Here is a 72,089-nt window from a genome sequence, read left to right as displayed (position 1 = left end):
AAAATGGCTGCCATCAGTGTACAGTCCGCTCACCGCCCTCTCTGCTCTCTCACACACACACACATACACACGTGCACACACACACACACACACACACACACACACATGCAACAATCATCCCCAAAGTATAGACCTATTCAGTTCAACCCAAGCAGATCATAGAATATGAAGCCACATTGTGAATGCTAAAACTATGAGCTGCAGCATGCCTGAATCATAAATCAAAAAGGAAAATAAATAAATATATAAATAAAAATAAAGGCTTTATTTCTAGTCACACCAGAATTAATTAAAAGGTTTCAGCCCACTGCTCAAGGCTATATTTTATAATTCTGACAGCAATGGGTTTTTTTCCATTTTGAGACAGAAAAAGATGTGGTTTGCAAATGAATAGTCTTTAAAAAACAAAAAAAAATCAAAAATGAAGAAAAAGTGAATGAATGTGCATGAAAGGAGAAGCAGGAGCAATAGGTTACTTAAAAAACTTATAAAAAGAATAGTCTAATCAAATTCTTAAAAGTGAAACCTGTCTAAAAACAAAAAGTAGTGTCACGTGTTCAAGACGGGGACACAATCGTGGCTCAGGCAAAGGGAGCTACAAAGAAGCAGTAGTGAGGCAGGATGTGAGCCTTAAAGGGTCATGACAACATGTTGACTGTTTAACAGCTTCAAAGGAAGACCTTGGTTGAGTGTTAACAGACTTAAAAAGATATGTCTGGTCTTGATTTCATGGCCTAAGAAGTGTTGTCAATTCAAATCAACAACTGACAACTAATGAAAACAAATCTAAAAGTGTATTTTCTTAACTTACTGTTGATCCAGGGGGTTGCCACCTACAGTGCAAAAAAAGATCTGAGCTCCGGGTAAGTTATAAGGAAGACAGACTGAAAATCTTCAGCAGAATAAATATTGTTCGTGCACTGTTTATGCAGGATGGCTCTGACTTTTGAATCCACTCTTTCCAACTAACCTGCTTTAAAGTGCCCATCACAGGATAACTGACTGCTTACAATTAATATAGACTGGAATTAGTATTTTAGTATTATCAAAATGGCATTTATATTTTAATATCTGTATTGCAATTGATATTTCAATACTGACAATGGCACATATGGCTACTTGTATTTGAAAGGGGTCACTCAGAGTAATAAAATCCCAGAAAATGATCATCAGACTCCTGGTCCAGTTTCTCCTGGTTCTAAAAATCTTTACAGTGTCTTTCACCTCATTGTTTTGGTTCTCCACTCTGCCACGTACCTGTTTTGCTTCATACTCACAGCTCACATCCCTGTAAGCCTCCATGGGCTGCAGTGAACCCGCTCTGATAAATCCAATGTACTATACGCTACCTGCAGCGCAAAAAAGCAGTAGTAACAAGATGGTGGTGCACACAGTGGAGCATTTTGCAGAAAGTGCTAGATATTTCTTACATATGCCAGGTGAACAAAAACACAACTACAAAACAATAATAATGTTGCTCATGTGTAAATTAGCAACTGCTGTCTGCAAGTTTGCTAATTTGAAAGGCGATAATACACCAGTGATAAAAAAAAATAAAAAAAAAATCAACGACTGCAGGTTTAACTTTTCATGAACTAAATAAAATTCATGTTATAGACCTAATATATTATTTTTACATCATAAACCTGAAGAAGTTAAAAGTACTTAAAAAGTCTGAGGCAATCAGTTGTCACAATTCTTTGAGTTCATTGATCAAAAGTTGGAGGTTATCAGAGTTGTTACATGTACTCTTTGATTAGTCACATCAAAATGATTGATTAAGCTAACTCAAGCCAAATATTTTCAGTAAACGCAACTCATTTTCATTCATCCCTCTCATGACAATAATTTAACAGAACCAAATCATTCTGAGCATAAAACCTCAATGCTAAATTCATGTTAATCCAAAATAACGAGTTTAATAAATGTGAAACATAGCACTAAACATTTTTAATTATTATAGTAGAACTTTTAAACAAATTTTATGTTTTTACTACTCATTGCAGTTAATTAATTTCAGCATTTAAAATACAGTGCATATTGTGTCAATCTGGGGCTAAAGAGGTTGTGATTCCTTCACATTTGGTCTTAATTTTGTAAACCACATTGTTTGTTGAACAGTTAAAAGAAAATTTCACACAGTTACAGGATTGCCCGTAGATTAACACATGCTTATCTGATCTGATAAAAGTATGAACAGTAGCATGTAGAAGCATGTCTCCGTTTGATGTATTTGATCTTTTAGTTGCTGTGTCACCTTGTGAAGGTTAGCAGTAACACTCACTGATGGCTGGCAGCCTCCTGGCTCTGTATTTGATTGACAGAAACAGATACAGAAACCGGCATTATTTAATTGAGTGCTCCAGTTGATTCAGAGACAAACTGCCATTGTTTAGTATCACTGTGATCTACTTATCAAGGACACTTAAGTGCTGATCCTTCACACATATAAATACATCTGTGAGCCAGAGGCAGCAACAGTGAGTAAAAACAGGTCCTGTAATCACATTAGTTTGTAATGCACACTCCTTATACATTAACGCAATATATAATTTCGTTAATAATATAATTATTTGCTCATTAAATTGAGTTTATCTTATTAAATTTGATCATAGATTTTGACAATTACATTTGTTCCTCAAAAAAAGAGATGGCACTTTATTTCAAAGTTGAAAGAGCACTTGTACGTTCTTCATAATGAGTTCTGCTGGTATTTTTACTCTGAAGTATGACACAGCATCACCTTTTCTGCGGAACTTATTGGTAGTTGTTGTGTCATTGTTATTCAGTTACAGTGATTATCTCATGTTGCCTTGTTATCAGTCAAATGTTGCCTCCACGGCTCGTACAGTAAGTTGCTGAACCAGCCCAACGATCAGTGGAACTATGTAGTCTGGTGGCTATTTGTTAGGAATAAAAATGAGGGAGTCGATTATCTCTTGAATAATCTTGAAAATGTTTAGCACTTGTCTTCATTTGCAATGGTGTGGATTTAGGAGAAAACAGGCAAGCCTAATCTTGTTGTGTGTCAACAGTAATGTATTGTGCCTGTCAATAGAATACACATTCTGCAGCATGAAAGGTAATACTGCGGCCTTTTCCGTCACTTTTGCAGGGAACAATAAAGCTGAAAAATGACTCCAATCACAATTCACAACTTTTCTCCCCGTAGCATTCAGAAACATCTTCGGTTCATGAACCGATTTGGTTTCTGGGCGACCCCGGAGAGAGCTATCTGCTTGGATCTAGAGCATTGCCTTTTTCATCTTCACCGCTGCTTCCATTGTCTCACTCCATCACCTATTTATGTTCTATGGACCCCTTATTTCATCACAATGTGGCTCTGAAGTTGTGGCAGAGAGGGGAACTGTTTGTTGCTCGGAGGAAGATGACTGTGCCGTGTTGAGCTGTGAAACTGATGTTTGATTCATAGTGACAATGCTGTGCCTGGGATGTGTTAAACACATTTTTATCGTCCTAATTTTCAGAGAAGTGGAGTAAGACTTGCACTAACAAATGTGAGTTATGTCTGTCAGGAACACACAACACTGCAGGGTGATTATCACAACATATACATCATAACATGTTAATATCAGGTGATGAAAAGCTGTGAAATTCTTATACTTTCGTCTCATTTTGGTCTAATCATCCTTGCAGACAATCTCTTGCCAAACACTACCAAGAAGTGGAAAAAAATCCCCACAGTGTGCCAATAAAAGTGTGTACATGCGTGTGTGAGTGTCTACAGTAAATAATACCACACAGTCTGTTCGTCATTGATACACTGAGAACCGGAAACGTAAACAGATACATTTCATGCAGGTTTTGCTTTTGTAGGATTAAAATGCACTTTTTCAAGAATGAATGCATCTATGAAAAAGCTTAAATTTAAACATCTCAAAACAGAAAAACTAATAAGAAGTAAGTGCAGAGCAGCTCCTACACTGCAGTGGACTGGGAGTGTGGCAGATCGAGGTCAGCTTGGTCCTTGGTGCCAGGCGTCTGTGGGGTAAACAACTTATTAGAGCCGGGGGAAGGGTATGCATGCATGCATGTGTGTTGGTGTATGCGTGTGTGTTTGTGGGCGGAGGAGTATACTTGATGTCCCTGTGGGCGTAAACATCACCTGGCTGATTCCGACACATGAGGCAGTAGAGTATAAATGCACACAGGTATTGGTGACTGGGCATTAGAGGAGGACACACCTAAACACAATCAATCGTGAACAAGAGAGAAACGGAGGCAGAGCGGAGACAAAGTTGATCTGGAGTTTGTCTTTCATTAACCTCTGGATGTGCATCAAACTGCTTTCACTTCAACTCATACAGGTGAGTTTGGACTGAAGAAAGTTCACTGCTGTGTTAACATATTTCATTTTCAGCTGGAGCCCAATTTGGTGAGCATGATGCCTTAGTGTGAGTAGTTCAAATACAATTAATTTCATAGGAAATGTGAATGGCATTGTCTCTTATTTAAAAAAAATGATAAATGATTAAATAAATTGATCAATCTTCAAATGTTTTTTAACTTAATATATTTGCTAGTAAAGCTGCTCCATACCTCCTTGACAAAAGAATGCATTTGTTACAAATGAGGCATTAAGGCTCATTAGAGACTTATTCCAGTAATCTCCCCTTTAAATCAAAAGTATTGCAAAATCCCTGCTGTAGCTGAAATTATGTAACAGCCACAAGCCACTTTAATGATGCAAATAATGAAAGCAGATATTCACCAACTGATATTAGAATGAGTCCAAAATCGTTGCAGTATTATAATGAATTAAAAACTTGCAGGCATAATATGCAAAGTTTTCATCAAAAAAATTAACAATGTATAGACTTGGAAACTTAATCTCTTTCAATCGGTGTCTGTATCTGCAGATATCTGTCCTCTTCCTGTATTTCTCATTACTTAGTTATGCTCGGGACACTTGGCCAACACAAAACATCAGTATCCTGGGAATGAGACACAACAATAAACTATCTTTCTGGTGCATTTACGAACAGTTCAGACAAATCCTAGAAAAAAGTACACTGTAAAATATCATACAGGAAGTGGAATCAATTAATCTTTTCTCATTAACGTCACGTAGGTCTGAACTTTTTATTAATGTTGAGTTAATTCAACATATTTGATCTAGTTTTTATTTTCAGACCACATCAGAACTTGAAAATATGAGTTGTTCTGACTTCAGCTCACACTTTAATGGCAGCAGGGGAACTTATGTTATTAAACTTAAATTTTTAAGTTAAATGTGCTTAATATGATTAACCAACTGATAATGAGCCTAAAATAGTTCCAGCATTATAATGAAATAGACAATAAAATAAAATGAGGTGCATTGTAAAATCAACTATGTTCTCATCTCTTTTAAATCTTTTTTCAGACCAGTTCAGAACTTAGAAACATGAAATATTCTGACTTGAAGCCTTTTGACGTTAAATCATGAGTTGAATAACTGTGCTTCTTAATTACAACAAACACAGCTTTCAACATCCATTTAAACACATGCAGGAGCAGAAGTTCACTGATGTTGTTTTAAGAAAAAGAGTCAACTCAAATATGGCCAAGCTTAAAACAACAAATCTATAATTAATTATAATTAATTATAGTAAGGACAGAGGAGTGTCAAACCTTTAAATGTGAAAGTCAGTTATTGCAATGAATCAGAGCCCAGTGCATTTTTGGTTGTAAAATCTTTCCATCTATCCCAGCAAATTGACTCAATGCAGGCAGTCAATGACTAGTATTAATGTGTACTCAAAAGGTCTGTGTAAAAGCAAAATATGAATCAAAAAATGTACCGTCGATATAAGGACCCTGGCATGTTTTTCTAATGCTCTTTGACTGATTTATTATATCTTAACTGTGACTCCTCATCACATCACTTTCTCAGATGGTTGTTTTCTGACGCAAACCAATAATTTAGAGTAACTCGTCACACATGCAATTAAAACACTAAATACCTGAAATTATTCCAGCACATAATCTCATTACAGTATGAAAACATGCTGACCTAATGATTAGGTGTGGAACGACCGGGTTTACTTTCAAAAGGATGAAAGCCTGCAAACAAGCTACACGGTGTGATTATCAGATTTCTTTTGGCAAAATTATTGGATGTGAGCTTTGAGGGTTGAAAACAGAAACATAAACTCACTGCACCGATCGTTTTGTACCACTTCACACTCACTAACAAGCATGCCATGTTCCAAATGGGTAGTTTGCATGACTTGGCAAGAACAGAGACCATACTTATTTGGAAACCTCTGTGTAGCCAATACTGCCAGTTACCATCCATCAAGCAGACTTATGAGAACTCGGTGCTTGAATGAAGTCAAAGATTGTTATGTCTGTGAGCAGCTGGCCTTCAGGCTGGGTTTGCACAAATTATTTTAATGCCACATTTTTATATTTCTGCAGCATTGAAACCTTGCAAACAAAGCTGATCCTTGTGTTGATACATTTGCACGGGACCAAAGATCCCAAATTATTTGGTTTATTTGGAGCACTTATGTGTTACACTTCAGTGGAAACTTTTGTTTCTCATTAACTTCAGGTCTTTACTGCAGTGCTGCATCCATCCAGGATTATAGCCTTTCACTGAGGATTAAAACTGCGGCAGGACAGAGCAGCTTGGAACATGTGAGACTGTACATAAGCAGTCCACAGTGAGAAGCAGCTATGTGGGAAGAGGAGTAAAGCATTTACATTTACTGTATATACATTATTTGCCTTTGGCACAATATCTGTTGCATATCCTCCTTCTTACATCTCCCTCTCAGCAGCTGAAAGGCAGTGTCATCTTGACATTTTGCTGTTAGATTCTAGTGAATTACAGTATTTAAGGATGACTGACAGTTTGAGAGGGCCTGTGACTGGCTGACTGGTTAAATGACCGGGGCTGTGAAGGAAAAGCCTTGTCAAGTATAGTTTTAACAAACTTGCACATTATATGAAGACATTATCTGCCATTGCTGGGGCTGCAAAATCTTAGTGGTTTTTTCACATCTAGTTTTAGTTTTTAGAATAGTTTTAGTCAACTATAATAACCCTGTTCCCGGGTGCAGTGTCTGATCTGCCAGGACATGTTAGCTAGTAGGGATGCACCAAAATCCAAATAAGTTAATTGGAAAAGCACAAATAATGTGATACAAATAGATATTTCTTCTATCCAAAGTTGCTCAATATTATTGGGAAAAAGTCCATGATTACCTCAGCCTAGGTAATAAGGTTTCATCTGCCTTAATTAATCAGTGCATCAAGATTATTTGCTTCACCTGAAGGACATTTCCATGTCGTTGTCTGATTGTTCAACACCCCCCAGTCCACCACCAACTTCAGTTAGATATACAAAGACAGACAGAGACAGATGAAAAGTACAGTATGAGGACATGGAAATATATTTCACAATTAATTATATGACAATATTAAATAAATTAAATAATTTGGATGCTTTGTAGGCACAACAGTTGCATTGCCAATGAATACTACCAAGACTTAATTTAACAGGACTTTAAGCCAAGCCCACTTCTTTATATGTGTTCTTGATTGAAGAGCAATAGATACAAACACAAACTGTTTATACGCACAATTGCTTGAAGACTGTTTTTCTAATATGTCCTTGCATGCTTTATATATTTTCTTGTTTTATTGTCTTATAGGTTGTGCACATGTAAAAAATGTTTGGCTCTCTGAACAAACGTATCCAGGACTGCTTGGCTGAGCGAAGAAGCCGCAGGACAAGGCTAGTGACCAAAGATGGCCGCTGCAACATTGAATACGGAAACATCAAGTACAGCAACCACTTTGCATTCCTGGCTGACTTCTGGACCACCTTTGTGGAGATCAGGTGGCGTTTTGTCCTCTTCCTCTTCATTGCCTCTTTCACCCTCAGCTGGTTCATTTTTGGCCTGCTGTGGTACTGGATTGCCCGCAGTAATGGAGACCTGACTTGGCAAAAACCCCCGTCAGGCCACACTCCATGTGTTGATAATGTTGTAGGACTCACCACAGCGTTCCTCTACTCCCTAGAAACCCAGACAACAATTGGTTATGGTGGCCGAGCGCTCACCCCGCTATGCCCCGGGGCTGTGGCCCTTCTCATAATCCAGTCACTCCTCGGTGCTATTATCAATTGCTTCATGTGTGGAGTCATCCTGTCCAAAATCTCTTTACCCAAAAAGAGGGCTAAGACCATCACGTTTAGTGACATGGCTGTCATCAGCCCCAAAAATGGTTCTCTGTGTCTGTCAATTAGAGTGGCCAACCTGCGCAAGACTCTGATGATAGGAAGCCAGATCTACGGCAAACTGCTGAGGACAACAAACACACCAGATGGGGAGACAATCATCATGGACCAGGTGAACATTGACTTTAGTGTGGATGTCGGGAAGGACAACCTCTTCTTTGTGTGTCCCCTCACGCTCTACCACATGATTGACAAGAGCAGCCCCTTCTTTGAGATGGCAGTTGACACCCTCCACAAACAAGAATTTGAGCTGGTCGTCTTCCTGGACGGCACAGCAGAGTCCACCAGCTCTACCTGCCAAGTCCGGACCTCTTATATTCCTCAGGAGATCATGTGGGGCTACAACTTCTTGCCCATCATTTCCAGAAGCAAAGAGGGCAAGTACAGAGTAGACTTCTCCAACTTCTCCAAGGTGGTCCCGGTGGCCACTGCGCACTGTGCCTACTGTTTCCACAACATCAAGGGTCATCATCACCACTCTAGAGATGGACGTGACAACCTGGGCTTTGAGGTGATTGATATCCATGATCCCCCCAATGTCACCAAGATGTGAGGGGATGGATATCTTGCAATGAACTTTAGAAAATGAGACTGGTAGAGGCTCATTCCTCTCACTGACAGACTCTAAAGCATAAACAGGTGTTGGAGGCAGGTGGGGTTACCTAATTGCAAACAGCACATTGTGTAGCATTTAAAAATGAAGTAAACAAAACCTAGTTATTTGTTATTCTATTGTGTTGAGTACAGATAAGAAGGCTGGCTGTGGGTCAGGGCAGTTATTGTGAACCATTTGTATGTAAAACCACACCTTTCACTGTCTGTTGACCAAAAACCTGTTTTCAAAAGGGAGGCCTGGTCATGCAAGACGGTGAAGCTCCAATTCAAGGGCAGAAAATGAAGTTTCTCCAAACACTCACACATGGATTATACATATGAGCTCTTGTTTTAAATGAAGATAACTTGTTCTAATTTATCTGTGGCCTTGCACATTGGATTTACTGTGTATGGAGAGGCAGAAAAAAACACATGTATTAGACTGTGTGTAAATCTTACCAGTGTTGGGAGGGGGGGGGCATACTATTGTCATGGGTGAGAAACAGATAAAGTGGTTGTTAAATAATTCATGCTACTCTAGGCTGCTGTTGGGCTTGAACCATTAGAGTACGCTATTCAGACACTGAGGCACTAGCAGAGGGTGGGACCCAGGACACACTCTTTTCAAACAGTAGATGATGTACTCATGGTTTTATACTTGAGTGAAGACATTAGCTACATTTACATGGAGCCTAATAATTGGTTTAAAAGCACAAACAGAATTTAAAAAAAGTCTCCATATAAACACTTCAATCTAGAACAAACAGGACCAAACTAATTGAAATTTAAATTAGATGCAGGAGGAAAATTACACCTTTTCATAAACCAATCAAAGAAAAACTTGTACCATGCCAACAATTTAACCTGAGTACCTTCTGGTTGTGTTTGTACCATATGTCTTGAATGCATGGGGGGCATACAGTATGTTTCCGCACATCCAAAAAATTATTTCTTCCAAGCTGCAGAGAGTGTTTGTTTTTGAGCAGAGCATTATTGGACATCTGGATGATAGTAAAATGATAACCGTAACCCTAATTTCTGGTCTTAGGAGGAGGCAGGGGCAGTAAAGGGGTAGTAATGTTTCAGAAGATGTACCTGCTCACATACTTCCATGCATCCTTTATGTTGCCATGGATGTTTAGCAGTACACCCACCAGAGGGCACCGCTCAGAGTGAAAAGTTACCCCAAAGAAGAAGAGGAAAAGTTCTTCTCTGACAACATCAAACATGGCAATGTTGGGAAAGGCTGGAATAATGTACCTCTTGAGAAAGACAACGAAAATCATTTTCAATACTTTTGGATGTTTAAAAGTTCATCAACATGTCCTCTGGTTGTGTCTTGCTTGAACTATTGATTACACTGCTACGCTGCCCCCACAACTCTGTTTCATTCATACGTGTAACCTTTCAGAAAGTGGGCGCTAACAAAATGAACACAGAGTATGACCATAAGGCTCCGTGTGTGCCTGCATGCATATCTAATGTCTAGCATAATTGAGCCTTTATCTTATGCAACACAAAGTGCCATTACTAAATAGGCCTCCTTGTTCGCCTTGTGTAGAGGTAAATAGGTGTTATTATCAACCTGTTGCTCAACTAAGAGCAACACAATAATGACAACCACTGTGCTAAACAAAGGATACATATCCATCCTCAGGGAACTGATCCAACACGTGCCAAAGAGATATTGCCAAATGGATTAGTGCTCAAAGGTAGCTGTCACACAGCTGCCCACCTTTGAGCAAATCACACAGCTGTTCCGATTCACGCACAATATGGGAGCTCTGCTTCTCAGGGTCTCTCTCATATTAAAATAATACCAAAAGACCTAATTTGATGACAGATTGAAAATCTATGACATGAGTCAGGCAGGAATCAGGTTTCGAGTCCTTCTTCACTCTTTGACATATCTGGAAGTTAAAGCAAATAGCTGCTAGTAGGAAATGGGCAATTGTCTCAAATAAATTTTGAATTCCGCTGAGTTTGACCCTTGTTGGAAACCTTTGGGACAATGTAAATACACAACAAAATCTATAATATAGGTCTACCTTTTTTTTGACATTTTAATGCAACAATGTTACGTATTATAGCTTTAAAGTTGTTGGGACGTGTAAACACTAGACTGTATTAGATCACATGCCATGTAAACAATTGACCTAAAATCTTTAATTGGCCTGATTTCAGTCTGAATGAAAGAAAGTGTGCATGTAACCAAGGCTATTGTGAGAGAACAAAGCTCTCAGGGAACACTTAATACATGGCTACACACAGCACTGAGTAGAGTATGAGAATCAATTCTGTTTGTAAAGTCTTTTTTGTGTTTGATCTCAGGGGAAAAAATACACTGAAATAAAGGCTATTTTTGCATTCAAAAAATGTCTGTGTCATCATATTATTCTCTGAACCGTAATGTCACATATGGGCTGTGATCAAAAAGGTCAAAGCAACACAATGACAGGTGCCAACCCCTATCACGGCTTTTCATCTGTAAACAAAGTGAAGTTGTGACAGCAAACAGGGATCCAAACACAACAGAGTGGATGTGTTTGGGAGATAAGAGCCGTTGCTTACTGCCCATTGTTTTGCCTGCAGGTTCTGAACATGAAACCAGAACTCTCCATTTACAGAAATAACAGCACATGCTTTCTGCTAGCACAAAGCTTCAACAGGTTTTGTTAAGGCGGACCTGGCACTATGACCTCTTCAATGAACTGCATAGAGTCGTCTGTGTGTGTCTGCACAAGAGATGTTGATACAGCAAGTGACAGAGTAATAAGCAGGGCCAGGGAAAAGGGTTATAAATATTGATAAATATGTGAAATTACTAAGAGGCGTAAAGATGATACATGCTTCACAAGAAGCATATTTCAATAAAAAAACTGTCCCTCGATGGCTGTTTGCTGTGTCTGTGATACATATTTTTGTCAACATGGTTCAAGCAAACTAACAGAGCACTTTGCAAGGCTGTAGCTGTCATTTAACACAGATGCCATGTGTACACACTGGTTGTTAAATTGCCAACACCTATCATTTGAAGCTGTGTTCAGAGACAGAATTAAATGACACAAAGTGCTGAATACTGAGGAGACTTTCAAACTGATGCGCACCAGTCTAAAGTGATTTTTCCACCTATTCCCTTATGTGACATTCTGATCCAAAACCTGATAGAACTGGACAGAGTGTAAACACAGTTGATCACTGCTTTTTCAATGACAAATTCTAACTTTTCATAGTAGAAAGCTGGCATTACAGAAAGAAAGCCTGCAAAAACGGCACAGGTTCCTCACCTTCCTCCTATACCTTCCACCCATGTCTTTCCACTGGAAATGATTAATGCTTCAACGATACCCTCAGCTGCATTAGGTACGGCCAGCGAGAAGTAACACAGTCTGATGTTTATTCTACCTTCATTAATATGCATTTGGGACAAAAAAAAAGTGAAATACTTTCAAGCAGCCTTTCTTAAACTGAAGAATGCAACAGCACAATTGGAAATCTGAAAATCTTCAGCAACACAGCCGAACCTTTAATCACATCTCTGAGACTAACGTTACCAATGACAAGATGTAAGACACGTTCCGGTGTTAATTTGACAGGTCACCAAATACAGTGTCACACCTGTTAAACTTGGTCAGATAAATGATGACCAACACATTATTTAAATCACATATCTTTGTTTTAGTCGTTCTGATATATTTTTTTAAAAAATATTCATAAATATTTTGTGGTAATTCTAAACTTATAAAATGAAAACTTTTCATTTATTTATTTTTAATGGCCTCTCAAGGCCTACCTGCAACATTTCTATGTCCTTGCCGTGAACCACGGTCCACACTTTGGGAATCACTACCTTGAAGTATAATGCAATACAAGTCAACAGCACTACAAACAGTGAAGCCTTGTGATTTATGGCGAGGTTGTTGCATTAGACCGAATTAGGTGTATCTGATAAAAAAGCAGCTGAGTGTGTATATTTATGCTCTTAATAGGACACGACATTTCCGTAGTGCCTTGTCATGGTTAGTTTGTGCATAAATTTGATTATATTACAATCAGATAGCAAGCCTTTCATTGATGATCAAGATTAAGTTGCTTAACAAACTGTAACGGTCACTTTATCTTGCTGTAAAACACATGTGAATGGAATATTAAATGTAATTTTGCATGTATTGAATGCATGTATTGCACTGATGCACATACAGACAAAGCTGGCTTAAATAAGGAGGGGCAAAACACTGCTTTCTGCAGATACTATAATGCTAGTATAAACAAATTTAACACATTACTGCTCCTTTAGAAGAACAAATAGGAATAATCCTCACTGAAAATGTGTCATGAGTTACCAGAACAGTCACAAAATTAAAGCAGAACAATTCTCAAACCTTGACACAACTGGGATATGTTTTGTGGAAAATGTGCAAATTGTACTACACTGAAAAAAGAGGATTCTTGGGCCAACATTCAGTTGAAAGGAGTTTTTTTTTTTCAAATCAACTTAACAAGTTAAATGAACACAGTTGTATTTAATAATCTTATTACTTCAAAATCAACAGTTTGCATTAATACATCCTAAATTTGTGGCATTTTTCAATTGTCCACCTCACTTATTTGTTACCCAAAAGTATGATACTGCTCTTTAACAACCTAATAGTTTGGTTTCAGGAAGAGTAATTTTATAGTAACCTTAGTTTGTTATTTCAGTTTATTAAATGTAATGTATATCCCTACTCATATTAGTTTAACATCAGCCTTCACAATAGCTGGTTTTGTTCAGTGAGTTCACGAAAAGTTAACCAACACAATTTAACCAATTCAGGTGGAATATTTGAGTCTGACACAATACATTATCTGATTACAAAATATAATGTTATCTTTTGTTAGACTGAACCTTCTCTCTGAGGCTTAGAAAATGGCAGCTCAACTGCAGGAGGAAAAATCTGGAAAAACGATACCGTTTTACTGAAATAAGAATAGCAGGTTAAAGGTGCAGAATGTAATTTCAAGTTGTTATAATCCACAAAAATAGACTGGCATCACTAAAGCAGAAAGGAAAGTGGGACTCATTCAAAACATTACATTACTTCAGCTACCACTGAAATACACTTTTTACAGTGTACATTTGTAGATCTGCTTTCTCAAAATGTCCTGATGAAAAATACAGCGACTATGTTGTCATCAGTCCCGGCACTCTGGTGAAGCCACAGGCAGGCAATGGAAGATTTGAGAGGTAAAAACATTTATTTTGTCACATTTTCCTATACAAAAGCCCTTTTTCAAAAGGTATTACTTCATACATTGCAGGAATGACAATAATAATAATACATTGGTTATTTGTAAAATTATACACATTATATATATATATTTGATATCCAAAATACATTGCATATACGAAGTAGCACAGATCCCTTTTCATTGATAATGCTTGTGAAACATGGAAGTTAAGGGTACATTAGAATTATTTCTTTATGCTACAAATTACATGTTCCCTTTTTTATTTGTTCTTTTAAAGCTATATTCTTAAGGAGAAGCTGGTTGTGGATATTAATACTGTTTGTATTATTTTGCATATACCTGAAATTCTTTAATGCACAGGAAAAGCCACCAATTCCAGGGCCATTTGGCATAAAAGGGGATTCACAATGGAAAAGATCCATCATAATCACATGTTGCATATAGAGTAAAGGAATCCCTGGGTATTGGATTATGATTCAAGCAGGCATTTGTGGTTTTGGGAATACAAGAAAATACCTTGTGTGCATAAAGGCACTTAGGATGTTACAACTGAATTTCAGAAATAATAACACTTAAAAGAAAACAAAAATGTTAAAATGTATCGCCCAAATGTACAGATATAAAAACGCTTAAAATGCTGAACAAACTACTTAGCAGAAATGGACTTTAAAGGTTTGCATTTTTGACCGAGGTCAACTCGTATTAATTCTCTTGACTTTTTATACTGTGTCACATATGAAAATAACTCTGCATAATTTATACAGTAAGTTGCTTTAATGCCTAGTTGTCTGATGCTTATAAAATAATAAAAAATAGGTCTGACAAACGCACAGCGTTTGCGAATCTGAGGATTTCTTTGTTTCATCTCGTCATACGTTGTTGGTTTTTGTTCTCTGATAAACTACTTAGTTCCAAGTAATTTATTTTCAAAAGGAATACTTTTGTTATTAACAGCTTTGAACACCTGAAGATGGATATGTTTTGATATGATACTATTACATGATGATGGAATCCTGACTTGAGATTCATGTGCATTTATGCTGGGCTTTAGATCAGTGAGAAACTAACATTCAAGCACACATGCTGCTCTCAAACTAGGATCCAGCCCTGCTGAAATGCACCTTAAAGGGAAAATGCTGCGCTTTTCATGTGGATGTCCAGTATGTTGATGATAAATGTATTCACTGTATGCTATGCTGACCAAGAAAACTGAGTTCTTCTGCAGCTAAATCTTTTGTTCTTCCTGTATTCAGTGATGTCACTGGATGCAGGAAGAACTATAGTCTGTTTCAGCTTGGATTTCTAGCCTCAGCCTCTATCTAGCCAGGCGGCCTGCTAGATGAGTATTTTTGCTGCCTTAACAATATATTTTGGCCAACAAAGTAACAGCTATCAGCCAAGGTGGTGATAACACACAGAGTCACAAGCTCATCTGCAATGCATCCTGGTACATGCAGGCATTACTGTACGGCTTCGTGAACAGGAAAACTTTGCATTCTTGGTCAGGGTAGCATACCATACCATTACCATCAACACTGTTTGGACATTCACAAGAAAAGTGTAAAATTTTTCCTTTTTACTGTCTATTAACATGACATACTGCTAAGCCACTTCTCTGTGCTGACCTACATGGTCCTGACTGGCCTACAAAGAGGAAGGAGACAGCATGGCAGCTATTATTGTCAGAATGCACTTCAAAATCAAAAATTGTCAGATTTCTGATGTGACTTGGAAATGATGGTTATGTATCTTTAAGATGTGATGCTGTTTCGTCTGTAATGAGAGGAGAATAAATGGTATAAAACAGCAGTTAAAGCACTGTGAGGGTTTGGTTACTCTTTATGCCATATAGTTAAATTGGATGCAATCATGGCACTGTAAGGCACAAACATCCAAATAATATACAGTCTTCTTCTGCAAAAAAGGCACTTTTCATGTTTTAGATTCAAATATGTGCAGCAAACAAATGTGGTTTTTTTTTCCATTAAATGAAATGAAAACATCTGACAAATTTTGATTTTGCTGCAGGGTATCCCTTTTACACGTGTTTCACAAACCAGAAGACATTCACATTAATACTGACATGGTCGAGCAACAAAACATCTGGAAATGGCATGGCTGAAAGGCAACAACATGGCAAACATTTAATAGCCTAGTGTGTGGCCCCCTGAAAACATCTGACCTGGGTTGAATTATTGTTGCAAATTACTCCAATTACATGTTGACTCAGCCTCCCCGGCACAGTCGAGTCAACTATACACATCGGCCATCTTGAACACCAAACACAGCAACACACAGAAAGCATTTTTAAGTAACTGAGTTGACCCAGGTCAGCAAAACATACAGCGCTTCCTTCTCCAGCATTTAACTCTTCTCTAGCCTTCCAGTTTGGAGGATAAATTAAATTGTGAATGGCATATTCCAGTTGCCAAATTTCATTCAGTGCTGAGAAAAGTCCATCTCTTTTTGAGAGCTCCTCCTTGTCCAGCGAATTCCAGAAGACTCTCCACACACACATAAAAAGATGCAGATGGACAGACGAGCAGACGGAGACAGTGGAAACAGAAGGCTAGGTGTGGTGGGAATAAGAAACCCCGACAAGACTGTAGACGAGCGGAAAAGGCAGATGCTTTAATGTACAAAATGTACTGAGGAGGATGTAGATTGAGACCCATAAATAATAGGCCCATGTCTGGCACTGTAGCGTGGCGAGGAGGCAGACATACTCGACTTGCTCTCCCCGTCCTCAGGCTTTAGTTTGGGAAGGTTTTGGAAAGGACACCTGGTGCAGCTTTCTGGAGGATGGGAAAGAGAAAGGCACAGGAAACTCAGACGCACGTCCAAAAAACATAAACAAACTAGTCTTGTAAAGGTAAGTAGTATTCCATTTTGGACTGTAGCATCCAGTTGTTTATAGATTCTTACAAACAAAACAAAAATCTCCTTCAATTTTATCATCCTTCATTCAGGAGTGAAATTTCTTCAGAGGGCAAATGCCTCATTGACTCAGTCTTCATCGGTTCAGGGGGAGTGCAGGTCAGCAATCATGGATCATGTTGTGGGAAAAGGGAGGTTTTAGAGGGTGCTGGATGGTCAGAGTGGGGTATCTAATAGTAACTACCCAGGTGGGATGGCACGTGGGTGTTAGGGTGGCGGGGAACGTTTGGGTTGGGGTAGATGCCTGCAGTGGGCGAGCTCCAGTACGGAGCGGTCGGTCCAAAGAAATTGGATGAGGTGACGGGCATGGATGGAGGGTGCGGGGATACAAAGTTGACCTTCTGCTGGTGGGGATGGTAGGAAGACACATAGGCTAGGTCCGAGGGGTACTTATACATGGTAGACTCGGTGGGGTGTGGCTGCAGCGCCTGAGCGATGCCGTGGAAGTCGAACTTGTAGGCATAGCGCTTGCCGTGCACCTTGGTCATGATGTTTTTGTCATAGTAGTAGCGCAGTGCGCGGCTCAGCTTGTCATAGTTCATGTTGGGCTTGCTCTTACGCTCGCCCCAGCGCCGCGCCACCTCGTCTGGGTCCGTCATCTTGAACTCGCCATTGGTGCCCTCCCAGGTGATGCAGCCGGCGTTGGCGCTGTCAGACAGGAGCTCCAGGAGGAACTGCCACAGCTGGATCTGACCTGAACCTGATGGTGGACACAAACAGTGATCAAATCAAATACAGAGCCTCATCCATGAGCTAATTTTTCACTGTTCACAGTTTGACAACTCCTTATGTGTCCAGTGAGGCCTGTTTGAGGACATTCTTGAGAAAAGACTGGCTATTCACAGCAGATGCATTATAAAAGACTTGCCCAAAATCTTACCTGGATTGGCTAGGCGACTGCTGGTGGGACCAAGAACCTGGTAAGGATCTGTAGACAAAAGGAGAACTGTGATGGTCTACATGCTGATTACTGTGGTGATATAATTGTATGTTATCCACACTAATTAGTATGGAGGACTGAGGACAAAATAAACATGTCACTGAGCAGCAGATGATTATATAATTTAATTTTTTTTTTTAATCCTCTGTTATTTTGCTCATAATATCATGTTTCAGGTTGATTAAACAAAGTAAAATATGCAAAACACTGACAAAAAGAGAGAGCATTACGTGGTAAAGTATTAGTGTTAGTGGATTATTGTTTTCTGCACACCCTCTAAATAATGAGCTGACCGGGAACCCAATTACACATGCTAATGTATGTGTGGCTGAGAGATAAGAAAAAAATACTACCAACACTAGTAAACACTCAAAGCTTGTTGGCAGACTTCCAAACAGTCCATTATTAAATTACTGGTGAACCAGTAAACACTTCTTTTGCACTTTTTGTGAGGCCATGACCATTTTTTTCATCTTGATTTGTGCTTACATACATCAGCTTTTACACAGTAGACCATGTTTTATTACACAGTTTTGTTAAACACTTGATTCTGATTGGTCAAGTATGACCTTATGGGCTCTTTCCTACGCTGATCTAAAGCACAAGTGAAAAGCAGTGGCTTTAATTTATTCAGTGTGTGTCCATATCCACCCTTGCTGGGTTGTGCCAGGCATACAGGGGTATCCTGTCCTGTCCCGCCCCTTGTGCCTTCAACCAGGCACAAGTGTTTTTTTTCTCCGATGTGCTGAGCACAAGATAGCAAATATGGCCGGGCATGCCTTTATTTTGCCTTCATATTTTGACCTCCCACCCATGGCCACACAGACCAGGTGCAAGTTCATTTGACATCTTGCAGACATAGCAAAAATGACAACTGTGCTAGTGTAAGAAAGCAAATCCACCTTCGCTACCAGTGTGATGGCTTTGTGCCGGCTGTAAGATAGGGCCCTTAATATCTTTTATTAAAGTTCCAGGTCAGTATTTATTATATATTTGAGTGCTCTGTTTTATATGACCATTGACAGCTGATTTCTCAGTCTTCTTAACTGGCCACAAGTGATCTGCAACTGCTTCAGTTTGAAATCTTGTTTCAGTTAGGGAAAATGACAACAACAAAGGTGGGGTCATGTTGATGTTAATTGCACATCTCTGCTGGTTGCATCTGCGAGTTGTGGTGGAATTGCAGTAGGTGCTTCACCATCTGGCGAGGATCTGCACTCTACTGTGTGCCCTCTTCAAGATTTGCCAAGTGAATGTGCACATTTTGAAAAGCATAATATTCTATGTCTGCATTTTCCAGTGGGCCATCATGATAAAAGTTATATAATATGTTAATTCGACTACTGGAGAAACATTCTCTGCAATTAAGTGGGGGAAAATATGTTCCTATAACTCGGCAATCGACCAAAATGAAAATATCTACAAAAATCCAGTACTGTGCATCCCTACTTTTTTGCTGACGCTTTATAGATCAGGAAAGACACCTGGTCCTTTAATCCATTACCTGGCTGAGCTCTAGGCTGCTCAGTGGACTTGGTCACATTCTGAGTCACCACCGGTGAGCCTGCAGAGAAAGGAAGGCAATCAGTAGACAAGAAAAGGCAGAGAGAGAGAGAGACATGAAAAGGTTCAGAGAAAACATCAGTAGGGTGGCTACAGATAACCAGGCTGCACAACTTGAAGGCACGTCAGCAGCCAGGTCCAAAGTAAATAAGGCAGTAGCTTGTGGCTGGGCGCACTTCTTTTGGCTGTCACTTCATGTTCTGACAACACAGGCTGTAATCTTTAGGAGTCTGTCCTACACGTCTAGACTATGTGGATGATTGAACTGCCTCTAGTGTGATGCAGACTTGGGTTAAATAGCATCTCCAAATAATCTGGGTGTTTTAACCTGAACAGAATAGACAGATAATAGAGTTCATGACCACATCAGGTGAAATGAAGGATCAAGTTCCCTCTCAGTAGGTTACAGCCATGCAAACTTGAGACCCATTATGAGACCCTTATTAGACTTTATTAGAGGATAATTAGGGACACACTACAACTGAGCTGTACTATAAACTAAAGTGTATTGTTTTCCACTGTTAGACCCTAATTAGACTTTCATAGACAATAATTTAGAACACATTATAACAGAACTGCAGTGCAAATTGTAAGGTGCCAGCCAAAAAGAGTTTGTCTCAGGTTGCAGATATGTGATTTCACTTTAGTTTATAGTACAGTTCTGCTGCAATGTGTTCCTAATTACTCTAATAAAGTCTGATAAGGGTCTAAAAAAGGGTCTAATACTGTCTAATAAAGAATATATAATTTTTTGTTTAATTTGATACAAAGTGCAGCTTGTTATGTTTTATAAGTGCACTGTAAAATAATGTGTGACTGATCTTTGTGTTCTCACCTTTGCCGCTGTGCATGTTGTTTGACCATCCTGTCCGCCGTACAGCATCATATGAAGGGTCTATCAAAGACAGAGGAAAGAAGGGAAGAGTATATTTTAAAAATATATCCCAGATGCTTTTTTCTAAGAGGAGGCAATCACTAATGCACAACTCATAAAAGATCAGTGGGTGCTGTAGAAATCTGTGGTTGACTCATCTAAATTCTGTGTATTTAGTCAAATTTCAATCTCTAAATTGGCCTGTGTGCCTGTGACTACAGTCAGTGTCTCATCTCATTGTGTGCAAGCCTATCATGGGACCGCAACTGCCACAGCAATAACATGGAGACCAATGCCAAATGGCATCAATAAATCTATCATAACATGGTTTAAGATGCTCTTCGCAGGATATCTGGACATGGTAATGTGGTTGTGTTTTGCATGCTGTGATGATTTAAACGTAGATGGAGCAATGTCTGACGGAGGACAGTTGGTTGAGCAGCTTGCAACACATTGACCACAAATAAAGGGTCTGGTGCAAATTAACGTACACTCTGACCACAAATAAAGGGATCGGTGCAAATGACCGTATAACAGAGACACACGCACAGACAAAACACCCACATGATATTCACCCCCATCCGTCTCCCAACACCAGCAGCTTTTATGAAACCTTGACAAACAGCCAAACTGGCCCAGTTTGCATGGGGTTTCTATCTGCTGTGTGTCTGCGGCTCAAACCTGACTGAGTGTGAAGCTGGATCTCTTCCAGTGACAATCAATCACTCTGACACAGGCAGATAAAACAGGGGATGTATCCTTCCCCTGGCAATGTCTCAAAAATGCCTCAGTGTACTCACATTGCACCTGGCCTGCAACCCTGATTGTTAGGATCATTGATGGCTAAAACAGTTCAAAGAGTTGCCAGAAAACGGGGAAACATAATGCATACTGTAGCTCTGTGTTGTGTGCAACATGCTATTCACAGTGCTATCGTGATCTGCAAATCTTTTTGTCAGCAGTGTTTGTCCCAGAGGGCTATGGACGGAGACAGTATAATGGTGATGACAGAGGTTGCTGCTGGGATGAGCAAGCTGTTAGGAGGTCAAGAGGCAATCCCATTTCCCATCAGTGTAGGTGGAATTTTTCAGAAGAAGGCTTATTGTCAATCAAAGTCAGCAGTTTGAATCCCTGGATTTGAGAACAATAAAAGTCAATCCTGCTGCCAGAGACTAGACACCAAATTGTTTGATGAATCAGGTCAACAACTGCAAAGTGTAAAGCCTTTGCAAATATGAAGCATGGCGTGACTAATAAAGAGCATCAGGTCTTAGTCATTGTGTTTTTAACAATATGCATGATTAGTTATCTTAATAGATCATTGGAATGGTATGTTTTGACATTTCACAAGTGAGTGAATGTGTTGATCCCACAGTATAAATGCATTCTCTGTGTGCGTAGGTACAAAACATGAATATTTATATTTGTAAATCATTCTCCACTGTGTTTTAACCAGTGCGTTCAAATAACTCACAAGCAGATGAGCTATTAATCACTGAAAAAAAACAAAAAAACAAAGTCACTGTAATATAGTTCACTCTATTCTTCTAAACTTTAAGCTAATTAATAGAAAGGTCAGTCAATTTGGTGTGCAAAAACACTTTGAAGATGACTTATTTTAAGAGTGGCATTATTTTCACGGTCAGGAAAGAATACAGTGGTTGTATTCTCTGCATTTAATCAGATTTTTTGCAATTGTGTCATGCACAAAAAAAACAAACAAACAAACAAACAAAAAAAGTTACTACATAAATCAGTAATACTAAGCAGAAAAAACATCCTGTTTTTTTCCCCATGCTGTAGAAAATTAAGTAGCCAACTTATAAGCGATAATATTAAATAAACATTATACATTCCATTCTGTCCTTGTCAGTGCACAAGAATTTGGATTTTGACATTTCATTTAACATAGGTATTGTTAACTCATCATGATAAGAAAAATACAGAGGAAAATGTGATTCATTCTCAACTTCTCCAAATTTGCAAAATTCACACAACCAGTTGTCCTCTTGGATGTGTTTAAATCTGCCAACTTCAAGAGCCACAGGGAGGATTCCTGTTCTCAGCTGTGCGACTAAAGACCTTTGACTCCTTGTTAAAGGAGCAATATGTAACAACTGAGTTTCCAGAAATAAGTAGTTTTTAGTTAGCAGTCCAAATAGCAAGTTGGAGCCATAGACAGTGAATTAAATCGGTTGAAATCATATTTAACATACTATCTACAGTTGAAGTGAATTCTTTCCCCAGACCTGAAGTGCAAGCAGGCTGCAGGAAAACGTGCAATATGAGCACAACATTATAATTTGACAAAAACAAACAAAGTCCTGCACTCTAAGTCAATCAGCTGTTTATAACTGTCAGTTGTCTGTCAATGTAAAGTTAAGCTCTGGAGTTGAGGTTCAGTGACTGCCTGTCAGACTGTGTTGAAAAAAAAAAGTTCAATTTAACTGTTCTTTGAACTCCTTCCTCATAATTAATGACTCCGTACAACTCATAAAGAGGCAATAACTCATTTCTCAAACATTCAGTCTTAATTTGAACTCTAAATAACGTTAAATATTTCAGCTTCACATGTTTCCTTTCTGACGGCCCAATGGTGATTTTATGATTTATTACAGCAAAAATATTGCAGATTTCACCTTTAAACTTGATTAAACATAAGATTCAGTGCCATAATTGTTCTTGTTTTGAGTGTAATATTAGTAATTTTATTTTTAGCAAAATATCTTTTAACCATTTTGCTCAAATGTTGTAACTGTCTTCTAATTGTGTCCATGCTACATGAAAATTATATCTATACTTAAATTGTAATTCTATTGTAATCTCTTTACCCCCAGTGTGTGTTTTACTCATATAACCCCATGCATTCATACCAGAGGAATATTCAGTGACAGCAAATTCATCACCAGCTTCCACTTCATTAACAGCCGTCCCTAAACACTGTATAATACTGCCCTCTTGTGGATCAGAACATATTGACATCCTGGTTTGTCTGATAAAACTACAAATAATAAAACACGCAAGATGAAACTCCTTATTCTCCTTTCAGCACAAATGAACTCCAGATTAAAATCTCTCTGCAATCATAAAAATGAAGTCTGCTTGCTGCACAAGTGTTTTATTGTTTTACTCATTTCATAATCCACCAATGGAAACGTAAAAACATTTCAAATCCAATTATGTGTCTCGTGCTCCTTTCAAAGGATGTTTTGTTGCCTTGTTTTCCCTTTCCTCACTAGCAGAATGTCCATCAATGGGAAAAGTTCCTGCAGCTCAGGGACCTCTTGATCTCTTTAACAATTTCTAACTTTTCAACTTTTAACCCCTGACGTTTCAGCAAAGGGCCCATTCCAGTCTGCAGATGACAAGAGGGGGTAGAGATATTCAAAATGCAGTAAAAGTGCAAGGCAGCACAAGTGACAAGTGGTGCTAAGACATTATGGTTAGTAAGATGAAGGGTAAGAGCTCGCAACAAAGCATGAGAATAGTGAATAAATTAGAGTATGATCAAAAGAATGAAAGAAAGCAGGGTGTAACAGAGAGAAAAGACAAAAAGAGAAGGGGAGAAGAGGGACAAATAAGAAGCGGGCTGCCGTGGCTCAGCAGGGCTGTCAGGTTCAATCTGGTGTGGGCCGGCAGGATAGCCAAGGAGCAGTGACTGGGGGAGAGTCCTGGGAGACTTGCGTTTCCTGCCTGCCTCGCCTGCAGACAACCTCTCTTTGTTTTACTGGCCCTTTTTTCCCCTCTACTCACCGCCAGCACCCCCCCAAGCCCCCTCCATCCACCCCGAAAAAAACACAACGGGGCTACCTCCATACGTGCAGCGAGGGGTTACAAACAGGAGAGGAGATGGTGGTGGAGAAGCAGAATGAGCGAGGGATGAGAGAAGGTCGAGAGAGGCTCAGAAAGAGAAATTATTGAAGATGGAGGCAGAGTGACTAAGTGCATACAAAGGCCTTGAAAGAGAAATAGAGAGAGGAGAAACCTAAGAGCAGCAGGAGAAAAACCCCATAAAAAAACAGTGAGACGAAACACAACTTTGGAATTTGAAAAGAAAACAATGGCTGCAAACTCAGCTACTGTCTGGTATGAGCTGATCCACATTTTTAGATACCCTTGAAGTAGTTGCTGGCAGCAGATTCACTGTAAAAATAAAATAGTTGATAAAACTCAAAATTTCAAGGCAACCTACTTTAATAAAATTTTTGAGTTTTGAGCCCAACCCTTTTGATGAGATAATTTACTTTTCCTCTCTTGATAAACCTTTTAAACTGCCCTCAAAATTGTATTTTATACAAAACAAAAACAAAACAAACTGAGTTCACTCACTGAAGTGACAGTGAATATTGGTTATTTTCAATCACAACCATTTAATTTTCAAGCACAAATAATGACAGATCAGGTTCACATGTCATTATGAACAGATCTGAAATACAAAAGAGTTAGGGTTAGGGTTATAAACTCAAAGTTACAAGTTTATCTGAAAAGTAAATTATCTCGACAAAAATTGTAGATCGGCAAAACTTTGAATAGTTTATTTCAAAAGTTTAACTTAACAAAACTCACAAGAATTTAGTGAAGGCAGTTGCCTTGCAATTAAGAGTTTATTCAACTGTTTTTTTAAACAGTGAATTTCATTAATCTCCCTAAAATGATTTTCCCTTTATCAGCATGCAGGCGAGAATGGACACAATTCCAGGTTTTCACCAGTGTAATTCCTCCGTTTTTAGGGGTTAAGTGGACTGAATGAAAGGTGGGGAAGTGGAAGCGAAAGTGCAGAAGAAGAAGAAGGAAGAAGCAGCAGAGGTAAAATGTACAAAGCCCAAGTGGTTGGGGGTACTCAGGGCGAGCCAGCCACGCAAACACAGACACAGACCCGAATGTGCACACACAGAGCCGCCTCTTCCCCAGTCCCCCCCCCCCCCTTCATTTTTCCAGGCCTAGCTCTGACTGCGACTTGAGCCAGTTTCCACTCTGGTCTGGGGTGTGGTGCACGCTCCTGGGAGACTTTGACTGCAGGACCAGTTAGTCAAAACAAGGCAAGAGTGCTAGACAGAGCAGGGGAGAGAGGCAGACAGACACAGAGGGAAAGAAAGAGGGAGACAGAGTGGGAGAGGAAGAGCAGCTGAGTCGGAGAGGGTGAGACAGCCAGAGAAAGAGGAGGAGAAGGAGAGAGTCGAGTCGTGGACTGTTTTTAACCTGTAGTCTGAGCCAAGCAGAGAGACCCAGACAGGGTAAACTTTTTTAATACCCGTAATACAGGTGCTTTAAAAGCCATCTGTGTGAGGAAGGAGCCACAAGAGGAGGAGAATGATGGCAGAGTACAGGAGTTAGACGCGGTGAGGAGACAGTGGGTGCACCAGAACAGAGAAGCATCCAACAAAAAAGAAGAAAAGAAAAAAATCAGAGCGACAAGGGACTGCATCAGTGCCGCACACACATAAACACTGTGTGATGCACTGTGTTTTTAAAGGTCTTTTAAAACTCTTGTCCAATCATTTGAAATTTAGGCCGTATTGATTTAACTACGACAGAAGTAAGCAGAATGTTTACAGCTTGTAAAAACTGATTGGCTTATGAAGTTAACATTTTCTTTAAAAACAATGCATATTAACATAATTTATGACCCACTGGAAGTCTGTGGTGGTAACTGTATCTGCAGAGATGGTGCTCTTTTACAATGCTCAGGACACTTTACCGACCCAAAATGTCATTTTTTCACACAAAAACCAACATTCAAACAACAACCACAAATGCAAACCCTGCAGACCGGCCAGAATTTATTGACACACGCGGCTACTGTGTTGCAATCTGGTGTGTGCCCTAATGTGGCTTCTCCATCCTCTCGTCAAAAGTTTCTGTTGACATTACTTTCACCTTATATGTGTAAGTACAAGTTTAGCGAGGTCTGGCTGGAGAGTGGCGTATTTATTGTTTGGGTGAAGACTGTTGAAGATAACAAAATAGCTGCACCTCGGCCAGTAAACGCCCAAATAAGGAACTTTGTTTTTAAGGCATTGGAGTTGCATAGGGAGTCAGAAAAACATAAAGTTGACATAAAAAACCACCAGCAAACCCCTGCCATCACCCGGTACTGTTTTGTATTCACACAGGGAGCACCATCAAAGTCCGGCCCCAGTGTGACCCACTCTGCATCAACATCATACTGGGAATCAGATTTTCCTTCACATGGTCTTAAAGAGGTTATAAAATAAAATTTTAGAATAAAATAATAAAAGAAACCCTGTATGCAAAGTGTACGACAGAACCATAACATTCACCTTTTTCTAAATTGGCTTTACTTTAAAGAGAAAATGACATCTCTCATTCATTTTTTTCTTTGAAGGGGAGCAAGCGAAATTGAAAGTTGTAAATGTTAAGACGGCTTGTACACATAATGGCGCACTTCACTTTGACGTGGCAGCAAAATAAATACATTCACACAAGGTGAATCATCATCCTTCCTCGTTCACTGAGAAGGAGCGGAGAATGTGAGTGTCCTTGCTGCCAATTATAAAATTTCATAGCAGCGACACAAACAGAAGCTCAAAAAAATTGAGAAAAGGTACTAAGACTCAGCACAGGGAGAAAAGCTTTTTAATCTACAAACATTTACTTGACTTGTCTGTCTGTGCCTTGTTATTGTACTCCATGAACCCTAACTTAACTTGTAAATATCTAAATCCTTATTACTTTTTATTAGTATTTTTTTTCTGTTCTAGTATTTAGAATTCTTGTTGCCTCTGTGTTGTTTTGGTACTTATATAGTTACTGTCACTGTGATCTGAAAAAAATGGCATTGACATTAAAATTCACTTTGACAACTACCTTTTTTGAAGAAGATGACACCACATACATTATTCTGTACTGTTGCATCTGTATTGTTGTTAGTTTCTAAAATACACACTCAAAAGCAATGAAAACACACATGCAAACATGCTGTATTAAGACAGGATCCCAGTCCACCCACACATACATGCCTATCCACAGGCAAGTAGTAGACACAGACTTACACACAGAGAGCCACACACACACACACACACACATACACACACCCTTTCATAGCTGCTGCATTCCGTGTTTTATATGCTCTCTTTTATTCATAACATTGCATTTTACACCACAGAGTCTGGAGCAGATTAAGGGTTGTCTCCTGCTGCATGCTCATGCTTACTCTACCCCAAAGAGCCTGAATGGTATTTGACTGTTCTCTAAAGGCAATATGAACTTGAACATCTGGCAATGCTGATCTGAGAAAATGTTGATAAAGGCTTCTCCTGAAGCAAGACCACTTTTATGGTCGAGTCACAAACTCCCAACTCCAACTCTGATGATTTTCTTCTCCATTTTCTTTCACCTTTTCATTTAATTTTCAGGGAAGGTAACATTTTGTAATAATGAATGTGATTAATAAGCTGCAAAATCTTAGGGTGATTATGAATGTTTCAAACCAAAATAATTCATTTTGAATTTTATGAGTTTAATTAATTAATTGATAACTTGGTTGCTGTGGAGTAAAATAGTTTTATGATTATAAATGATGTTTTGTGATCAATATTACTGCTACATTAATGTGTATGTTGCATTTTGATGCTGATGTTTTAACACACAGCATGTAAGTTCTGACGCTAGGAGATTAAAACAATAACAAAAGACATAGTTTGATGATGTCGAGAAGCAGCATGGGATAATGGGAGTTGCATCTTTACTGCTAAACAACCACCATAGTTGATGAAAATCTGTCCGACGTGACAGAAATCGTGTCCGTGAATGAGGTACTCAAGACTTCCTTCCTTATTCTCTGACATATCCGACGTATCCCATGTTTTCCTGGAAGTTACAGCAACTAGCGATGACTAGCTGGAAATGAATCATTACCTTTAATAAATTTAGTATTTCTCTTCAGCTGAACACTGTTGGAAACATCTGGGATAATGTAAGAACAGAACAAAATAGCACTTTTTAGACATTTTAATGTGGAAATGTTACATATTACGGCTATAGTATAGAACTATATACATTATATATAACTACTTAGATCAGATCATTTATTGTATCACTAAAGGAAAACGTTTCAGAAATACAGACATGTTTTCACTATTGTGACACTATCCAGCTTATCTAAGAAGGTTTTTAGAGTATTAATTTAGCCTAAGAAGTAGCTGAATTTTCTCAACAAATAAAGGAATTGTTCATCCGTTAATTTATCACAAACATGCAAAATCAACACTGAAGAGTAATTAGCAACTAAAGCTTGTTGTGCAGTGGAGCAAAAAAAGCCTCTGAGGTTTATGAAATGACTATCGACTATAGAAATAGTCAAGTAAAGTACAAGTACCTCAAAACTTGCACTTAAGTACTTGAGTAAATATAGTTAATTACATTCCAACACTGTTTCGACCGGGATCACCGACAGAACTGGAGGCACAGTCAGTGTTACAGGAGCCCATAATAGAAGTCACCTCTTGTGAAAGGGAAATGCTGTTGAAGGGAGTGACCCTCCATTCCTGCCAGTCCAAATACCTGGCGCTGAGAACCAGGAAGGCCGGGGTCGGGGGTGACTGAGCAGAATCTTATCTGGCCTGCCCATTGGTCTATTGGTATTGAAGCCGGGCGAGAACAAGTACACGGCCTGCTAATGCTCACCACTGGGGAAGATAGCGAGAGGCAGAGGGCATTCTCGGACACTTATCAGCCCTAGTGTTTCCTCTCCTCCTGCCTTGATAGGGCCCCTCATCCTGTGTGCGAGGCTATCACTGTTATTGCAGTCCTTTCTCCCAGCTCTGGTGGTGACACTGTATAGCCGATGTAAAGGATGTGTAGCTTTTTTTTTTTTTTACAGATAGTGCAGCCTTCGCCTAGTTCATGTTGTGTCAGCACAAAATAATGTTTGTAGAGTGAAAAGGTATCCAGAGGAAAGAGACAATCATCCTGAGCTGCTGTGGGCGTTGTTCTTACAATATCAGCCTCTGGCTTTGGCAAGAATTTTACACCAAGCAGCTCAAACAGTAAAAACACAGAAAGTCCATATTAATAGGTACTTTATGATTATATTCATGCCAAAAAATATTACCTGGAATAAAAAAAAACAAGTGATTCATACGATAAATGGTTTATAATCAGGTTATTAATTAGGCTGTAAACACTTTAATTAATAAGCTGTTAGAGCACATTAAAAGGACAACAGTGACCTGTTGTTTGCCAAATAGTGAGCCCAAATTTATATACATTGTTAAACCTATAATATGTAACATTTCTGCCTTAAAATATCAAAAAACACCAAACAAATGGTCTTGTGTACCTACATTATCCCAAATGTTTCAAACAACGTTTAAACACAGAGAAATCTGTAATTTATTCAGCTTTAAAACAGTTTGTTTCCTGCTAGCTGTTACAGTTAGTTGTTCGTTCCTATAACTTCTGGGAAAACACACCGGATACATCAGACAGCGAGGAATTAGGGTGCCATAATATGTATTTTATGTTACATTCACCCCTAACAATATTACCCATAATTTAAAAAACAGTACCACTTTACAATAAGACTACCCTTATAATGATTTATAAATGGTTTATAATTAGGTTATTCATTAGACTGGAAACACTAAGTTATAACACAGTTTGCATCACAGGCTCACTATTTGGCAAGATACAGTTACTGCTTACTACTAATTAAACTGACTAATGAGCTACTAAGATTTATACTTGGCAATGGAGACCAAGTAAGCAATGAGATCTGAGGCTTAAATGTGTAAATTCTGCCGCCAGGGTCTCTCATATTAAAAAAAATTACAATAAAATGTAGTTTGATGATATTGTGAAGTACATTAATTCATGTTCAAAACAAGTGAAATGACCTCAACTAAGATACAGATTTTGGTTCTTGTTTAAAGACGAAGAAGAAGTGGTATCATGTGTGGATATTTCTGGTGGCCCGTACCCATCGTTCCCTGTACCACATGTTTGAATACTACATGTCGTAGTCGTAGTACTAACAGATGCCACCTATGTGTTTTACAAACAGTAGTGGCAGTAATCTTAAGAAAACAGTTGTGTGTGTTGTGAGGTTGAATATTAATTACCAGAGGATGCTGTCATTCATTCACTTATAGCCACAATAGAGACCTGTTCATACACTCCTCTCCACTCCAGTCTGGTCTGAAGCAGCCAATCAGGCTCTCCGGCCATGTTTACCGTACACATTGTCGCTTCAGCACCTGTCTCTGATGCCTGTCTCTCCAGCAAACAACCTTGTTCACATGTCCGCTCTCACCCCTGGCGCTGTGGATAGAACTCATCAGCGCGCTGCTTTTGTCTTCTTGTAAATACGCCTCTGTACAGAGTTTCTATGTGTTGTCACAGCGTTCAGGTAGTGGCCCTGAATAGCAGCTTGGCTCATATTATTTTTAACAACACAAAAGGTGCACCTGCATTGAGCTTTGTCAGTGGCAATCAGCGACTGCGTGTGTATTTGTGTGAGAGGTCTGTATTCTCAAGTGTGTGTGCGCTCTGTGTGTACATGCTTGTCTGAATCTGGCAGATTGTGTGTTTTTATTTTCAATTTCACCTTGATCACTTGATATAAACATCAGCCCAAATATACACACATAAAGCATAAAGAATTTAAAGAAGCGTGTCCCTACCTTCTTTGACAGCCAGGCGTGGGGATGGGTCTGTGTGAGATGGTGTATTGTAGGATAATGATGAGCTACCTGTAACAAAGTGAGACAAAAGAGAGCAAAGTAAGACAAAACGATCCTTTAACAATACTTTATTATACTTAACAAACGTTATACATGATTTATTTTTGGTTTATTTGATAGGGGCAGATACATAGTAGATAAGCTGAAAACACTAATGCAAGTATCATACTGTTTGTAGTAATGCAAATTTGAACCCCTGATTGGGAACCACTGCACTAAAGCACACATCACATTTAAAAACTTAACATGATTATATGTACGTTTCTGAATTAAGAAAGTCCATACAAATATAATGAAGATCAGTGAAGTTTGCAAAAATGCAAATGTGCCAATGACAGTAGCTTATTTGCTTTTGGTCCAAGATTGGCCTGATTATAAAGACAGTGTATGGATTTAATTACAGACTGGTTGGTCTGAGACCAGGTAGTAAAATCATAGGACATGTGTGAGAATACAAATTAATTTAGAATCACCAAGGGGAAATCAAATGTCAAACAATTTCATATCATCTTAAAGCAACTGAAGCAGCTTATTCCACTTACAAGGTTCAGCGTAATGATTCTTAATAATGTTTGTTTTAGAATAATTGATCTTGCAGAATACTTACAGATGCAAATTTTTTATATTATGACAGACAAACTGTAAGGGAAATTATAATATAGAGCAACCCCTCGTGCACCACTGCTCTGAAGTCTGTGTGACAAAAAGCTCAAACGGTGTAACAACTCCCAGCAGGTGGCAGTAGCGGCAGGTTCAGCTCTGTTACTGTCCAACAGCACTATAGAGCCCTTTTCATTTTTGAATTGTGTTCCTGTTTTGTCTTAAAAGATCATTTCAGAAGGTAAAATAATTCACGACACGTAAATTTAGTCCCATATAAAAGCAAACCCAGCATACAGTCAGTCCTTTAAATGTAGAAAAAAACCTTTAGCCTGTCAGCATTTTAACTGCGAACGCTACTACTCCTAAAGTCCTGAATAATAAAGTCAGAGAGGCAAGACTGTGCATATGGCTGCCTATTCATTTCACCTTATGGAGCAGAACTCGGCGCTGCATTCCTCCACTTGCACAGGCACCCTGGGCGGCACCAAAATGCTCTCTTAATTTTAGCTGCCCCCAGGCATAAATCAGCGAGTGGAAAAACAAACCCAAAAATGCACAGAGAAAACACAAGAGCAGCTACTACACGGGGAGTGTTAAGATTTAGCGCTAAGATGGCTATGGAGAGCTGCTGAGTATACCTTTTCTGAATGAAACAGAACAAAAAAAGCAAAATTAAATTTGTGATGTGCTTTTCTTGAGATTTGATGCAGGAGCCTTGCCTAACTGGCTGTGCTGTTGCTGCTGGTGGGGATGGGGGGTGGGGGGGTGAAGGGGCCCATGGTGGCAGACTAGGGGTCTGTTTTTTTAGGGGGTGGCTGTTGGGGGAAGAGTGAGGTGCTCCACAAATGTATTCTAACCTCCCAACACCCCCACCCCTCCCATTTCTACCTACTCCACGGCACCCCCAAGGCTCTGGGTCTAGTTTAGAAACCTGGGGGCCTCAGAACAGGGGAGCCATTGTATGAGGCAGGGTCCCTGCACAGCAATCAAACGCAGCTCCCCGTACAAAAATAATTCCACACGCCGAGTGTAAGCACACGGGGGCAAGCCACCAAAGCACCATCTTTGGAATGGGGGGGGGGGGGTGTAAAAGAAAGATGAACAGACAGACAGAAAACGAGGAAGAGAAGGGAGGAGGAAGGGGCTGTTAACCCTTTTCCTACTGTGTGCCACATATGTGGGCTGACCCAGACAGGCAAACAGGCAGCATTGCTGAGAAAACCTCAAACCATCCCACAGAGAAATTCAGGACTGCTGTACGAGAGCGAGTGCGAGAGGGAAGGAGAGACACACCACAGCTGACAGTTTAGCAGAGGGAGTCTTGGCTGCGCTGCCTATTTATTTGGACGGCTTCTTCCTCTCTCAGAAAACAAACACATCCCGGTAATCTGACAGCACAGTGGGAGGACTGGCCAGTGTTCAGCCGTTAAGACCCTCACTCTCTCCTTCCCTCTGCAGTCACATCTGCTCACAGTCTGGTCGATTACATAACGTCCACAAACAATTTTCTTTTCTCTCCTTGCTATGACTGATGGCTCTTTCAGAAGGCCCTGTCCTCCAGTTTGACACGCCCATAATATTGACAGAGATCTTTAGGGGCTCGTTCAGCAATGTGATCGACCTCCATCAGGCCCCCTGCTGTTTATTCTGTGGAGCTATATGATACTATTGCCTCAGACATGTGGTCTGAGCTTTGTCAACAAACTGAGGGTTCCAGTCACCCGGTTTTGGGCATCTTGCCACCTCAAGGGTGCCAAAATGGTCTCCAGTCAACAGTAAGTCATCCTTTTAGCTCTATAGGATAAAGCTACACTAATGGGGCTTTTCCATTGTCACTTCGTGTCATTCCAAGTCAAACTGCGCCAAGCTGATTTGTATACCCATTACCAGTTATAACGCGCTGAACTGTGCCGAGATGGAGTAGGGCGAGAGCGAGCCTGACCTGACCTGACCTCCAGCAGGCTGGGGTGAGGTGTAGCCTAATGTGGCCAACCTTCAGTGACCCGCACAAACAAACAAGTGCTGCAAGAGTGAACTCTTGTCAGTGCAGGAGAGGTTTTTAAAAGTCTCTGTGTGTTCAGCTTTAAATACTTTTGTAGCTTCTAACTGATTCAATCTAACAGCATCATTGTTTGTACCTGTGCTTTATTTTACAGTTTCATGTTCGTTTGCAGCATGTTCATTTTCACTGATGAAAAAATTTCCTTATTTAGCCGCTTCAAAATAAATACTTCTGAATAACAAAATAATAAGGGACTTTTATTGTGAAGAGTTTATAGTTTTTACGCTGTTTTACGGCTGCTTGACTCAAGCTAAGCCTTCAAGCAGGTAACCCTGCTGTAATAGTTATGTAAATCCCTGCCATCCCAGAAGTGTTAAGTCAAATGAGGCCAGCACGTGTATGGAAAGGGGTAAAACCAGCCGGTCTTCAGCTTCACACATTACACAAGAGAAATTTATTTTAATTAATTAATTATTATCATTGCCTTTGAAAACCTATGTGAGCATTTTCTCAGCTGACAGACCCAACTGTCAAAGTGTCATTCTTTTTTAGTAGTTACTTAAAAAATACAATTCATCACATATAACTCATTAGAAAAGTACATTTTTGTAAATTTTTAAAACCAACATTTCAAAGACTGGTGTGTAGGATTTAGTGGCATGTAGCAGTGAGGCACAATACAGATTTTTTTTTCATCTAATATCACAACCAATAATAATTTACTTCTTAAGATGACTGGTAATTTCAATTTTTTGTATTAACAAAAAACGTTAATATTACCTGTAGTTTCTTTTTATACTTTAGGCTAAGAAAGGCTACGATGTAGTGAGCAGAGATGAATTATTTAATATTCCGTAGCTATAACCAAACCAAATCTAACTAACATCATTATGACACCAAAAACAAAGAACAGTTCTGATTCTTCAAATGTGCTTTTATTTTTTCTAGTTCTAGTTCATCAAATCATAAATACTGTTAGTGTCGTCCTCATGTGCAGTCTCGGGAAATGCTGGATTTAAACATTGTTTTTTTGCTGCATTTTATTGCTTGTCTCATTTCCAGCGTTCACTCAACGATCCCATTTGTAAAACAGTAAAGCACAACTGGAAGTGAGTGTCACCATTATTGTATAGTCACACACAAAAATTCTGTCAGTGGACTCATTTGCCTAAACTCCATGGGTCTTTAGATGGGTGGAAACAGACAACCATGGGCTGAGGAAAACTTTTAGTTCCTTGAAAAATAGGTCTTGGTATCTCGGGTGGAAATGCAGCGCTCGTCAGTTTCTTCCTGCATATAACGTCACATAAATGTTTAATTTGACCGATTTCTAATCTGCTAGCACTACAGTTAAGGTCTTGAGGTAGAGTTTGAGGTAAGGTTGCGTTACGGCACAAAAACTCAGCATGGTTTGGGGAAGATGATGATCTGAGTTTTCTTTTATGCAAATATTAATGGTGTGGTCTGTGACTGGGCATAAACTCACATTTGAAATTCAAATGCACAGCACATCTTTCCCACACCCTGACCTCCGCCTTACTTTCTGCTTTGCTATGTAAAGGGAACACTACTTACTGCATTGGCACAGAATCTTGGCATCAGACATAAATCTTGTTCAATATGAATGTTAATTCCTAAGAATCCTGGGCAGGTATTCAGGAGTGTCCTCACCAGAGAACAACAATGACAGAAAGACTACAGAAGTAAAGTGATGTTGTTATAGATCAACAACAATACCTTTTGGGAAGGACACTGTGGTGGAGGGATGGATCAATGAAGTTTGCAAACTTGACACCAAGATTACTGTTCACATCTCATCTCCTCCTCAGTGTTTAACCGCCTAAACTTAAAGGATAGTTCAGATTATTTGCAGGTGGGTTGTATGAGGTATTTATCCAGTCAGTGTATTATGGCGGACTACACACCCCGAGTGCGGAGAAGCAACAGTAGGAAACTAAAAAATTTACTGCTGGAAAAGGGTGTGCAGCAAAACGCATTTTAGCCATGCACCATGAAAAAGGCGCACCCAAAAAAAATCTGTATCAGTTTAAGTGTTTTAAAAGTTTAGTTCAGATTCACCAAAGTCACACAATGACACAAACAAACAAACAGATCAATTCCTGTGTTCTGAGATGAAATGATTTTGCCCATGGAGTCGGAGTTGGTTTAAAGGTCAGAATATTTGGCTTATATAATGGCAGATTCCCATTTGAAAAGACTTTTTTACAGTAATGTAAAGTGGTGAAAATATTCTAAATATAACAAATAATTAAACTGAAGCTGATTTTTTAGGTGGGCCTTTAGGTGGCCAAAATATGTTTTTCTGCTGACTCTGTCCACAGCAGTTCAACACTTAGCTGTTTACACCAGGACTTCTCTCTACTTTTCCAAACCGAGGGCGTGCCAGCCGTCATCTACTTTATGTAATATGCTCATACAGCCCAACTTCAAATAAACCGTCCCTTTAAGACATTGGTGTGCTTGAAAAATGCTGGAAATAGTGGTGTAAAGAATAAAAAAAAGAGTTGAAACCCTGCTTACTGTGTCATCTTCACAGATCTGAACAGTCGCTGCATGAAGTATGTGTGCATTTCTGATTGTTAGTTTTGGAAAGTTATAGAAATTTCAATGTTGGAATGGTGTGAGTCCACACAGGCACAAATCAACCATCTGGCAAGCTCCTCTGTCGGAGCAGTGTTTTTCAAACTGTTTGTGCCTAAGGCACACCAAAGGGAAAGCCAAAATCTCAAAGCACACCTCTCTTCAGATAACCTCAATAACCAATCTAACTAACAGCGGCAACAAGTAGAAAATCAGAGGCCGCATTCCTGACGGGCAAGGTGGAAAAAAATAATAAGTAAGTCAATCAGGGCCTTTGATGTGTCACACTCTTATAAATCCCACAAACTATCAACTCTGTGAAGAGTGAAAACCGAGGTTTGCTTTGACTTTTTTTTTAAATTAAAAATTGTTTTTCTTTATTTCTCATGCAGATTATCGTCTAATTGACATTTCTATATTAATCACATGCATATAAAATAATTAGACAGCTTCAATATTTTTCCTTCATCAAGGGCCCGCTCAAGGAGACATGACATGATTTTTCTGTCTCCAACACCAGCAGATATAACAGTTTCTTGTTGTTTGAATAACCAAGTTTCACATCACATTGGCTCATTTTTTGAGTTTGTCACAAGCTCAGGTAGCCATCTGGAAACAGCGAGGTAAAGTAACATAGCTGAATGTTAGCACAGCTTTTTGATCCATACAAATGGTTGATCACTATAACAGTGATCATTATTAGAAGTTTCCACATTATTGGCTGGTGAAGGTGTATTAAGTGCTGATATAGAAAATAAAAAATTCCTTAAAGCTACCACAAGGAGTTTTTAAGTGCTCATGAAACAGTCTCGATTTGTTACTGATGCCTCTATATTACCTACATAAGTTAACAAGACCATCCACCAGAAGATCGGTTATTTTGCACAGTTATTCTTTATGCCTGCCACCGGGTTGGAGTCTCCATGAAATCAGATGAAATGAGCCTGTGTTTATATTTTCCCTGGCAAAATTACAGTGAGTAGTACGTTGGCCAGTTAGGAAAAAAGCAGGAGATTTTTATTGAGATAATTTTATTTTTGATGTTATATTTTCTAGTTATTATGATGGAAACACTTCTGCTTTTGCCCACAGGCACCTCCAAAATAAACAAATTAATACTTTTGTGTGTAGTTGTAGCCAATGTTGCAATAATAATGTATGGTTGTCACAAAATCCCATTGCACACCTGCCTCGCGGCACACGGCACCCCATTTGGGAACCACCGTGTTGGAGTGAACTGGCACCATCTCTATACACAGTTTGTTTGCCATAATTTTAATTTGCTGTGTGCTGGTACTGTAGAAAGATTCTTTTAACGGTTGGATTCATATTAGAAAAACATCACTGACTGAAATCCAAGGTTTTGCAGAATTGCCCCCATATCAACATGCTTAACTGGCAATTGGGTTGAAAGTGAAATTATAATGGACCTCTAAGCAGCTCTCTTAAATTATAGCTGAGCTCATCACAGTGTTTACATGAATAGCAACTGCTTATTATCCACCTACACTTATGCTAATGTGATATGTACATAAATTCCTGTAGTGCTAAGTGTCTGAACCCCAGCAGTCAAGTGAGCAGCCGCAAACTGCTCTGTAATGGTGGCTAACAGCAGACAGCTAACAGTAAAGGGCCCAGAGCCAGGCAGTTGAGCCCCTCTGCACCAGTGATAATCTGCCAATAGAAGGAACTAATGCAAGGGGAGCTCAATAAAAATGTTGTGAGGGGAGAAACAGAAAGAGAGAGAGGGAGAGAGCTCTCCAGACCTCCTTTTTCCCTACTCAGCCTTCGAGCCCAGATGTTTATGGTCTGTATAAACTATTGAGGGCTCGAGAATGTCCCCCACTCTAGAGCGAGCAGCAGCAGCGGTGCAGAAGCCCAGACTTATCACTCTCCCTCTTTCTCTTTCTCTCTGTCTTGACTCCCTCACTGTAAATCCATCCAGACACACAAGCAGCGGCGACAGCTGGGAAACAGAACTATTGCTATTCTCCAACAGCACTCAATCATGACCACCTCGGCCCGTTTCCACACACTTCTAAAAAATAGTTCACCCCCACGACTTCTTTTTTCTGTCTCGCACTCGCTTTCCATAACTGTTTCTCTTGCTCACACCCTCCTGCCCTTGTCCTCAAATAACTACTGTAAAATCTGTTTGTCAAGGATACATTTCTTCATCCAGTTTCTACTATTATGTGTCTTTAGATCCACAGCCTCATTACTTTCCATCCTCAAACCCTCTCTCCTGTTTCATTTCTCCCATCTCTCTTCTTGCATCTCTGTATGTCAGAGGATACAGTCTTTTCGTTGTCTGAGGTTTTTTGCTCTGCTCCGTTTCCAGCACATGTGGTATCAAACCGACCTACATGGGTGCGATAAAGCAAACAGTCCGCGGTCCCTCCCTGACAGACTAATTTGAACAAATTCTCAAATTGCGCCCCAAATTGAAAGCACATTGGGGTGCGGGCGGCCATCACTTATAAAAATCTGGATAAGTGACCAACAATGAGGCCAAAATAATGCATGGGCAACTACCCTTGTTACTGCAAGCAGCTGGGCAGCCAGACAGATGTTCAGATTGTGCCCGCGGTTGCACCAGTGTGGGTGTCTGGGCTATATTTCTGTGCATGACGTGGCAGGAATGTTTTGTTATGGTATGGCTGTAGGGTGGGGAAGTGTCTCCTTGCCCCGTGCCGAGTGTACATACAGGGCTTAATGACCCTGAGGAATGTTAATCAGAGGTTCAATAAACAGAACCAAAGGCACACATGATGCACACAGATGTGTATGAAATGATTGCTTGGACCATCATTTTTTGGACAAAGATGGGGGGTAATACCAGACAGGGTGTTGAATGGGGGCTGGAGGAAGACATCACATGACCTGTAATCATTAATACTTCCAAGGCTTGGCTCGGTCTTTCCCTCCCTCTCTCTTTTTCTGTTTTCTGGAAGCTCGGCACAATTCCAGCTCTCGTGAGTGGAGCCAGAGGTCTATTTTCTGGACGGGGTTACTCCTCGTCTATGATTGTGTTTGTTTGTGCTGCGGGGGGAAAAGAGAGAACGGCTTTGGTTTCCAAATCATCAGCCCTGCAGGGTCTGCATAAAGCCTCAACCCTCCTCCTCCTCCTCCTCCTCTTCCTCCTCCGCCTTCTCAGTCTTCCTTAGACGTTCATTTACTTACATGGTTCCTCTTTCCCTTAGGCTCCCAGTGTCAATAATACACACTGCTCACTTCTCAGAGAGCTGCCCCGAAACAGGTCAGTCAGTCCAGGCACGGGACGGGAGCATTCATCTTTTTGATTGTCGGGAACCAATCCAAAGCAATTTCAACTGGCAAGTGGAGAGGATTCCCGAGACATCTCTTCTGTCTCCAAAACACACAAGGTCTAAATCAAAAAAAGGGCAGAAATGGGCAGAGTCGCGGTGCAGCACGCCTAAGCCGTGGCTAAGTCCGCAGCCAGTGGCCATAATGAAAACTGCTCTGCGGAGTGTGCCCAGTGGCGGTCAGACAGATCCACCCGCTGCAGTGCTGCACAATGAGGCTGTTATACTCATGACAAGCATCTCTCTCTGCCCAGACGCCGTGCATAGAGAAAACTGTTGACACCCACAAAATACAGTTCCCATTACATCACGCCGTGGCCCATCGCAATTTCTTGGGAGTAATGTTAAATTTAGTTGATCCATCAGTCACTCCACCCAACGTGGTGTCATGATATTCTGCAGCCGCAGCAGAGGCTGCTCTCTCTATTTTAAAGCACAGAATGCGAAGAATTCAAAGATGGGACAAACTGTTCTCTGTATGTCCAACAATCACATTACTCAAGATCTGCTTATTTTTACAGTAAACAGTGGACATACCTTTTGTCTGAACTAGACATTACTGTGTACTCAAACCAACAGCCAGCCCAGATGTTACATCTTATATTAAAATAATTTGCATACCGCCTCAGAAAATTGGCTTTGTTTCCCCGCTGAAACATATGAAGCTGGATTGTGCCAAGGAACTCTTCAAAGGTAAGAGGCTCAAATTTAGTTGCCTCCATTGCAAATTGCAGATCAACTTTCTTTTGCTGTGCTGAACACACAGGCCTAGCATGATTCCTGAGGCAATGCACCTGGGCTTCATCTTTCTGGACCATGTGGAATAAGGCGCTGCAAAGTCAAGTGGGGGATGTAGTCGATGGTTATCTCGAGAAGAAAGAAACCCTCTTGGTTTCCACAGCTCTGCTTAATACTGGGTAGCCATTATGGAGAAATGAGTTTCCAGTAAAAGCAATTTCATTGTTTATTGATGGTAATGTGAGTATAGTGCGGTGACAAAAAAATAAGTGTCATGTTGTTTGCCCGGGTTTGGCATTTTTTCACTCTCACTCCTCATCCAAAAGTAGAGAAAAGTATATGAAAAGAGGCTTGTGTGTTGACTGAAAGAAAGTTGATTTTGACTTTCATTCTTTGGCAAAGATGGATGCCAGTTAAGACTTCAACTTAAGCACAAACAGCAGGATGTACAGCAGGATTAGTAGGAGCACAGTCAACCAAATTTACTGTCCTTTAACTTTCTTCATGCTGTCGAAACATCTGAAAATCTTCAGTATTCTGACCATGTTACTATTCTGTTTGTTTAATCGATCAAAGGAGTCCAAAATTTGTTCCAATAACCCATTAATTTATTACCATTCATTATTCCTCTTGTTTGCCGTATTATTTATTCATACACTTAAATTTCCCATGAAAATTTATGTTTAACTGTTTTATCACACATGTATTGCTCTATACAGTATGTCACCTGTATACCAGCATCTGGCCCAACAAAGTTAAAAAAAAAGTAATTTGGCAGATAATCTAATTTTTTTTTTTTTTAGAGTTTGTCTTTTTCTGGAAAACAATTAAAAACTGTTGATGACTCATCTCGCTCTTGTGGGAGTACACTAAATTTGTGTCCAGTGAAACCTTTCTTACTCATGTTGCTGCCTGAGCATGGAAATAGAATATATCCATTCACCACATCAGACCACAGTGTTCCTTGTAGCCAGGCCTCACTGTACAAAAACACAACTTTATATATTTATTCACTGATTTGGGTGAAACTGGGTCATAGTTTATGAGGAATTAGTTTCTGTTTTCCTGCTGCTGCTCAGTTATTAATTAAAGTTTCTTTATGGACAGATAGCTTTAGCTTACTTGTTGCTGAGGAGCTAACTGTAGTTGTTAGCTGGCACTAACGGGCAACACAACCAGACTCAGCTGCCTCCCAGTGAACACAGCCAGTCACTGGGACGAACACAGCCTCTGAGACCAACAGGGAATACAGTACTGACATCATTTACAGAGTTTCCTGCTTTACTTGTTGCTATAGAAAGTTAGCTTACTGCTAACTGCCTGTTAGCTCAGTTAGCCATGATTCAGTCCTGGCATGCTGGGAGCCAAACCCAGCAAGTAAACCACAGTGCTATTGGCTACTGTAAATGCCGACTAACGTTCCAACAAGTCCCTCCCTAGTTGCCTGTTTTATAGGAAATATGTACACAACAAGCACTCCGTTAGCCATCTCATCGAAACGTTAATGCTGTCAAAACTATGTGAAAATTTTCAGTATTGTGACCCTTTTTCTTTTCTTTTTTTTTAAATCAACCATCAAAAACTGTTATTAGAGTCCAGTATTTGTTCCGATAACCCATTAAACCTATTATCGTACATTGTTCCTCTACATTTTCTGTGCACTTACTTTCCCTGAGGTAATTGAGATGAGAGAGAAGCACTTCGGCGTTGTACATGGTGGTGAGCCGGAGGAAGTCATCCTTGCCCATCTTGCAGAGCTCTTTGCCGTCTGTGTTCTGAAACATGGCCGTGTCAATCTCTAACAGGCCGTATTCCTTGATGGCCCACTCAAGCCACTGGCGCACATGGTCCTGGGACCACAGCGACGGATCTGCAGGAGGAGAGAAGAAGAAGAAGAAGAAGAAGGAGAAAGAGGAAGTTTATTGACTCCTTAACAATTGTTTCTGGACAGACACCAAAGAAGACAGAGTTAGTAGAGTCTCATATCTGACAAAGGTAAAGGAAGGGGGAGAAATGAACAAATTGGAAACAGAATTTTGTATCAGTAGCAGACCTTGTTCAGATACTTGTAAATATTCCTGGTCTTATTTTATCCACATGGATAGGGCTTGCCTGAGTGGGATGGCTCATATTAGGTTTCAGGTAAATAATCTTTCAGAGAATAGCATTCACTCTGAAATCCCTTCCTTATTGTTCAGACTTTGCCGTATGTTTTGCATTGTCCCATATGGCAAGAAAGTAAAACAAAAGCAGTACTGGCTGCACTACAGTAAAAGTAAACAGTATTTGCAAGTACTCCTTGACCCAAGTTTGATATACTGCACATCCAATCTGGAAAACAAACCCAAACTTAATGGTTAAGGAGTGGCCTCCAAGTGGAGCTCCTATTAGGTTAATAAATGAGTGGCCGTTTGCATCAGCTTTGCACTAACACTTGAACAGCCTTTAAAATGGAAAATTTACCAAGGCTCCATTCGATTTTAATTAAATGAATCACATATGCTCATTTTTGGGAAAATACAGTCATTCTCTTTGGCTCTCTGGATTGAACTTAATCAACTTGCGCATTAAAATTACTTTTCTGAAGGCTGTAACCCTGAAACTGCACTTGTTATGTCACATTCTAAAAGATCAACATTTGTGAGACCAGTGAAGAAATATATAGGTTTGGCAGACAAACAGACATCTCTACCTGCACACATTCAGCTGCGCTCCCATGAGTGACGTAAAACTTTGGAACAATGCTTTGCCCCATGAACCAGCTAAATAGAAATGGGGCTCATAAAACATTTACAGCATTGGCAAAATTATACCAAAACACAAGACTGATTCTGTCTGCAATCACAGCAACAGCAGCAAAAAGACCTAGGACAATTTGCACCTGTATAAATATGCACTGTGTAAACAGATACTATTTTATAGGGCTGCAACTAGTGATTATTTTCATTATTGATTAAACGAATATTTTCATGATGAACCGAAAATTGTTTAAGCTATAAGATGTCAAAGAATTGTGAAAGATGCTTAGCACAATTTCCCAGAGCTCAAAGTGACGTCTTCAGATTGTCCAGTCAGCAGTTCAAATCCCAAAGACTCCTCATTTACAGTCACAAATGACAAAGCAAAGCAGCAAATCCTTATATTTAAGAAGCTGGCATGGCCAAATGTTTGCATTTTTGCTGTCTGAAACGATTGATCCATCACCAAAATAGTTGACAACTACTTTTCTTTTGATCAACCAATTGAATCACTGACAAATCATTGCAGCTGCAGTATTTTATGAACACCCACATATTCAACTCTATCCATCTGATGTCTGATTACATACAAGCTTTACACAGTTGGTCGAAAAGCTGTTCTTACCTGCAGGTACAATGACTCTCCGCTCGTTGGTGGTCATGTTGGGGGGAGGGGCGTTCTTCTCATCCATGTAGTTTCCATAGTTCATCTGAGATGCATCGTTACCCCCCACCAGCTTATTGCATTTACCCACACTGCAGTCCACTGGAGACTCCCTGCTATACAAACACACGCATACAAGAAAGTTGTAAAAATATTATCAGCAGACAAATTTGGTGTTGTTGGTTTTTCTTGTCCAGTCATTGACTTTGGCATGGGATATTTAAGCTGTACACCGGCCAGTATACAGAAGATTAGAAGCAAAAAGTGACAGATATTTGTGGTAAAGAAATAGTGAAGGACAAATGTCAACATTTATAGCAGCAGCTGCACTGATGAACACAAAATGTCTAATATGTCAAATAAAGTAAGATATAGACTCATATTTCACTGAACACTAAAAAATGTAAGACCCATGCTTTACCTGGATCCATTCATGTGCTCATATTCTCTCTTGACGTTGACCCGCACTGGCTGGTTGATCCACTCCTGCTGTGGCGGTAGAGGGTTGATTTTGTGGGTCTGGCCGTAGTCCTGTGCGCCAGATGCAGTCATGTCTGTCTTGGGGAGAGGGGCAGCAGCAGCGTACGGAGGCTCAAATAAGGACTGGTCTTCACTCACCACTGATAGCGCCTCCTGTAGGTGGAAGGAACAAACACTTGGTTTACAAGTGCTACTGTAATATGAGAGCAGGCAATATGTATCCCAACCAGTAAACCTTTAAAGAAATACTTTGATATTTTGGGAAATACTAGGGATGGCAATATGGCCAAAATCTTGTTTCACAGTAAATGTAACAATATTTTTTCTATAAATTCAATTAAGAAATAGTTTGAAGTAACCATAATGTGGCATGCTTCATAACATTCACAACATTATTTTTTACTTTTATCAGGAACTTCCATACAAACAAAAACCACAACAACAGACAACACTTGAGTTATAAAACAAAAGACCATAGAGGTGCATTACCGCCAACAACTGTCAACCTCATGTCACATGAACATGGTAAGTAGTCCTGCTGCCCACATCATGTTACCTTGCTATGCAGCTGGATCACATCAGAATTCAGCCTTAATTTCTTACATAGCCTGCCCCAAATAGCAAAGATGCTAAGAGATAGCTCCTGCAGTGGAAGCAACATTGCTAAATCTCTACTGATGGACCCTTTCTACTGTTGCATGGTACCATCCAATCGCCTATCCCATAGGAAATAAGGTTCTTTTCTTTCTTGCAGAGAATTACATGAGAATATCAACACCATTTTTAAGTCTGTTCATGCACTATGAGGTTACAGCCATTAGCTTGTTGGCTTATCATGGCATAAAGCCTGTCTGCTGGGGAAAACTGTTAGCCTGGCTCCATTTTTTTTTCTATCACATAGTGCTATTTTTTTGTTCTTGTTTTTTAGATTGGTGCATTGACTTTCTGGAGTTTCTGTTGGTTGTCTGCAACATGTTACAAGTTGCAAACATGAGTAAGAAGTAATTTTCATCCTCGTTTTTAAAAATTACACAACCTGTTCTATGAACAGAATGCGATAATGACAAAGCAAAACCCAGAACAAGAAGGACCTTCCCTGACCACATTTGTTCACACTTTTTATTCTGGACATGGGAAAAAATAGTCACACACTTGAAGCCACAATGCAAAAGATAAATTATTTTCTCTCTTTTCACTGTCTTTTGAATTGTGGCAACAAGTGTGCAGCTATTTTCTTCCACAACCTGTGTTTTTCCATGGTCTGCAAGTCTCAAATATTGGTGTGTGTTCCTCCCCTCTAACACACTTTCTAACACAGAATCTCAAAAAGACAACAGTTACGTGATGAAGTGCTTTCTGTCCTTCTCAAAAACACACTGAGATCTTAGCTCTTAAAACTCCTCTACTAACCTCTGCTAGAACAGTGAATTAATACTTCTTTTTATTTACTTATTTATTTATTTGGTATGTTTTGGAAAGCAGTTAACCTAATGTAATGCCAGCTTTAAGTTTAACGTTACTATCATAATTAAATAGGAACTAGTACTAAACTATATATTTTCAGTAGTCTGCTTGTAGATGCTACGTATCTACTACCCACCACAAACTGGCACATAACTCAAAAATTGTTGTATGTATTAAAGAAATTAGTTATAATGTGAAGATTAAAGAGCTTTAGAGGTGTGAGCAGCTGGTTTATTTTACATTTGGGCAAGGCCAGGCTAGCAGTTTCCCCAGGGTTCTCGATGCTAAGCTAAGCTAACCATCTACCATACAGACATGTGAATAGTATCAATCTTCATCTCTAATGCTCCGCAAGAAAGCGGAGAGGTATATTTTTCAAAATGTCAAACTGTTTCGAGCGGGAAGAAGTCGTCTTTTATTAAGAATGATAAGAATACGCTCATAAGCATGACCTGATACAACTCGAGTCTCTCACTTGACACTACCCAGAAGCTTGTGATGTCAAATTTTCAATCTCTTGTGTAGTTTTGTTTACAGCAATTATGTGCAGTTATTGGTCATATCGCAGTCTGGCATCCTAAGTCGTTTGTGTTTACAGCCCACGTAGCAACTGGAGCTTCCTGTTGATGTTAGCGTGACTTCAATCATGCCCACAGTGAAGTAAGACAGAATTGTAAGTTTGGGCGCTGCCACTGTACAAGTTTACTAACATCAGTCCAACATGCAATACATACAGCTGCTCTACCAGTAATGAGCCATTGCTTCACAAATAAACAAACAAAAAAGAGTCTCGTTTACTATATGAGCTGACAGTTTAAAATATTCCATACAAAATTTCCCAGATTCCCGATTGTGTAATCGTTTTCTCTTTCCCATTATAATCTTAACTTTGCTGGACCCAAGGATCCTCTGTCATGCCCTGATGTGTCTGTCTTGTCTGAGTGTCTGGCCTCCCTCCACAGCTGAAAACTCAACAGAAGCAGGGGGGGTCACAGCTACACTGACCCCTCTGCTGTGGCTCAGCTGGAGCAATGTAAGTTTATTAAAGAAAACAAACGCAGAAACTCAGGGCTGGCCAAGATATTACGTGGTTTCCAACATGCTCCTCGTGCAATGTCTTGGAAGTAAAGCGTGGATTATATACTTGTTGGGTCACATTTTAGCATACAGATGTCACTGCTTAGTGTTTGATAGTGAACAGAGTCAGGCAATGTCACTGATCTCAGACCTGTGCCAGACAGGCGACATTTAGCTGGCACAGAAGGTGGATACCGCTTAACTTGATGAGTCAGCCTTTGTTGTAATTGTTCCATCCATCACTGTTCAAACAATCAAACAAACAAATACAGAAAACAATAAGTCGGGATATCAAGTGAAATCATTACAGTCATATGCTTCTCCTGAGGATTAAGCTTGAGTCTGATGCACATCTGGATCTGATAGGATCTGATGGCACAGCTTAGACCGAGACGTGTCTAATTCCCGAGGACTGAATTATTTCATTCCAAAATGCCACATATCTGCCTCAGGGGAAAAATGCTACTTGATATTCATTGATCAATATTTCCAGCATGTAGCTGTTTGCATTCCCTAAAATGTTACTTTTATTAAATTGAAATCCTCATGATCTCACAGAACTTCAGTATCATTCCATTCAAAGACATTTCATGCAAGTAGAACGTTTTCACTTATCCCTATTTTGATGATGAATGTCTTTTATTGTAGCAAATATTTTCATGGGTACAACTAGAGGTTTATATGTATGACAATATGCTTATTTTATGTACACCACAATGCTACAGTGACTATAAATGGCAGGGATAGACTCTCACCAACTCCATTTTGATATTGAGTGAAAAAAATGGTTAAAAAGTCTGATTATAGCTGCCTTATATATTATAAACACAAACAAAATGACTTTGATTTTACTTTGAAGTTCTATCTGTAAAGAAAATAAATAATGCTGCATGTTTCATCAGCAGGACTAAATTATTTAGCAAATAACTGTATTTGATTATCCTAAAAATTATTTGGACCATATACTGATTGGCACCCATGTGTGTTTTTCTAAACACTTAAGTTTAAATAATTTTAATTAATATTTGAAACCATCACAGGCACTAATCCAATAAAAGAAAGTGTCAGATGAAACCTTCATTTATTATCTCACAATATGACAACCTTTCTAGTATGAAAGGGTTTAAAATGCGTAATTGCACTATAGTGCCCTCTGTTGTAATGGCACAGACCCACTGATGGCTGTTTTCAGATAAGCAAAAGTCAGGTTTTAGTCATATTTTGTGAATACAATGCAATAAAAGGCACCCTTTTGTGTTTTAACAATGTGGTTAAATGGATTAACAAGTTAAACTCCTTCTCAAACGACAAATAAATTTCAGGTATTGTATCTATTTTTTCCTCACAGAAAGTTAAAAATGGCTAGGCCTATGCCACATATTAAATACAAAACTTTTGTATTTACTGCTGCTTTAATAAAATACTACTCTCCTGGGTAATGGGTGGATAAAAATGCTCAATCTCTCCAGAGTATTTAACCATCTTGCCAGAATTAGATTTTCCAGTGATTTCATCAGTGGATCCATCATAGTCTGAACCCTGGCAGCAGGACTCACTATCTAAGCGAAGCACACCAGCTAGTCTGTGGATGATAAAGTGGAGAAGAGTGACCGAATGTCTCATTATAGCCCGATAAGGGCTTAGTAAACTATTGCAACTGTTGCACGTTGTATTTACAGTGACATATCAGCCTGCACAATTTAAACCATGATTGGCAAGTGGTGTGTGTCTATCAAGATTGCGGAGGGTTTTTAAAAATAGGAACACACCACTCTCATGGAGAGAAGCTGAAAGGATGACAGACCAATGCCAGACCAGTGCCTATGTTTTCTTTCCAGTATCTGCGGGGAACACACACATACTGCCAGTGAGAGCTACAGGCGGTTACGCTCAGTTTTCAGTCTGTGTCATAATGTCCACAGATAATAATTCTCCAAAGGCTGTGTGCAACTCAACATTTGAGATTAATTTCTCCCTGGGACCACAACAAAATAATACATAAATAGAATTTAGACGAATCAGCTGATCTTTTCTCATTAACTTAAAACTACTAAGTATTTTGTCTCAGTTTATTACTGATGCCTCTGTAGTTAACAAGACAATCAGAGAGAGGATATTTCTATATAGTTATTCTTAAAACCTGTCACCAGGTTTGCTTCTCCTTAAAATCTGATGAAATGAGCCTGTGTTTACATTTTTCCACACAAGGAATTAGGAGGGGATTTTTATTACATATGATTTCATTTTTTATGTTATGTTTTGTGGTTATGGCAGTATATTTCTGAGTTTATTAAACTTAACATTTTTAGTATTCGTTTCCATGAGTTCTTCTAACTTGAAGCTTTTGACTTGAAATGATGATTTGAGTGAATGTACTGTACAGAGTTCAGTCAACTCACAAAATTAAGTTTCTTAAGAAAAATGTATATTAGCAGATTTCCCAGCATGCATTGTTTGAGTTTTTGTTTGTTTGAGCTTGAGTTAAAACTTTCCTGAGACCCTTCTTTTTATAGTTTGAAGAAAACATAATGGAAACTTGTTGTGTGACTGAAGAGTTGTTGCTTCAACTTAATGTCTTAAGTTTATTGAACATGTTTTCTCATGTACAACAAAAAATAATATCAACTTTATTTGACTGGAAAAGTTTATTTGTTTTGAATTGTTTCAAAATTACCTTTTGAAGTCAGTCAATTTAAAATTTCAAGGCAGCTCATACACTAACTTTTCTAAGTTTAATTTTAAGCAAAGTATATTTTTTACAGTGCATGTCTAAACTATTCACTAATAACTCAAAAAAACAGAACTGGTCTTTAAAAACGTTTGTCTGAAAACATAAATAACATCTAAATTCTACTTTTACAATAAATCTTTCTGCGGTGCCAAAGACAAAGGAGGAAAAACATCAAACAAATCATAGCTCAGCTGTTAAACTCCAGGCCCCCATTATAAGCATTGTGTGAGTGTGACACCTGCTGGGAGCCACCTCTGTTCTGTTTACATCAGCCAAGTCTATCTCTCCAAATGCGTCACGACGCGTCTAGAGCAGACTGGATATTATATGCAATAGCTCCACATCCAGACTACACGTGTGATTGTTTGACGTTCACACACAGACCCACCCGGGGGGGCAGGAGGAGGGGGGCATTCCTGCCTTTTGTTTAAGGAGGAAGAGGAAACCTGTCAGGAAAAGATTGTGTAGAACAGGAAACTCTCATGGCTAGAGAGCCCTTCCTTTCTCTTAGCGAGCATGAATGCAGCTAAGCAGCCAGTCACTTATACCCGAGGATTCAATTATGATTACATTAATTGTCACAGCTTGTTGCTTTGTTACAAACATCCAAACTGAGACATCCATGTCCTCTTCTAACATGGCATTCATCCCTCCATACAATAAAACAATCCCAGCGCTGTGAGCCCTGAGTGACGGGATTTAAGTGACCATATATGCAGCCTGACATTTTTGTCTGGCCAACGTTTACACTCTTCCAAAACTCACACCACACCCAGCCGCCACAAAGCCACTACTTTAAATTTCCAAAAAGAAAACAAGTCGCTCCGCTTTTCAGCAACAATAAGAGTGAATGCTGCATTCTTCTGAGCTTTACACTTGTTGACTGGAGGACACAGACTGAACGCATCGCAGGGTGAACTAATCGGGACTTGCCATTCAACATCTGGTGGCTGCAGCCATAATGCATCTGGAATTTGACTGTCGGGGGCCAGTGGCCAATGTTAATGTACCCCAACGCTCCTGACTACCAACACACCATTTCAAAATACTTGTGTAACTGTAAGGAGCAAGCCAAGGTATCATTGTGAAGCCTTGTGGTTTGAAGTGTTGCAAACTGAGCAGTTACCGCATCAAATTACCAAATGACAGCTTTCCTTACACTTTGACAAGACTCTTTATACGGCGGAGGGAGAGAAGTTACAAAAAATCAACAGCAGCAAAGAAAGAAAGGTGGTTTCTTGTGTAAATACCAAAAGCATCACAGTTTTTTGACCCACGACAGGATCTTCGGACCGAGCCGGGCGATGTGCCACACCGCTGTTGCGCAGCTCGACACATCGTATCCAGCGGTACATCCAGTCATGGCTATTGCTCAATCCGCGCTGCCCAGACTAAACCAAACCGTTGGACTCGTGGATTACTAATGCCTAAAAGAAAGTACAGTCTATCGCGTGTTGTCTGAAACAAATAGCCACTCCTTTCTGCCTTTCCAGACGTGCGTAATTGTGCGCTTGGTCCCCAAAATCCAAAGCGTGATTCTGATTTAGCCTTGAATCCACACCGTAGCGTATCCTCACAAGCAGGCGGCTTATTGAAAAAAAAAAATGAAAGTGGAGACTTTCAAAGAAAGGAGAAAAAGAACTGAAATCTGGTTACCGCTTTCAAACAGAGAGAAAAAAGCCGCTCATCGTCGTCAGATTGGAGGTCCCAGCTCACAGACCGACACACAGGGGCATTTCAACCCATTGCTTAAAAAAAGGAGGCGCAACTCCGAAAAAGCAGTCTCCCACAAAATCATACACCCCGTTCTCCACCCTTACCTTAATAGTTCCGTCCATTTTGCGCAATTTTCAGCGGACCCCGACAATATCCCAAACATGACACGCTCCTGAATTAATTCCAGCCCCCGGTATGTGGCGGAGAGAAAGAGACACTTTTACCGGATTGAGTTTTTTCTTTCCTCTAAATTTGGGAAGTGAAGTCACCACTGTTGAGAAGGTTGAGAAGGAAGCAGTGTGTCACCGAAAGCCCTGCCTTCAAAAAAGCAGGATACTGTCCCAGAGAGATAAGCAGGGAAAACAATTGAGTGTTCGCTCCGCTGTTATGTTTTTCTGCTCGGAAATATTTACAGGATGACTGCCTGCGTTGTGCACAGCCATTGCTGTGTAGCCTGCTGGAGAATAGGCTTGTATGTTGTTGCTTTCCCAGTAATGTCACAGCTGGTGTGGACGGGTTTACTGTTTGTCCGACTTATGAATTATTTCTGCACACATTTAACCGAGGTTTACTGTCGCAGGACACTCTCAGTTATGTGATCCCATGTTTTAGTTTGGATCACGCCTACACTTCAGAGCTGCATCTGGCCATGCCTCCATCCCTCAGTAAATCAGCCCATTCTCTGTTTTATCCTATATTTCATAGTGAAAGTGATATGTTAAATAAACTTTATCTTTACATGTGGACAGATGTTTCTCTCAGACGTACAGCTGATGGAGCTTTAAATCAAAACAGCAGAGAACACCTACAGCAGGAGCTGTTGCAACCTTGTCTCTCTTTTTTTTCCTTACAGCTCGCTGTGAAGCTTCTGTGAAGTTTTCCTGAGACACCATTAATAAAATCCAAGCATTCAGCTCCTAACCGCACTATAGTCTGAGGGTCTGCTCTACACGTGTGCGTCTGCTGCTCAGCACAGGACTGAATGGATGAAATGCAGCCTGCGTCGACAAAAGCGCACTTGAAAATGGGACAAAATGTTTATTATTATTATTACTTAACTGTTATTAGGTGGCTATTTCTATTTAGTGTTTCCCCCCTGCTTGTCTGTGTTAAAAAAACAAAAAAACAAAACAGAAAGCCTCTAATCCCCACCCCCACATAGGTATTTTTTTTTTCTTCTTTTCGTCTGCCCTATGAAATTGCCCTCATCAATTCAAGCATAATTTCAGTGCAGATGCTAGACGTCGAGCCAGCTCTGAACGTGAGCAGACCAATAACACTGCAAGAAACGTCCATTTTCACTCGTTTATTACCACTTTCAGCATCAGTATGACTTTTTTTCTCAAGACAAATGAAACACATGTAAAACTAATAAATAGCCTTGGTGACTTAGATTTAAAGACTTGAAGGAAATCCATTTTAACCCAGACTGCACCGCTTTAATTGTTTCATGGATTTTTAAACAAGCTTTAAAAGCCTATGAAAATTCCAAAGTTTCAAAAAGTAATACTTGATAAGAAAGAAATTTTACTTTGGACAAAAGTGAATATAACTCATGACACAGATAGTTTTTATAATATTTAACAGTATAATAGGATTTCGTTGAAATGATGCTGATGAATATTTTTTGCAGTGTTGGGGTTCTGCCTCGGGGAGAGTGGCCAAACAGAGACTGCGCCGCCGCAGCGACTGACAGCAGGGCCGGCCTGTCTGCTCTCGACTTGGGGGTCTGGTGGGGCTGAGGGCCCCCACCCTTGGGACCACCACATCTGGATCCTGCTAAGGGTCAAGGCTTCTCCTGCCTGAGGCCAGTTCAGACTTGTGTAATTAAGGGAGACACCTTGTTTAACTCTTCACTGACTGGGTTTGGTTTCTTTTTCATTTCTTTACATTCCAGTGTCTGAGGTTTTCATACATGCATTTTATTGTAGGGAGACTAAAGTGGCAAGTTAAAGAGGTGCTTAAGATGTGACCTCAAGTTGGTGACTCACTATGACCAGAGATAGAAACACATCTCTTAACATAGCCCATTCTTTGTTTGTCTGCATTTATGTCATCAGTTTCCATTAATAAAAAGGAAAGCTTACCCTTCACCCCACTGCACAGACCAAAATTAGTTTACCTTGTGTAAATAATTGAATTGAATGTTATGAAACTTTACAGGATGCTTTTCAAATGACACAAAACCCTGATGTCTTCCTGAGAAGTCTGATTTTCTAATCTAAAACATCTTGCCAACAAACAGTTTGCCTCAGACAAGATCACCCCCTCTTTGTATTAAAATACCTGCCATCCCACTCATAGAGCTTATAGGAAGACAGGGGGTCCAGGACCTACCAAGACCATAATGAATACAGTGGTAACAAACATTTTGGAAGGCCAATAAACAGATGCAAGTTGGTTTACACAGTGAACCACAGAACATCTGGCTTGACGCTGGAACTAGACAGCCAGACATTTCTTCCTTACACCACGAGCCAGTAGCTCCTCTGTCTCTCCACCGGGGCAACCAGCCAGAGGTGGGCGGACACTATGCAGACTTTATGTTCAGCAGTCCTTCAATTGTTAGGCACATCCTTTCTTTAGTGGGTTTAGTGTATATGGAGAGTTTGGTTAGAGCCTTACATGAGAGAAAGTGAGCATTAAGATTTTTATTTGTCACACAGGCCTAACAAGTGGAAGCATTCATCAAAGGGGAAATATAAAGAGAGAAATAAACTTAGAGGTTTCTTTAATCAAGCACATTTTTGTTAACAGTGTGTTGAGATGATTCTGCTTCCTGAAAGGTACTGGTCAACGTGCATGTGCACTGTAAAAATAAACTTTAAAAGGTTAGTGTCCAGGCTGCCTTACAGTTCTGAGTTGTTGGAATAAGAAAGAAAAAACAAGTTGAGGTAATTCTTATGATGATTCAAGACAAATAAATATTTCAAGTCAAATAAACATGATATTAATTCATTTGCACTTGAGAAAACATGTTCAATAAATTGAACTAACAACTCTCTCAGTCACACTGACATTTATAATATTTATAATTATTCAATTGAAATGAACTAATTCACTACCAGCCCTCGCCCTGCAGTGCTTTCATTATTGTGAAAAACAACAGCAACAAGGAATCAAGACTTATCTTATTACATTTTTATCTTTTAACTCTCACAAAATGTGTTCTGGTGTAAGTCAGCTAATATGCTGATCACGTTTGTTTGATTGAACTCTGCTCAGTACATTTATACAACTCACCATTTCAAGCAAAACGACTTCAAGTTAGAAGAGCTCATGTTTATAAGTTCTGAAAGTAAATACCATAAACTGCAAGTTTAATTTACTTGAAAAAATAAAACTTGTATATTTATGTGAAGCTAATGAAAAAAAGCTTGATTTTACTAAATTCCTGTGTGATTTTTTTTTACAGTGTACAGGTCAACGTGCATCTGGAATTCTTTTTTTTCTGTTCTTGTGCTTTGCATAAAACAATATTTTTTTTAGTTTAGTCTATGAATTTAACACATGAGAACCTCATTTGCTCCAGTACTAAATGTTGTGAGAGAGAAGAAATAGTCCCAGTCAACATGAGCCTGTTTAGCTTGCTGTTTATCAGGCTGCAGCCTTGTATTCAGATCAGTCCTCCTCCTCTTGTCGTGCTAACAGGCAGCCCGAGTCAAAATACAGTGGAGTCTGCAGCACATATAGGCCTGAGCACGAACTGTCTGGCCCCTCGCTCTAGGCCATAATTAATTTGAGATTTATTTTTATTGGAGAGTTCCAGTCTCGCCTGGCCTTAACCAAACAAAACCAAATGCTGGGGCCGTGGATTCGCTTGAATGAGGAATATTTCTTTAAATTTTGTATTGAGGCGTGCCACATTCTGACTGATATCTTCCTGAATGTGAAAGAGCAAGTGGGTGAAGCGCTTGCACGCAAAAAAAATACACGGTGTTACCCTGAATCCGGGCAAGATAAAAAAAATAAATACTAACATTATTTGAATCAGAAGGAACAGGAATAATCTAGCTTCCATCTGCACAGAAAACCAAAGAATCTAGGAGATGCAAGGTAATACTGAGAGCTGACTGCTACACTATCCTCTGTTTCTCCCTCATTAACCTCCTGTCCTTTTAGAGAGCAAGACACATTTAAAAACATATTATCCCCTCAAACATTCCGCGCTATTCAACTCCTTCACAACAAATCAGGAATTGTTCTGAGGTATGAAACGCCGAGTCTCTCTGCAGTATGAAAAGAAGCCTTATTCAAAGGGGAAATAAGTCTTCAAAACATTAACAAGTCGCCCTTGGAAAAATACCTTGATTATGAAGATATTACCATAGCTCGCCTCTGCACAATGGTCCATTTTAATGAGACACAATCCGAGCAGTCACCCTCTGCAGATTATTATGATGGATGTGAGTAAACGTCATGCAGCAGCCTCCCAAATTAACTGACACAACTGCGAGGAAAAAAGTGCACCGTGAACTTGAAGTTAGGCCTATGTGAGCATTATATTTGGTCATCTGCGGTTTTATATATTTAAAAAAAAAAGAAATATTTAATGGTTTCACTGCCTCGGATATGTAGCAGTTGCAGGTATTCATGCTGCGCCACGAGACACGATGTAGTTTTTATGCGAAAACCAGATGTGCGCTGCTGTTTGCTTTATTTACATTCTCTGACTGAGAGAGAGAGAGAGAGGGAGAGAGAGAGAGAGAGAGAGAGAGAGAGAGAGAGAGAGAGAGATTCATGACCTCAAGTATGATAATGAGCCATAACAGCAGCATTTTGGATGGAAGACAATGTAAATCCACAGGTGTTGAACTTATAGTGTTGCAAAAAAAAGTATTTTTTACTCTATTATATAAAATCAACAGAAAATTGTAAACGTTGAATTCTACTTCTTTCAAAGGTCACTGACTTTTTTTTGCACCTCAGACTCGGTGGAAAACATAGTGAGGTATGGTTGAACATCACAGCCCAAGTGAAAAATGAAAGGACCCCAGTTTGTCCCTCCAACATTACCTGATCGAAGAGACGGTGGTGTCTTACCTTGACGTAAGACGACGTGTCAGGGACAGTTTGAAACATGTCTACTTGACAGACAGGCCCAAGGGTGCTCAGTGTCCAATGGACCCTAAGAAAAGGAAAAAGATAGGTAATTACAAAGTATTTATTATTATTATTATTATTATTATTATTATTATTATTATTATTATTATTATTGCTGTGGTTGTACTCCATAGAGTTTGGTTTTGTTGAGGTCTTTGCCTGTTAAAAGGAAGTTTTTCCTCGTCACTACTGCCTTAGTGCTTGCTCATGGTGGTAACTCAAGTTATGATTTGGTTCTATACAAATAAAATTCAGTTTATTTTTATTGTGATTATTATGATTATTCTAATAATTATTATTTCGATTTTAACGTGATGTTTTATGTATTATTTTCCACGTTTAATTGAAATTTTGCAAATATATCCAGCACCACAGAGTAAAAACACCCCCTCAAATAGTTTTTTTCTTGTCGTCATCCAGACATCTCTTACACTTGACATGACAGCTTCGTGTTGTACAGCAAACATTCACAAGTACCGCGGGTTTTGTGAACTTCCACATAGGGCACACATGGGTTACCACTTCCACCAAAATAAAGGGAAAGTCAAATTTGCTTAATTCCACCCCTCCTCCCGGCCTGTATGTCTGACTGCACACATAATCCTTTGATTCATTCATAGAGACCTCGTTTTTCTCCAGAGCGGTCAGAGGTATTAGATACGGGTAGGTTTTAATTACGCGCTGTCCGTACATTAACAACACCAACAGATGGAAATTATACCACCACTGACCTACTGGTAACATGGATGAATTATTCCAAGTCGCCCAATAGGAGCTGCATGGGCAGCTAGAAGAAGAGGGCCCCATCCATCCATCCATCCATCCATCCCAACCCCCATCACGTTTTCCCCTAAAGCTTACCACATATTGAAACACTTTTCGCTTTAATAAGTGCAGCTTACAAAGTCTAGGGTGAAAGGGCACTTAGAGGACGGTGTCTTTAGCCCTTCCCTCCCTGTGCAATTATTAGGAAGGCAGTGGCACATACCATCACAAATGGCTGTTATATAGACTGTGTGATAAAGCAAATTAACGTATATGGACCTCTATATTGGCATTCAGGACGCACCGTTAAAGTTTAGCTTAACGAGGCCAGTGGGACATCATTCTCCTGTTCAGTAGCATGTGTGCTGCTATAGGGCCTGTCAGGATTATAAATATACAATCAGGACTCTGCTTTTTAGTGTAATTAGTGGTGGATGCAGATCATGGCCCCTTGTGATCTTAAGCCAGTACCTGACAGAGAAATTCAAGAAAAATGAAACAATAAAAAAAAAAAAACACAAGGAGACTTATACCTTCCTACACGCGATCAGGGGTTTAATAGCGCAATTTCTCTCTTTTTTTTTACAGCGCAATTTCACTTCTCTGCTGAAGTTTTTTTTTAAACTCTACCCATGATAAATTAGCCAAGGGAGGAGGGCTTATAGCACGGTTTAAATACTTGTAGGGGACCAGTGTTTTTTTTTTTTTTTTTTTTGTCTTCTCTCGGCTCCTGCAAGCAAACGCAGGGCTCGCCTCATAAAGTTCCCCAAATGCATCCAATTTCTACGCGGTAAAAAGAGCATAGGATCCCGCATCTGCAGCCAATTAGACGGAGGAGGACTGGTGAATAACGGCGTGAACCTCCCTCCGAGACAGCCCCGTGGGCCGGGACCCCTCTAGTGTTACATTTTAAGCATCTTACCTTGCTGTTATCCATCATAAACGAGAGCCAACTGATTTTTAGCTAATACGCATTCCAGTTATTTTTTTTTTTCACCTTACATATAGAAAGTGAGACCGCGAAGAAGTGAGCTGACAAAAAGTTCAACATTTTTCGATTGCAAAACTCATATTTAACTGATACGAATGGATAAGTAAAAAGTTTGAGCGACAAGTAAGACACAAACAACAACACACTGAGACGCTGTCAGTCCGAAACGTCCACTGTTTTTTGATCGATTGACATGCAATCTAATGCTTTTGACAAAGTGACTAAGCATCAATAAAAGCAATAAAACAAGTGGAAATGATTTATTATCCTCCTGCATGCACACCTTCGCTGCACAGTTTGTCTGTGAGCAGGACTTCAGCGAACACGACTGACTTCGTGTTATTTTTCTCTTTACTCACCTGTCGTTTTTCTGTCGGTCGTTTGATCTCGTTTTTTTTTCTTTCGATCTAATCACTCCTCCGCCAATTTTAAATAATTAGTCCCGTCCAGGCGAAGCCGTTTTCCACTGATGATGACAGTGAGTTATTTTTGAAAGGGGCTGAAAAGGAGCGCCCGGTGTATGAATGGAAATGTTGCTGAGACGGGAGAGCCGCGACCAATGAGCAGCGAGAGAAAACCTCCCCTTGCCTTCAGTGTGAGGCCACTGAACCATGAAATAAGGGAAAAGCAGAGAGAGAAACAGCGTCGTAAATCTGATTTATAAAGCCTTTTGGTTAAAAAAAACAAAAATAAAACGTATTTTTGTTTTGTTTTGTAGGTGTTTCATTAGTTATTAGCTCTAATCTGTGATGCAGTTCGCAACACTGCAGCTATCGCAACGGCAGTGGTGAATGTGGGTAAACTGCTGTGTGAACTTCAAAAGCACCACAAACATCTTCGCTAAAGCAACATTTGCCTTCCAAGAAGCAGGCAGTGTATGTTCTGTCACCTGTAAACTTTCCTTCCGCGAATTAAGCGGTGGACAAAGTGTATTCATAGAAGGATTTGGACTGTTAAAATACTCAGAAGGTGAATAAAGGCTGTGGTTTCTTATTAAGAAATATCTGATGAAGCTGACAGGTATGGATGCTGCTGAATGACAAGACAAAGACACCTATAAACAACGAGATCCGAGGCTTTACAGTACAGATAAATGTGGGCTCACAACAGGTCACTGTGGCCTTTTATGTGTTGTAACAGATTATTAATCATTTATTACGTGTTTAAAACCTACTTAATAATCTAATTATAAAATATGTATAAATCATTGATGAGGGTAATCTTCTTCTAGAGTGGTATTGACTTCATTGTAACTACAGACGGTGTTTTATCTGACACATTTTACCGATCTAATAAAGTGTCATTCACAAGGATGAAGGCTGATGTTTATTATTTCTGGAAATACAGAATCTTGCTGGTTTTCACACCTCTACTCAGCAAAATAGTTCACCCTATAATACACATTTATAATGACTCCAAATCAGTTGAATACATTTTAATACTAAGTCATGAGCAACATCTACTCTTTGCACATATTCATTCATGTTCCTGTCTGTCCTCACGGTGACAGTTCCCGTAGGAATACATCAGCAGCACGAGTTCCTCTGCGGCGGGTTTGTCTTTTCCTGCTCAGTTGACCCCACTCACTTCACTAACTTCATTTCCCTTCACGTTTCTGCCCTCATCTTCGAACCAAGAGTCCCCCCACTGAAAGGATGTGGGGCAATTCACGGTGAGGAAAGTCGCCCAACCATAGCATTTTATAGCCTCATCAAGGTCGCTATTTCACGCCGAGCAACCAAAGTGAAACAGAGAAGTCGCCTGTAACTCTTTGCGTTAGAGAGCCTGCAAGAGATGCCAAAAGATGAGTCTGAGAAATCGGATCTGTGGGTGTAATTTAGGCCTATTATTTGCAACAAGCATTCATCATAACAATCTGCATTTTTTTTTCATTAATTTCATTACTTTGAAACGTTTTGTATTTTCAGCCAGATAATGAGGCAGTGACACAACGTTCTCTTAGATGAAAAAATGCAAAACAGTCTGGAAACGTTTGGAAGAAATTAAAGAACGACACTTAATTATGTAAAACAATCACTTATAAAAACAGTACAGTCTTCAGACGGAATATTATACCGGCTGCCTTCACTTATTTATTTTTTTATTTTTTTTTTTTACAGTGTTGGGGTCATCTGGTAAAAAGGTCGTCTTTCATCACCGGCTAGACCTTCTGTTTGTTGCGCCGTTTCCTAATGCAATGATTAAAAACAACAACATTGATAATAGTGTTCCCAGCACGAAACAATGGACGGAAATCCCAACATCCGTTTTACTGAAAAATGGCATTCATGCGCCTGATGTGTTGCCTTCCTCAGGATACAGTAGAAGAAGTTTTCTAACACATTTGAACAGCAACTATTAAATGCTCAAAAAAGAAAAGGAAAGAAATATATTATCTGTTATTAACATTATTAAAGCTGGTGACTTCAGCTGTTTTAATAGGACATTAGATAAAGCATGTCTCTGCCGAACCAAAAACAGCTTTTGATGTGAATTTTATTGCTTAAAATCTCTTTTCTTTTCTTTTCTTTTCTTTTCTTTTCTTTTCTTGAAATCAAAATTCACTTCTAAAGGTGCCATCACTTTTGAAAAATAGACAAACATTTAGATACAGCAGTTAGAGTAGGGGAGCCTGGGGATGGTAGTAACACTTTTTGCTGAACATCAGTAACTCATGGTTGTTCATGCTAAATCTCTTAAACTTCTATACACATATTAATATGTATCTATTACAAATAAAACACACATAGACATCTACTTCACAATCAGAGATTATGAGAGTTAATGTCAAATAAAAGGAGAGCTGTTGTTGTGACCTACCCCACTGCTGGGGTGTGGTGTGACAATATCTGGGTATAGGTGTAACAATGAAAGGTAATTTGCTGCTTTAAGATTCTCACAGTCCAATTTATTAAAGGGCATCAGTAAAGAACAAGGACAATTTAAAGTGACAAAGACATTTAATGTGTTTGCGGACTGTGTTGCTGAATGTGCATCCGTCACTTAAGGGTCCTGGTTGGCGGCCCCTGGGGTGCAGGCTTTGTGGGCCCAGAACTAACAGTGTACACACTAGAGTTTGCAAACTGTTCCTTGCACATAATGATGCAATTCTGATCAATTCCATGAACTGTTACAACCTTCCAAACCCACAGCAGTCATAACTAACTGTTTTAGCGTGTGGGCTTGAAGGCAGCTTGAATGCAAAGTGTCAAATTAAACTAGAGAAACTGCTACTTTAGATTATGTAAGTCAAATCATTGTAACTACAGCACATTTGCCGCTAGACCACAAATAATCTTGATAAAAACGTTTATTTTCTTACTGGGAAATCAGTTTCTTTGGTTGTAAAATCCAAAATGTCGCTCACAGAGACATGCCACTTCTCCTGTGAAGTTCAAAGCTCAGAAAAGAAATTGGAGTGTACACTATTGAAACTGCGACTGTTTTCGGTGTTACAACAAACCCAGTGTTACAACACTCCCTGCCCTCCCCTACTTGACCTCTAATAGGTTAAATAACATTTGCAATTATTTATTAGCACTTGTTAAAACCCATAGTGACCAAAAACAGTGACATTCCAAATAACACAATGTCAGTTATCAGAGGTTGAGCTGCGGTTTCTAAACTTCTGGCACTGATTGCTTGGTCTCGTGTGGCAACACTCGTTCTTGTGATTTTAAGGAGGTGAAAAAACAGAATAAATTTGCTTCAGCTCCTCTGTCTGGTTGTTTCATCAGGTCTTGCAGCATGCATGACTTCTTGTTTTTGCCATGGTATTAACATTAAATGTGGAATGCCTCTTGTGGACGGCTCACACAAGGCTCCTGACAGTCTCGTGTGTCTCAGTTGTCTTTCATGATTATTTAGGATAAATATATGCTTTAATGCTGTTGCAAACAGAATCTCCTTCTGTATTTTTATAACTAACCTAATCCCACTCTGCAGTGAAGCCAAACAATCTGCCATCAACAGTTTCCCATATGCAGCCCACTGCCAGTCTTTCCTCACTGGTATGTTAACATTTCAGAGCCCCTTCTCTTGGGATTCCACCAAAAACACTTGTATTTGATATGATGTGGGCAACCTACAGACATCTGCGATTACATCGCCTAGAGTAAATGAAGCTCCTTACTCTGAACTGTAATGAGTTATTTATTTAGTTGAAGGGACTACCGAGAGATGATCTGGAGATGGAGATCGGTCCCATTCCAGCCTCTCTCTTGTTTTTGGCTCCTCTGGGAGAGAGAAAATGGCAGTGTGGCACCAGGGAAGGCAGGGCAGAATATCAAATCTTTTCACGCAAGCTTTCAGCCAGTGATGGGCCAGACATGGAGCGGCATGTAAGCACAAGGCTCATGTTCAAAAGAGTGGAAGTTCTATCACCTTCATATTTGAAGGTTTTTTCATGTACTGAATTAAAGTTTGAAAGACTTAAGAAAAGCCAAATTTACAAATGGAAGATGCATTTTATGATAGTCATGGTAAAACAACAACTCCAGCAGGGAAGCTTTAAAGGGACAGTTCACCTCCAAATCAAAATTACACATTTTCCTAGTGCTATTTATTCATCTAAACTGTTTTCATGTAAGTTGCAGAGTTTTGGAGATATCAGCCACAGAGGTGTCTGCTTTATCTAGAATATAATACAACTAGATAGAACATTTGAAAAACTCAGCAGCAGTGTCTCTTTCCAGGAATCATGACCTGGAATCATGACTCAAGATCATCCACTGACCTTGTTGTGAGCAGTTTCATGTAGGAACTATTTCTAATCGTATCACTGAACAGCCTGCATCTACTCATGGATGAGAGGCTGGGCTGTAACATTAACACCACTGAGAGAGCTAGCATTTTGAGACAGCTGGTGGGTATATTTCAAAGAAAGAAAAGAGTTTCTACATACGCACAACTACGCACAACAAGGTTGATGGATTATTTTGAACGACTGAATCATGATTTCTGGAAAATAACTGAGTTTTTTTTATGCTTTAAACACCTCAAGCCATAAAGGTATATTATATCTGAGAGGTAAAAGAAAACATAAGTATTTTTGATTTTGGAGTAATTGTCCCTTTAAAACACCAGCGTGTAGGCTTTAGGAGCATCTATTTGTGAGCTGGAAGACTGCAAACACAACGCTTGATTTTTCCCTTCATAGCATACAGGAGAACCTACAGTGATTGAGAAACTCAGACAAAACACTATAGGCTGTATCTGGAGCCAGGATTTAATTTGTCCATTCTGGGCTCCTGTAGAAATATGGTGATGCAACATAATGTCCTCTGTGGGAGAGAAGCCATCAACAGCTGATTCTAAGGAGAAAGAAACTCAATAATGGTTATTTTCAGGTGATTATGCACTAATAGAAACATACCCATAAATATTATATTCTACTTCTGCCACATTTTGCCAATAAACCCCCTGTCAATCATTCACACAGGAATATTAAGAGATGCCTAATCAATGAAACTTGAGATGCAGTTCATAATATTCATGATAAAACAGCAGTGACACTTCTTGCAGGGAAGTTTTCAACACTTAAGCATCACTCAACACTTTCATATAACAAACTGTAATGACGAAAAAAAGCTACAGCTTTTTTTGTTGCAAGAGAGAGAGGTTAGAAAAGATTTTAAATATTGCGATGCAGAACTCATCAAACCTCTTCCTCTGCCTGTCTGTCCATTGAAAATAGCTCACACAGAGTGCAGACAGCAGCACTCTCATGTGCACGGCGATAATTAGCAAGAGGAAGTATTAAATTAAAGCAAGGCAGTCACTTTATGAGGCGAGCATTTATGAAGGTAATAGCATCCCTATAAATTAACGACCTCCAAATGCCTCCTGATGTGTTGCCACTCATCAGGTCCAGAGCGAACCACTGATAGGTCCACCGCACGCCCTCATCTGCTCAGTCTCAGTATTCTTGCCCTTGGGGGAGATTCTGGAAAGTGGATGTTTGTGGAGGGACATGTGGTGTCGAGACACAATGCATGTTATCACTACATACAATATGGTCTGGTATGCACTTAATAAAAAAAGTGTATTTGGGTCAGTGTCTAGTGTGTGTCACTTTTCACGACAAAATATTGTGAATTTCTCTCTTCTCAGGGTGTATGCATGGATTTCCCAGACCACTTATCTTTTGTCAATTCAGCTTTAAGTGTGCACACACCCTGCCTCTAGTCCAGACTGGGCATGGGAAACAAGGTGCTCACTTTACAGTTTAAATCAATCTCACTTGCCAGGGGGGAGTCATCCCTACATGAACAACACGAAGCTGAAATAAAGCCCCTGAAAACGACTGCTCGTGTGGAAAAAAGCAGGGTGAGAGCAGGAGGAAAGCAGTGCCATTTAGAAAGCCTAAATCATCCCCTGAACTATAAATCCACTGACCGCTCATCATTCAGCAGCATTTTAAAAAGCCCTTAAAGAAAAACACTGAGTGAAATGAATATGCTGTCACCTCTCATTTGGGTCTGGCCCGCTGGCTCAATAAGAAAAGTGTTGTTCCCTGGAAAGGCTGCTAGCCTGGGCTGAGCTCTCAGGTTTAGGGTTTACCCCTGTCCCGCATTCTCAAGGCTTTTACTTTGAGGCCCGCGTCTCTCTTTCCTCCCCCACGTCCCCCCAGACATGTCTGACAGGCTGAACTCGATGTGGGCTGCTCACCAGACTACAAAAATCATTCATCGGTGCCTTCAGACGGTCAAATCTGGATCTAATAAAGGGAGCTTGCCTATTGATCCTATTCATGGAGAAAGCCAGTGCCAGCTGTCACCACTGGAGGGCTCTCTGGCTCAAGCTAGCAGCGGCTCATTGAGGAGTTTGGTGCCCTTTTGCTCACAGTGGGAGATATTTTAACAAGCAGTGAAGATTAATATTATTAATAAAGTTTTGTAAATGTTTAAAATTTTTAAAAAGTGGTTTATTTTTCTTTTTGAAATTTGTTTGTATTAAATATTAACACATCAGTACCTGTGGTTTATCCAAAAACAACACAGTCAACAAATACAACCTCAAGAGATTTAAATCTGCAAGATAAGACATTTGTTTCCTATTCTGAAGCTTTAAAAAGAGGTCATATGGGGTGTTTGAGGCCAAAGACAACAACAACTCCTCCCTTTTCACCTGTGGCACAAACAAACATGTGAAACAGGAAACATACGCTGCCGTGCACTGACACAGCGCCTGCCAGATGAGAGTAGGACATTGTTTTTTTTTTTCTAAAAGTCAGAGCAAAGCCCGCAGAACAACACGAGAAACGTCCTCACATGGGCACACAAGGTTAGGGAAGCATCTGAAGGAATGAAAGAGAAGCGGGACAGCGAGCAGGAGAGTGAGTCACAGTCACTTTTAGGGTTGTGTTTATGTGTGGGTGAGGGCAGTACCCCAAACGCCTAGGCAAACCACAGCATTCCACGCCGGGTCTTAAAGAGACAGAGCGACGCTGTCATCATGGGTATTTGGGGAGTAAAGTGTTAACACATGGTGAGGGCTATTTGAGATGCCTGGTGAGACACACAGAAGCCAGTAGGTGGCCGTGCCAGCTCTCTGATTACCTTCTGACAGGAGACCTCATCAGCTCAAACAGTGTGTCAGGTAGAAATAAAGTAGATTTAGAGATTTTTGTTTCAATTTGGCAAGCTGGTAATATGTCCAAAAAAATTAATGAAGATCAGGGATTTTTATTCAAAGTCAAGCAGGCATTTAGTTTTGGTTTGTGTAATGCTGCTGCTAAACATACTAGTATAAGATGGACTGTATCTGTACTGCAAAGATCCAGTGATAGAGGGCAGAGTTGAGCTGTGAAACAAGTGTGATAGCAGCACTGGCTTGTGTTTCAAACTTTTCTCAGTAAGTTACCAAACCATTAAGCAGACCAATGATAATGATGATTGTTATCATCATTATATAACTTCCTGGAGCCTTCAATATGACTGGTACTTTGACGAGTGATATGAAATCAGGTTAAGATTCTTGCATCAGATTTTTTGCCTGTATTTTTTTACTTAAAATTCTATGAAATTTGAGAAAAACAGAACATATAAATTGGAATTTAGTGGAATTAACTAGTTCTTCCATGTTAACTTAACATAAATTTAAGTTTTATTTGATTTAATTAATTAAATTTAAACATTTGTAATATTAAATTTCAGATTACTTCAGAATTCATAAATATGAGTTATTCTGACTTGAAGGGTTGTGACTTGAAATGATGAGCTGAATGAATTACCAGCATATATTGTTAAAACTCTACCTTTCTTTCTTTTTTTTTTTTTTTTTTTTTTTTTGGAGTTGAAGAAAACATATCACAACTTGTGTGGGTCTCTAACAGTGTTGGGCATGTTACTCAGGAAATGTAATTAGTTACTTTTTATTTATGAGGCTATTAAAAGGTAGTAATACACCACTTTTCTTATTATTTGGTATCAAAAGTAAATAGTTATATAACTTGTTATATTATTATATTACTTGTTACCTTGTTGGTTGTTGTGCCGCTCCAATGTTCAACTGCTGCTCCTGTGAACTTTTAACACCCAGAGAGCTTTTGTTGTTGGCTGTCCAGATGTCAGCTGTGGTGGAAACAAAGTCTACCTCTCTGAGAGTGGCCTTCAAACTCGATTCCAGCAGCAGATATTCTCTCTGGAGGGGCCAAACAAACTGAAAATAATGACATTACTTGCACCTGTGAAAGGTGTGCCTCTCTCCCTGTCCCTCATCCACCATCCTCTGTTAAGCTTTTTTTAAAATCACTTTTTTGTCTAACAAAAAGTAACTCAGTAAAGTTACCTGGATTAGTAACTGCAATATGTAATTATGGTAATGTGATTGTAATCCCTTAGACTATTTAATATTGGGTAAAGTAATAATTTTAAGTAATGCATTACTGCCCAACACTGGTCTCTAATACATTTTGAGATAAGGTGTGGCTGTTTGTTTTCACAATAATGAAAACACTATGAACCATGATGAAGGTTAATATTGAATTCACTCCCTTACACATAAACAGTATTAATTTCCCTGGGAGCAGCTTCATATGTTGTCCTTGTGCTGGAGCTGGAACACAGTGGCTCCAACAGGACTTGCTGCAGTTGGACATCATCTATGAGAAATAAAAGAACTGGCTTTTTGAAAATCGAATTGGTTTGTAATGTTAGTCAGTGTGATTGAAGAGTTGTTGGTTCAACTTCATATGTTAAGTGTACTGAACATGTCTTCTCAGGCACAACTGAATTAATATCAATTTTATTTGAATATACTTTTTTTTTTTGTTTTGAATCATTGTTACCTCAACTTGTCTTTTCAAATTCAGTCAACTAAAAATTTTAAGGAGCCCTAGACACTACCTTTTTAAGTTCTAAAAAGTTTTTTTAGAAGTTTAGAATTTTTTTTTACTACTTTTTTTAAACAGTGTACAAGTGACAAGTGTACAAACCAGAGCTGAATTTACAACTCAAAATCAATATTTTTGACTGTTGTCTCAGCATTTTATGATATACGTTATTGTGTGTGCACGTTTGGTTGTTTTTAGGAACACATAATGCATAATATATACAATATAATGCTATAATAGAATAATTTAAGGCTTGGTAAGACAGCAGTCTGGGGTACTGTGCTGCAAGTGTTTTCCATCCATAGACAGACAGCAGAGTGGGTGATGAGCAGTATGAATGATGACAGGCCCAGATTGCATGTAGAGGAAGAAAAAAACCTCACTGCTAGGAAGAGAGAGAACGAAGACGAGAAAAAGAATGAGAAAACGAAAGAACTGTGTAGGTGTGAGGAGGGAGGTGAGATGGTGGTGTTGTGTTGACAATTGGGTGAGAGTAGGGTACTATGGAAGAAAAAGAAAATGTGTATAAGGGGGTGTTCTGGAGAAGGGGCTTCGGAGAAGGAAAGAGAGGATGCGGGGAAGGAAATGAAGGGGAGGTTAGGGGGCAAAAGGAGAAATAGCCTGTTTCCTCCCTGAAAATCCATGGCACAATATGAACTTAACATCCTTAAACCATCATCTGAGCTCTAAAAATAACCCCTGTTTCTGCACAGTAAGAGGTGGGAGTGGGAGCAGGGGTGAGCGAGGTGTGGGTGAGTGGGGACGGCTGGCGGTTGGAAATGGGAATGGGAGCATGAGACTGGGAGTGAAAAGCTGGAGAGAAACAAAGGAACACCACCCTGCCAGACGGTGGTGATGAAAGATGGGCCAGGGATTGCATGGCTTCTTGTGAATGTGCGTGAGAGTGAGACAAAGACGGAGGGAGATAGAGAGTGGGAGTAAAAGTTTGAAAGTGCAAGACTGACAACCCTAACCTCGACCCCAGAAACATAGTCGTCAAAGTACTTTCACTTTTTTTTTGTAAATACCAGTTTATAGTCTTGACCACTGAATCAAATTTGATGAGGAAAGGCTTGACGCTCACCTGCAGACTGACTTGAAAAGTACATCTACTACACTACTTCACAATCTGAGATATCAGCTACTGCATCCTGATGGCTATGCTTGTTTTAACATCCTTGCTATTGTTGAAGGTGTAAAGTGTGCACTTTAATTGACTCTGGGTCTTTTGTCTCCATTGTGATCAAAGATCTTTTTTCGAAACTCTCATCCAGCCTTGAAAAAATGCCTCCTCTTTGCTATTGACTATTGATCAACCAATGGCACAGAGAGGGCTTGATCAGCCTGGACACGTTAGGCAAGTTAAAAGCATAGAAATTTCCCTGATAAAACAATGTATATTATTGCTGTTTTCAGGATTTTTAGAGGGCATCATCCTGTGGACAGTGGTCTGTAGCCCCCCGCTAACAACTGTGTGCAGGTTGTGTGTTTGGGACTATAACATTGTAGTGACCAACAGTTACGTCACTGTTTCTGCCTCTGTCCTCTGCTCTCTGTCTGTGAAAGATGGAGAGAGAGACACACACACAAACAAACACACACACACGCTGAGCAGGATGATAGAACGAAGGTTCACTATAGGTGCATTCGCACAAAATCCGGTGTTTGAGCCTACAAAGGTGTAAGTGTTTTTATTTGTGCTTTAGAACGCAAGTGCTTTCAAAAAATTGAGAATTTTTATTTTTTTTCTCAGATTCACTGCTTTGTTGTCACTAGCATGGTCCCCTACTTCATTCACTCAATAGCTCTCTCAACCATTGCTGCTGTCTCTCTCTTCTTCTTGTCCATTGAACTGGGGAGGAGGGGCCAAGTTTGAATGGTGCATTTACAAACAGCAACCAACAAATCCTCCATGGTTTTACGTTTAACCATTGGAATCCGACTTGGACAACAGCAGGGCAGCAGGAATTTGAAGTTCTCAGATGTGCTTACCAGTCAGTCATATCAGGCAGGGATTTAATAGATTAACACCTCCTTGATCTGAAACACTAAATACTGCAAAAGTGAGACATGAAAATTCCCCCATTGCCCAAAGGACTTGGTGTTTTCAGCCCAACTCAAACTGTTTTACCAGCCACTTACCTATTGTTGAGATAATTTACTTTTCTTCTTAAGAAAAAAATGAATCGAATTGATCTGAAATTGAATAATGGTTAATATGCTAAGATTTTCTATTAAAAATGTAATTTTCACACCCCCAAATAGTGAAATAGTAAAGTTCACAGCTCAGTGTGACCAATTTTTGGAACACAATTTTTTTGAGTTTCTAAAACTAAAAGATTCAAGTTTAGAGTCTAAATCTAAAGAAGAAAAATAAATTAACTCAACAACATTTTTTTTAACTTAAGAGTCTGAGTGGTTGCCTGTTGTAATGTGTCTGTGCAAGCACCAATTAAAATTCCAGCGAAGCTCTCATCAAAGGCTGTGCATCAGCAGCTACACCTGCGTCACCTGTGCCAACTGACCGACCCAGCCTGACATCATCTTGGCACACTTCCCCAGGAAAGTTCAAAATTGCATAACCGGTGTTAAAGTGTTAAACTCCTCCAGAGAAAAAAAAAATCAAGCTGCATTCTGGTGAACACTTTGGAGAACTCAATGTTAAACAGCCAGTTGAGGATATGTGTTGTACTACCTCACCTGTATATGATATGATGTAGCTCCACTTGTACAGAGATGAAACAAAACTGTCAAATCCAGGCTATGAAAACCCAGGACAGACTTTGCACAGTATAATAAAGCATCGTATTTGCACTTGTGATGCCACACAAATTGAACGGACTGCCTACAGAGTGTAAACCGGAACAGAGAGCTGAAATGCAGACTCAAGTTAAACCTGCTGAAATCTGACATCACTCAAGAAAGCTACAGTCCCTGGGCTGCACCAGTTGTTTTGATCTGCAAGTAAAAGGCACATGGTCTTTTGGCCTGGACAATAGGAAACTCAGTGCTGTGACAATCAAAGCTTTCCACACTCCTGTCAGAGTTGATGACATACTGGATGCTCTGCTGGGCTTTGCCTTTTTCTCCACAACGGACTTCTAGCGTGGCGATCAGCAAGTTGAGCTGGAAGAGAAAAACCATAGCAAATACAGCAACGACAGACAGTGGTCTTTATCGCTTTAAAGTTTTGCCAGTGGGACTCACCAAAACTCCAGCCATATGCCACTTAATGGAGTTGGTATTTTGTGGCCTGCCATAGAAAACCTACCTAGGGTATTTGGATGTCCTCATTTACAGCTGTTCTTTCAGCGAACATCTCCAGCACCTGGAAGAAATCCCATCCAGATTTCAGACAAGTGGCCTCAAGTTAAATCCAAAAAAATGCTGTCTTTTCAGAGATTAGATTCAATTTTTGAGCCACGTTGTATCCAAAAACAGCTCATTCAAGGCTGGCCTACTCCTCTTTTAGTCACACACAGTAAGTAGGCCTTCATGCTTCATGCACTAATGTTGGTGTTGTGCTAGCTCAGAAACAAGGAGACCAGGAGAAAGTGATTTTATTATGTGCGCAAGAAATATGTTTTTATAGGGTGAACCGGCTAATCTATAATGGCTTTACAAGGTTGTACAGATACATTACATAAAACAAGCGGGAACAAAATTCCAGACATGAAATCTAGTCTAATTGCCAGTGAGTGTTTCGTAGATAAGCTAAATCATCCTATTTAGGAAGAGACATTTCCAGAGCTATATGCAAGAACCAACCATTCTTAAGTCTGGCCTCTTTTGAAGCCTCTGTAAACTTTCTCTTCTCCTGTTTCACTTACTTATATATTACTTAGATATGTTTATGTTGAAAAGCAAAACAAATTTTGAAGCTGGTCAAAAGATGTTGCTGGGGTACCTGTAAAAGCAACATAATCCTACCTTAAGTTAGCTGATGTTAGAAAAACATTTCCTAACAAGCTAATTAATCTACATTAATCGTTAGCTTGCTAGTTACATCTGATAGCTAATGTTAGGAAAATGCTAGCTAACTCACTAGATGGTGGAGATAAGATAGTTAGCTAGTGTTTTGCTCACATTAGTTCACTAAAGATATGATTTTTTTAACCTTTTAACATCTTCAAAATTTAGATTTCTTTTCAACATAGACTAGCGCATTGCGTATCTAAGTACAGGAAACAGGAGAGGAGAAAGTTGACTGGAGCACAGAACAAACAATGGGAGAGACTTAGAAAGGGTTAGCTGTTTTAGTATTTTCTCGAGGTGTAGTCATGCAAAGTTAATTTTAGAAGAATATGTACTACAAATGATGTGTAAACCCAAATTAAATGCCTAGCCTAAATCTTATAGCAATTGTTTCATATTTGAAGTTCCAGATTTATGGGGCTTTTTGCACCAGGACAATAACCGACCCAAAAAAGAATACTCAGTTAATGTTTACTTTCTTTGGTTTTATTAAAATCTATTGCTATCCACGCATCACCCGTGTAAATTAACAAAACAAAGCACATAAACCATTTCCAAATACTTTTTTGACCCACAGCTGACAGTAGGGAGGAAATGTTGAAAATGAAGTGTGTAAGACAGGGAAGGAGACCAGACACAGGACATAAGACAGACTCTTGAAAACCAGCCACTGACAAGCAGCTCCTT

The 72,089-nt window shown here is 39.6% G+C and overlaps 2 protein-coding genes across 2 annotated transcripts; one reads left to right on the top strand and one right to left on the bottom strand.

Annotated features, from left to right (window-relative positions):
• Positions 1–4,176: 4,176 nt before the first annotated feature.
• On the top strand, positions 4,177–9,913 carry LOC146328292 (ATP-sensitive inward rectifier potassium channel 1-like). Its single transcript, XM_084717215.1, has 2 exons — positions 4,177–4,328; positions 7,665–9,913. Exon 2 carries the CDS (start codon positions 7,683–7,685, stop codon positions 8,802–8,804), a length of 1,122 nt encoding a protein of 373 aa, XP_084573341.1. The 5' UTR covers positions 4,177–4,328; positions 7,665–7,682; the 3' UTR covers positions 8,805–9,913.
• A 4,151-nt stretch (positions 9,914–14,064) lies between these two features.
• Positions 14,065–51,686, bottom strand: fli1 (Fli-1 proto-oncogene, ETS transcription factor). The gene is made up of 9 exons (XM_084717214.1): positions 51,339–51,686; positions 44,188–44,399; positions 43,728–43,879; positions 42,031–42,234; positions 31,035–31,103; positions 20,353–20,412; positions 19,459–19,518; positions 17,895–17,942; positions 14,065–17,714 (listed from the first exon to the last, which is right to left on the bottom strand). Exons 1-9 carry the CDS (start codon positions 51,354–51,356, stop codon positions 17,185–17,187), a joined length of 1,353 nt encoding a protein of 450 aa, XP_084573340.1. The 5' UTR covers positions 51,357–51,686; the 3' UTR covers positions 14,065–17,184.
• Positions 51,687–72,089: the final 20,403 nt, after the last annotated feature.

Source organism: Lutjanus erythropterus, chromosome 4 (assembly GCF_056507025.1).
Source record: "Lutjanus erythropterus isolate fLutEry1 chromosome 4, fLutEry1.hap2, whole genome shotgun sequence".
Lineage (NCBI taxonomy): Eukaryota > Metazoa > Chordata > Actinopteri > Lutjaniformes > Lutjanidae > Lutjanus > Lutjanus erythropterus.
The sequence above is the reverse complement of the archived record's forward strand: the minus strand, read 5'-3'. Positions and strand labels throughout refer to the sequence as shown.

Coding starts and splice junctions, on each gene's coding strand:
- LOC146328292 (XM_084717215.1), top strand. CDS start 7,683: ATGTTTGGCTCTCTGAACAAACGTATCCAGGACTGCTTGGCTGAGCGA.
- fli1 (XM_084717214.1), bottom strand. Junction 43,880..44,187: donor GAGCACATGAATGGATCCAG/GTAAAGCATGGG, acceptor TTTGTATAGCAG/GGAGTCTCCAGTGGACTGCA. Junction 42,235..43,727: donor GAGAGTCATTGTACCTGCAG/GTAAGAACAGCT, acceptor CTCCTCCTGCAG/ATCCGTCGCTGTGGTCCCAG.